Source organism: Archocentrus centrarchus, chromosome 22 (genome assembly GCF_007364275.1).
Source record: "Archocentrus centrarchus isolate MPI-CPG fArcCen1 chromosome 22, fArcCen1, whole genome shotgun sequence".
Taxonomy (NCBI): domain Eukaryota; kingdom Metazoa; phylum Chordata; class Actinopteri; order Cichliformes; family Cichlidae; genus Archocentrus; species Archocentrus centrarchus.
In genome coordinates, this window is record NC_044367.1 from 1722454 (window position 1) to 1783401 (window position 60948).

The 60948-nt window shown below is 46.3% G+C and overlaps 5 protein-coding genes and 1 non-coding gene across 7 annotated transcripts; 2 read left to right on the forward strand and 4 right to left on the reverse strand.

The window, feature by feature from the left end:
- Positions 1 to 3937: 3937 nt before the first annotated feature.
- On the reverse strand, positions 3938 to 20117 carry tecpr2 (tectonin beta-propeller repeat containing 2). 2 transcript variants are annotated; one of them, XM_030719188.1, is made up of 27 exons: positions 19961 to 20117; positions 18874 to 18982; positions 18656 to 18796; positions 17949 to 18077; positions 17734 to 17865; positions 17503 to 17660; positions 17097 to 17247; positions 16823 to 16975; positions 15489 to 15621; positions 15105 to 15334; positions 14763 to 14982; positions 14363 to 14609; positions 14084 to 14288; positions 13271 to 13498; positions 13124 to 13191; positions 12938 to 13053; positions 12655 to 12828; positions 9434 to 9614; positions 8605 to 8746; positions 8213 to 8438; positions 7880 to 7969; positions 7708 to 7805; positions 7496 to 7631; positions 5689 to 5837; positions 5127 to 5268; positions 4900 to 5049; positions 3938 to 4823 (listed from the first exon to the last, which is right to left on the reverse strand). In XM_030719188.1, exons 2-27 carry the CDS (start codon positions 18952 to 18954, stop codon positions 4672 to 4674), a joined length of 4032 nt encoding a protein of 1343 aa, XP_030575048.1. In that variant the 5' UTR covers positions 18955 to 18982; positions 19961 to 20117; the 3' UTR covers positions 3938 to 4671. The 2 variants fall into 2 exon arrangements, with proteins under 2 accessions (XP_030575048.1, XP_030575047.1); XM_030719187.1 differs by having other exon boundaries at positions 17097 to 17250.
- A 628-nt stretch (positions 20118 to 20745) lies between these two features.
- LOC115773014 (uncharacterized) lies at positions 20746 to 31693 on the forward strand. Its single transcript, XM_030719507.1, has 10 exons — positions 20746 to 21776; positions 22222 to 23304; positions 23794 to 23925; positions 28788 to 28901; positions 29014 to 29106; positions 29266 to 29412; positions 29488 to 29592; positions 29907 to 29994; positions 30091 to 30217; positions 30492 to 31693. The coding sequence occupies exons 1-10, from the start codon at positions 20997 to 20999 to the stop codon at positions 31018 to 31020; spliced, it is 3198 nt and encodes a 1065-aa protein (XP_030575367.1). The 5' UTR covers positions 20746 to 20996; the 3' UTR covers positions 31021 to 31693.
- A 7240-nt stretch (positions 31694 to 38933) lies between these two features.
- Positions 38934 to 43164, reverse strand: cinp (cyclin dependent kinase 2 interacting protein). The gene is made up of 5 exons (XM_030719151.1): positions 42922 to 43164; positions 41073 to 41235; positions 40773 to 40902; positions 39749 to 39878; positions 38934 to 39615 (listed from the first exon to the last, which is right to left on the reverse strand). Exons 1-5 carry the CDS (start codon positions 42926 to 42928, stop codon positions 39413 to 39415), a joined length of 633 nt encoding a protein of 210 aa, XP_030575011.1. The 5' UTR covers positions 42929 to 43164; the 3' UTR covers positions 38934 to 39412.
- Positions 43165 to 43271: 107 nt separating this feature from the next.
- Positions 43272 to 47176, forward strand: LOC115772622 (uncharacterized). The gene is made up of 4 exons (XM_030718978.1): positions 43272 to 44263; positions 44421 to 44612; positions 44936 to 45146; positions 45229 to 47176. The coding sequence occupies exons 1-4, from the start codon at positions 43615 to 43617 to the stop codon at positions 45461 to 45463; spliced, it is 1287 nt and encodes a 428-aa protein (XP_030574838.1). The 5' UTR covers positions 43272 to 43614; the 3' UTR covers positions 45464 to 47176.
- A 3964-nt stretch (positions 47177 to 51140) lies between these two features.
- dkc1 (dyskeratosis congenita 1, dyskerin) lies at positions 51141 to 56537 on the reverse strand. Its single transcript, XM_030718806.1, has 15 exons — positions 56287 to 56537; positions 55333 to 55388; positions 55164 to 55250; positions 54647 to 54738; positions 54382 to 54566; positions 54014 to 54078; positions 53669 to 53795; positions 53418 to 53548; positions 53065 to 53208; positions 52715 to 52835; positions 52413 to 52531; positions 52237 to 52340; positions 51796 to 51838; positions 51537 to 51695; positions 51141 to 51398 (listed from the first exon to the last, which is right to left on the reverse strand). The coding sequence occupies exons 1-15, from the start codon at positions 56300 to 56302 to the stop codon at positions 51336 to 51338; spliced, it is 1512 nt and encodes a 503-aa protein (XP_030574666.1). The 5' UTR covers positions 56303 to 56537; the 3' UTR covers positions 51141 to 51335.
- Positions 52595 to 52671, reverse strand: LOC115773155 (small nucleolar RNA SNORD83). Its single transcript, XR_004019085.1, has one exon. It is a non-coding gene; the product is annotated as a small nucleolar RNA SNORD83 (small nucleolar RNA).
- Positions 56538 to 60948: the final 4411 nt, after the last annotated feature.

Consider the following 60948-nt stretch of genomic DNA (forward strand, 5'->3'; position numbering starts at 1 on the left):
ATACCGGAAATCGCTTTTTGGCACAACACCGGCCGCTGTTGAATGTACCTAATAAAGTATATTGTAATCTAACTTAGTTACTTCTAAAATGAAGTAATCAGTAAAGTAATGAAGTTACTTTTTAAAGGAGTAATCAGATTACTTTTTCAAGGTAACTATGTCATCACTGCCAGTATGTGCCTGGTATGTGCCGTGTCGGTCAGAGGTTCATCCTACAGTAAGATAATGACCCCAAATATAAGTTCAAGCTAGGGATGTGCGCAACTAGTTGACTAGATGACTAGTCACTACTCACTAGTCGGCAATGCTGCCCGAGGCATAGGCAACATATGCGGCTGCATAGGGCCCCCTGACCACCAGGGGGCCCCCAAGCTCACCCTCATTTGTCATCAAACCTTTTGTTTTTGTTTTTTTCATACACATGCCAGTGTCCTAAAAGAAACAAGAGACTATTCCAACTGTCCACATTTGTACAATTGTAACAATACTAATTTCATGAGTAGGCTACACTGACTTCCTGTGTCAGTGTAGATTCAGGTAGCTTGGGGAGGCATCCGCAACAGCAGTGACCTGATGGTCCGTCAGTTAGGGTCATTTGTGGATGAAGCTACAAAACAGAAATGTGACAGCAAGGACCCGTCCCTCTGGGGCACAAAGGAGGAAAAGAGAAGATTAAAGGAAGAAAAAAGACAAAGGTATGTTCCCATGAGCAATTACAATAGATTTAGTTGGTAACCAACTATAAAAATAGTTGGTTCTCATGTCGCTATGTCTCTGAAAAAACAAGCTGTGTCACTGTCCTCAGTGTGTTTCTAATTGATATATGTTTTGCTCAAATCTTACTGTCATTGTTCTGGGTTTATGACCCAGCATTTTTAGTTTTAGGACTAGGACTTTGATTCTTCTATTTCTATTTTTAATGTTACTGTATGATTGGTAGTTGATTGTGTTTTTGCAGTTTTCAATTTTGTACCTTTTTTGTGGTAATTCCTGGTTGGTGTCTTTGTTTCTATCTTCAGGCTTCTTAGTTTAGGTTTGTGAGCTCTGTTCTTGGCTGTTGTTTCCTTTCTATTGAATACTACTTGAGTTCTCAGGCTTCCTGTGTTCCCGGTTCTGTCTGGTGTTTTATTGTTTGTGGTTTATTGTCCTGTTAAGTAGTCCTAGTCTCTGTTCCTTGTGCTGTAGTTTAAGTCTTCCTCTTGTGTGTAGTTGGCCGTTGTGATCTTATAACAGCGTAATAAGATATTTCCCGCACTTGTTGTAGCAATGGGCCCAATTACTGAGCATTTGTGTTTAATATTAAATTAATTCTCAGCAATTCTGTATGCTGAATAATTCTTATTTGCATATTACAATTGGCTTATTTTCCAGTCTGTAATTAGGTGCATATGCATAGTTATGCGAAAATGTACATCTTTTGGATTAAAAGAGTCCAACATGTCCCAAAGCAGGTCAAACAGCCTAAATGCCATATTTCCTAAAAAGCCTATGCCCTATAGATTGGCTATGACATGCATTGATACTGTCCCACCCCCCTCAGCGTCATGGACACGACAGAGTTTTCCAATGTGAAAAAGGCGAAAAGTAAGTCCGTACACCAAAAGAGCTCCTGGATGAAATTTTAATACAAAAAGCCTGGAGAAAAGTGACGTTTCGGGCACAGCTGCACTTTTTCAGACTTAACAATTACAAAATGCAGGAAACAAATTATTTATGCCCGCCCACTCATTGAGTGGTCATGTGGCTAAGGGTGCCAAATATCCAAATAAGGAAAGACAGAAAAAAGGAAACATCGGCATCCAATCAAGCACGTGAATCTGAAAGTAATCAGGCAAGTAGTCAAAGCAGCGGTGTTATAGCATCTCATAAAGATCATGAATACATAAAATAAAAATATAAAATATACAAGGAATAATACTGTAGCTGGGACAATTAACATCACCACCGCAACGCTGTAGTTTAATAGCTTCAATAATTCAATAATTAGCCGCAATAATGAAGGGCAGAGACTTTATGTGAGGCTTGTGTGAAGTGAATGTATCATGATTACAAATATTTGAACAATGTTCAGAGTTTTCCAGTGCATCTCCTACTGAAATACAGCTTTATCTATCCACGAAGCCAGGTGACACACATCAACTGGTTAAAGTGCAGGAATGTCTTAAAGACATAAAGAGCTGGATGAGCTCTAATTTCCTGCTTCTAATTTCAGATCAAAGTGAAGTTGTTTTGCTTGGCCCTACTCTTCCAAAGATGGTGTCTAAGCAGATCCTTACTGTGGATGGTGTTACCTTGGCCTCCAGTAACACTGTGAGAAATCTTGAGTCATTTTTGAGCAGGATATGTCCTCTGATGCACATTATTTTTGCTTTTGCACAATATTCGTAAAACGAGAACCATCCTGTCTCAGAGTGATGCTGAAAAGCTAATTCATGCATTTATTACTTCTAGGCTGGACTATTGTAATTCATTATTATCAGGCTGTCCTAAAAGCTGCCTGAAAAGCCTTCAGCTGATCCAAAATGCTGCAGCTAGAGTACTGACAGGGACTAGAAAGAGAGAGCAGATTTCTCCCATATTGGCTTCTCTTCATTGGCTCCCTGTTAAATCTAGAATAGAATTTAAAATTCTTCTCCTCACATACTTCTCCTTGAATAATCAGGCCCCATCTTATCTCAAAGACTTCATAGTCCCATATCACCCCAACAGAGCACTTTGCTCTCAGACTGCTGGCTTACTTGTGGTTCCTCGGATACTTAAGAGTAGAATGGGAGGCAGAGCCTTCAGCTTTCAGGCCCCTCTTCTGTGGAACCAGCTCCCAGTTTGGATTGAGGAGACAGACACCCTCTCTATTTTTAAGATTAGGCTGACTGTTGGGTTTTGTGTGTAATTATTGTAGGGTCTTTACCTTACAATATAAAGCACCTTGAGGCAACTGTTTGTTGTGGTTTGACACTGTGTGTATCGAATTGAACTGTGTTGAGTTTAACACGTGCCCTACAAAATGCCTTGGGTAGATGAAACAACTTGATCAGCTGTCTTATTGTGTCTTGTGATTCTACATTTCCCGTCTGTACTGCACGAAGGTGCAACCGTCGATATCTTTGCATCTGTCCACTGCCAGTTTGTGTTTTTACCTTCTGAGCAGATGCAGCTTTCTGCACCATCTCTTTAACGTCCTCAAACTTATCGCTGGATCGTGTTTATGTGCTAAAAGAGAAATAATTTCCTTGTTGCTTAAACCGATTCTTATAGTTTCACAAACTCATAATACAAGACATTTTGGAGAAGATACAGCAGATGTGGCGTCGCAGTTGTTTGACTTGAAACGACAACTTTAATCTCTAAATTTTGACTTTTTTCTCGATTTTTTGATTTTATTCTTAAAATGCAGTTTCTTTTTTTTTCTCAATATGGCCTTAATACTCCTTCGTAAAGCTATGCCAGAACTACTAGGAAAAATAACAAGTTGGTACCCTTGAAAACATGGAGTGGCCAGCACAGTCTCCAGTCCCCATTGAGCTGGTTTGTGAGCAACTGGACAAAAGAGAGAAAACACCACCCTACAAGTGCCACAATGAGTTCAGTGACAGAGTTGGGAAGAACTTCCTGAAAAATATTTGGTTTCCATTGCAGAACGAATGCACCTACAGACAGTTTAGAATCAACATCCATGTGTTTGGACTGTAGAGGAAGCCGGAGAACCTGGATATAACCTATGTAGGTGCCAGGAGAACATGCAGACTCCACAAAAAAAGTCAGGAACCTTCTTTCTGTGAGGTCACAGTGCTAACCAATCCCTTCAGTGTGCTTATGAACTCAGAATTCAGATTTTAGGGGGAAAACAGATCCAACCATCTCAGAGGGATTCACCACTGACACTGGAAAGATTTTCTCCAAGAAGATGATCAATAAGCTGACATGGCATCAGTGTTTAAACATGTTTATTAAGTTAATGGAGCAAACACAGCAAGTGAGTTTACACTGAATCTGATTGGCCAAACAGCCAGCCAATCAACCCACAACAGGTTCCCATGGCAACACTGTCAGACAATGAGGAGGCTTTTTAAGGTCCATCAGACACAAATCCCGGCCAAGGCCAGAGCCCCACCGCAGGCCCACCACAGTCCATTAGTGTACCAGAGCCCACCACAGTCCCCAATTACATATTTGATTCCATTTCAGAGGGATTTTTACATTTTTACATATTTTCATGCCTCTGTCTCAGTGGGTGGAGCTCCTGTCTGTTAACACAGTAATTGAGACTTTTAATGAACCAGGAGAAAGAAACTGGACCAGCTTCAACATGGTGTCCCTTTAATATCCCAGTTAAAACGACCCAGTTAGAACAGGTTTAAACGAGTTAGAATCCAAGAGAATCAAGTAGAATAGGTCCAGTGAGAACTGGTCAGAACCGGTCTCAGGCGGCATGGCCACCCCTCCCTTCTGCAATTAAAGTGCTTCCTGTTAAAAATAAAATAAAATAAAGTTGACGTCATTTCCCAGCAGCCACCTGGCCTCCCTGAGTGGCAGCCATCACAGGAAGTGACCCACATGTTTGTCCAGCTGTCACATCACACAGCCCACTTCCTGTCTGTCCCAAAGGGAAGAGGAAGTGTTGTCATGTGATGTGTCACAGCACCCGGCCAGGTGACACTGTGATGTCACTGGTCAGATAAGCTCCCATTCATCATCAACATCGTCCCCTCCGAGAGCGGGGCCCGAAGGGGCGGGTCTGCTGGGCGTCTGGGGGAGGAGCTTTGTCAGCCGACGAGACAATCCACCAACCACAGTCACCGCCCACAACTCGTCCTCCGGAGTTACTGCAGAGGGACAGACACACCCGAATCACACCTGAATCAAGTCTTACCAGTAAAAACCAGTAAAAACCAGTCTTACCAGTGAACCAGTTGGCATTGCCAGGGATCTTCTTCCAGTAATCTCCAGCTGGGTTTCGGTCGGAGACGCCGTAGCGGCGAGCCAGATCGCCGTTTACACAGCGAACCCACACAGTCCGACAACTGAGGACCAGCTGACTCACAGCCAGACCTGCACACACAAACACACGATGAAGCACACACAGACAGACAGGTGTAGATAGTAGATGACATCACACAGGTGAGTACCTGGTACCAGCTCCCAGTCTGTCCCCACGGGCATCTCGTCACTGAGTCCGGTCCTGACAAAGACGCTTCCTCTGTTGTCGAGTGCCCAGAGGAGCCGGTCATTAGGACTCGTCTGAATACTCACCAGCTGCACTCCGATTGGCTGCAAAGATATGACGTCACAGTTATGGACAGGTGTCATTGCCTCTGAGGCTTTAACCACCAGGAAACAGGAATAAGCAGGAAATTACAAAGAGCGAGCCCTTAGCAAGGATTTAATATTCTTATTGAAATTCATGTTTTAATGCTTTCCTGCAGATCTGATGCAGTCACACTGAAAATGGACTCAGACATAATCATGAAATTATTTTTTAATTCTACTATTTATTTCAATTTATTTGTGTTCTATTTAAATGGTTTTTCTTCATATTTAAATGCTTTATTTCAGTCTCTGGTGCCTTTAAACTGTATTTTTAATTCATTAGAATGTGTTTCTGTTCCTTCAGACCCAAAACAATCTGAAACAGCTTTTAGATCCACAAATGTGAGCCAGCTGAAGTCAAACTTCCTGATCTGATGTTACCTGTACAGGTGGTTCGATCTGGATCCAAGCGGGCAGCATCATGCTCGGGTTCAGCGGCTGCGTCCCGACTCTGAAGTAAACGACTCCTCGGCCATCCACGGCCCACACGTTCTGACTGCCGCAGCTCACACTGACCAGACGCACACTTCCTGTAACACACATGTGAGCCCATCGTAACAGAGAGAACACACACACACACACACACACACACACACACACACACACACCCACACACACACACACACACACACGTTAGGCTGTCCACCACCTTGTAATTTTTAATGTATACCTTAAAAGTCACTTTGTTCTTTGGCTTTCAGCCCAGAGTGAGAGCTTAGGCATTCAGACTGAGGTATTACCTCTTGTATTTGTTCTAATTCTTCAGATATATTTGTTGGTGTGTGTGTGTGCGTGTGTGTGTGTTGTTTCATGTCCAGCACTTTGGTCAACTCTGTAGTTTTAAATGAGCTTTATAAATAAATTTGGTGGGTTTTAGGTTTTCATTTGTTCAGATTGGATCGCCGTGAGCTTGTGGGAGGAGCTAGATGTCAGACAAATGGACTTCCTGCCAGCCTCAGAACAAACAGCAGCCGTTTCCTTCAGGGTGAATACGAGGCGGTAACTGTTGTTATGGCAACACTCAATACTCTGAACTCATTAACAGAATTTTGTTCTGCGTGAAATCGAAACACTACGAGAGAACCCGGCGCCTCCGTCTGTCTCTGTAGAGCACGCCATCATGTGATCTGAGATAGTGAGAAGGGCAGCGGGCTAAAAACAGACCGGACCTCTGCGACGGGTTGCAGTGTGACGCACACACACACACGCGCGCACACACAAATTTTGACCTATGAAGTGCTGCCCTGTTATGCAACATCCACCTGTCAGTGTCACACAGAAACAGCTGTGTGTGTGTGTTTATTATTATTGCCGTGTCCTTTCACCACTCCGCAGCAGTTTTGAAAACCTCCTCGTTAATGTTAGATTGCGCGACAGAAATAAAGTTTTCCTGTTCTGCTGTTGGTTCAGGGGAAAAAAAACTTTATCAAAAATGAACAAAACAGACCTGCTGGCCTATCGGGTTAGGGTAGGGTTAAGCTCTACTGTCAAATGTTTGACTTGTACAATATGTGAAAAGCCAAAAACTGAAGATGTGTCTGAAACATTGTGCAGACCTTTGGCCAGTGACAGCAGGTCACCCCAGGTTTCAGAACAACCACACAAGGGAGGAGCAGCAACTGAACTTAAACACATTTTCTAAAAGTTGTAAAAATGAAAAAAAAAAAAATCTGAAAAGAAAAAATGTGGCTGAAGTGTTTTGTAGAGTTTTGCACACTGAATACTCATTTCAACAGTCGGCCTAGGAAAAAGGGAGGGGAAAGGATTGAACATCAATATACAGGATTTCTGGAAATTTTGTAGAGCCATACCCAATGACTGTTTGTGCCAAGTTTCAGAAGATTTATAATATAAATGACCGAGGAGCAGTAAATTTAGCTTGGTATTGGATCGGCTCTGCTGGCCGTTGTCTGCCGTCGCCGATGGAATAAATCGGACTCTACACACAGGAACAGGAAGTAATTTGCTGCTTCTCAGGCTTCCTGCATTTAGGTTTATCGTATTAATGCATTGTGCTTGTTTTGAATAACCAACTGTCGATCACAGGTCATTAGCCAATGAGCTCTAAGCTTTTCACTAAGATGGTGAAAACACTCAGCTCGAGGCTTCACGACGAGTGTCGGTAACCAATCAACGGCCCCGCCCACACACACAAACAGCAAAACGAGCGTAGCGCTCGGGTACGCACCGAGCTGACTGAGGTCCAGGGGGGTCCAGTGCAGACCAGTGGGACAGGACGGAGACAGAGTCCGAATGCTGACCCGGCCATGGATGTCCAACCCCCACAGAGCGTCCCGACAGGAGGACAGGTGTGTGAGCTCCACCTGATTGCACACAGCATGCCATGAGAGGAGCACACAGGTGACCCTAAAGAGGCAGACAGATGGCAGGTGTATTTACCTCAGGTGGTAAAAGAACTGATGAGGGGCGGAGCTCTCCATCCTGATCCCAAACGCAGAACAGATCCTTCCTGCTCTGAGCCAGCCACAGGAACGTACCTGAGACACAGGTGACAAAGGTGTGTTAAAGTCCAGATACAAAACTCAGGTGTGAGTGTGTGCAGGTGTGTTACCTTCTCTGTGAGGCACAGCTGAAGATGTGATGAAGGTCCACCTGGTGGCAGAGACGGTTCCTCTGGGAACGACGTTCTGCCAGAAAGTTCCTGAAGGAATCAAAAACCACAAATCAGCTGAGACCCAGCTGAAAAGTGCTGGACTCTGAGGGACTCTAAGTCTTTAATGAAATTCCACTGGACTCTACTGGACTTTAATAAATTCTACAGGACTATGCTGACCTCTAAAGATCTCAAATGACTTCTGGAGGACTCAATAGTAATTTCCCTCTAGAGGACTTGTCTCTATTTGACTCTTCAGGACTCTATTGTAGTTTAATGGGCTCTACTGACCCACAAGGCTGCCGCGGGCCAAATGCAGCTGGTTCCGTCCTGAGGCCACCCAGACTCCACTGGCATTGGCGCTGACCAGGCTTGGCTGGCACTGCGAGTACTGTGATAGGAAAGCCACCACACGCTCCACAGGTGCCCTGGTTACCGTGGCAACACTCTGCGTGGCCTGCAGCAGGGTCTGGAACAGACTTCCCTGATCGAAGACCACGTAGTCTGAGATGCTGATCTGAAGGAGAGACACGGGCTGAACCACAGTACCAAAACACCTCCAGTGAAGACTGTAAATAATGATGGAAGCAGCTTCTTAAACCCACCGGGGGGGGGGGGGGCTCTCTGGCTGTCACAGCAGCTCTGTTCTTTTTCCAGTCAGTGCTACAAATGCAGAGACTCACCTGCCACCAGTGGTCATCCTCGCCCTGCGGTCTGGAAGAACAGACTCCGGTCCGAAACCAGAGGCTGCCGCTGGCATCCAGCGCCCACGCCGTCCCTCCGTCTCCCAGAGCAACGCACATTAACTCCAGACCCTGAGCTTCACTGTGACACATACGCACACACAGGTGGTGAGGTGTGTACCTGATGATGTGGAGCTGTGATATCTGCTGGTTAATGTTTAAACGGCTACCAGAAAGAGACCATATTTCTCCCACATCAGCTTCTCTTCATTGGCTCCCTGTTAAATCCAGAACTAAAATTAAAATCTGTCAGACCTCCTCAGAGTACCATATCACCCTAATGGAGCACTTCGCTCTCAGACTGCTGGCTTACTTGTGGTTCCTAGGATACTTAAGAGTAGAATGGGAGGCAGAGCCTTCAGCTTTCAGGCCTCTCTTCTGTGGAACCAGCTTCCAGCTTGGATTCAGGAGACAGACACCCTCTCTATTTTTAAGATTAGGCTTAAAACTTTCCTTTATGATCAAGCTTATAGTTAGGGCTGGATCAGGTGACCCTGAACCCTCCCTTAGTTATGCTGCAATAGGCCTAGGCTGCTGGGGGGGGTTCTCATGATGATATTTCTTCTTCACCTGCCAGGTGTTTATATACCTGCTGCATGTGATTAAACTGTGTCATCTTTCTCCTGCAGTTTGCATATGTCCTATTTGTTGTGACAGCATTAGTAGTACCTGATGGTGTTATACTTCCAGCCCTTGCTGAAGTAGTATGACAGAAGTATTGCAGTAGTATGACAGTAGTATTGCAGTAGTATGATAGTATTATTAATACCTGACGGTGTCGTACTTCCAGCCTTCGCCCTCGCTGCAGTAGCTGTTCAGGCCTTCTCGGTAGAATAAAGCTTTGTGCTCGCTCAGTGCCCACACCACACCTGCCCTCACACACACCTGGCTAAACACGCAGGGAGTCTCCACCTTGATGGAGCGAGCGCAGGGCCGCTCCACGCTCAGACCTGAGGCACACCAAGTTTGAGAGTTTCAGAACAGAGCAGGACACTGATGTTCACAGCTCATTTAAACTCATGGGATAGGGGCCAGATTGCTTTAAGCTCTTGCGCTGGCTGGATTTGTGCATTTTCATCAGAGACAGATGGATCATTTATTTTGCAAACACATCATCAAAGTTTTATTTTGTTTGTTTTATGGGCAGCCTGATCGTTGGGGGACAGAGCTGAGCAGAACAGTCTCTTCACATCAATCTTTGGGATCTCAGATCTTTCCCTTCTTAGATGGAGACGTGGTGAACTGATCTTTTTTATTTTAAGGACCTCAGGAATATACTGACCGGTATCTTGGTGACACCTGCCACTTGGTGTTCTTCTGATGCATCATTAGCCTCTTTTTTTTCCTGTGTGTGTTTGTCTGTGTGCGCACATTTGTGAAGACGTGCATGTGATCTTACCCCATATCCAGGGGTGAAAGTAAGCTGGTACAGTCCGGTACTGCGTACCACTAATAGATTCTGCACTGGTACGCAGTACCTGGAAGAGGGGGAGCAGCTGTCTGCTGTAAAGCCATCATTCAGAAACAGTCACGGCGGCACTTTGGGTCAGAATAGATCTGTTAGCAATAAGCAGTCTAAAACACGACTTTATCAGTTAATAAATAGCTTTTTTTACTCATTTCAATTTGTTTCTGAACTCTTTGTGCTATGCTGGAGCCTCAGTTCTCTAGCTTCTCTCCCCTCAGAGCTCGAGGCTTTCGTCAATGGCCAGCCTTTAAAATGTTCACCACTAAGTTTAATGTCTGTCTGCTCATTGCAAAATTAAAAGCAAAGAGAGATTAACTAATTGTATTCCGTGTTACGCTGCTCAATTTCAACAACGCAGCACAGCTTGAAAACACTGCTTATGACCGGAGATCTCATTTAAGCTACACGAGAGTGCATTCGCCTCCAAAACACAGTGGCTGCCAAGAGGATTGAGGTTTGAGAAAGTTTGGTGATTATTTCTTTCCAGAAGTTTTGTGTTGGTGGACAGAGGCAGAATGCATGGAGGTGCTCATCAGCGTACAGTGTGTGCAAACATGTCAGTTCCTTAACAATTGAAAAAATATATTTCACATAGTCAAGTGCTTCTAATTTCTGCCTTATACAGGTAGGCAACAGTAAATAAATAAATAAATAATTATATATCTATACACACACACACACACACACAGTTTTTGTCATAGTACCGGCAAGAATTTAAAACTACTTTCACCCCTACCCATATCCAAAACCCCTCAAGATGCAACTCAGTGAATCCCAGCAAACAACAACTTAAATGAGGAGAAACAAAACCAGGCAGTGTGCTGATTTATCTGTGAGTACACCCCCACTCTCACCACAGACACCAGAATCACCAGTGTCCAAACATCAAAACACAGAGCGGTGATGAGAACCCACGTAAAGCCCACAAACCCCAACTGGCTGGAACCTACACCAAAGGACAAGAAGCAGTGGACACCTTCATGCTGAGGCAGAAACATGCAGGAAGGTCTCCACCAGTGCTCGGAGTCCTCGCCAAGACCCAACAGAGCCCACACAGCACGGGCATCCAGAAAGAGGAGCCAACAGAACTGCGCAAGTCAAGGGACAGCGAACAGACCCAAAGTCCAGGAAGGACAGCAGAGGAAGACCAGACCCACTGATTTGGAGAACTGATCTGAGTTTACTGTTGTACTGCTGCTCGGACACACGATGAGAACAATCATAGAAGAAAGTGAGCAGAACTTTAATCGGATTATTTGAACCTGTTTGATAGATCTGGCTTTGATTTACTCGATCTAAGCAGAATTTTTTTCAATCATAATAATTCCTGATAGTCTCACAGCAGCAGACTGAAGAGCTGCAGACAGGTGAACAGGAAGAAGAAGCCTCAGCGGCAGGACACACCCTGCTGGTCACACATACACATTACAGCTGTATAAATGTGTTTAAATCAAGTTCTGAATGTCAGAACAAGAGTGAACAGTGTTTTTATTCTCAGTGGGTTTGTAACTTCATGAAGTCTCTGCAGCTGTGATCAGAGGTGGTAGGAACACCTGCTCAGGAGCTCTGTGGTTACGGTGGAAACAGAGATGAACTCTCCCCGTGTGTGTGTGTGTGTGTGTGTGTGTGTGTGTGTGTGTGGATCATACAGCAGCTCAAACCCTGTCTGACATTTACAGCTCTAACAGCAGCAACAGATCTTCTTTGGCTCCTTTAACCTGTTACTGCGTTTGTGAGGCTCACTGAAGTGATGATGTAATACAGTGAGTTATGTTAAATCACTGGCTGATGGTCAGTGCGTGGTCAGATAATAAAGTTGGACTCAGTGGCTGTGTGTGTTAGTGAGCAGATAAAGGGCAGAGAGTGAGAAAATTCAAGCAGCAGAATGTTTTTAGACTTTGTTGGACAGTGTTCAGACTCTGTGGAGTCTGTTTGCTCCATCATGGCAGCTGTTAAGAGATACCTGCTCTTACTTCCTGTTTATGAGGCTGAACGCTTTAATGTGTAATATATGGACAGAGTCCTGCCAGTGCTGCTGCCTCACAGTGTGCACCATGTGATCTTAATGTGTGCACATTTAGCTCCACCCTGCTCTGTAGTCATAAGACTATGGAGTGGGTCGCCCAGCACAAGTGTATTGGTGAAATTTTTCAGTTCCCATCATGCTTTGAGTCATGAGACACTCTGCTCTCTGTAATTAGCTGTGAGCCAGTCATGTGACTGATGAGGTTCTGTTCTCTGTGATTGGCTATTAGGTGATCAGGTGAGCGATGATGCTGCAGGTGGAATAAAATCAGTTTACAAACCTCCGAGCTGCTTGGAAACATTTGTGTGTCTGAACTGTTTTGGGTTTTTTTTTTTAAGCAGAACTGATTTCATGGAGATTCACGACCAACAAAAACCAATGAAAGGATCAGCTGGCAGCCAAACATTAAACAGGAAGTGCTTCAGCTTCAATTTTGTACAAACAGCCAGTCTACTATGACGTTCAGGCGGAGCCGTTCCTACAGGTACGCAGTTACCTGTCTGCAGGAAGAGATCCCCGTTGGTCCTGATGATCCACGCGGAGTCGTCACTCAGAGCAACAAAGGCCGCCTGTTCCACGGCTTTGTACCAGTGACGCTTTCCTTTCACCGAAACCTTTGCACACGCGAATGCCGTCAGGGTCTTCTGCTCCACCTTCCACAGCAGGTTACCTGAACGGTGAGCCACAGACAATATGCAGCTAACTCACCTGCATAGGTAACAGTCTGCTCACTATAAAAGAACATGTGACATCAGCAGGTGATGAACTCAGCAGCTCACCTGAAGCTGATAATGCCATCTGGTGGACATTATCCTCAAAGCGCTGCCAGGTGAGACCAGTTTCAGGCAGAGGGCTGCAGAACAGCCCGCCTTTAAAATCCAGACACCAAACATATCTGAAACAGAACACCCGTCACACATCTGCACACACCTGTTCATCACCTGAGAGTGACAAAGAGAACCTACCTGTCCGTCACCTGCAGGCTCAGTATCCCACAACCTGGTCCTGAGTATCCCATCCAGCTCTCTGCCAACTAAAAGACAAGAATCATATGAGAGCTGAAGGATTACATGTACAGGTGTGAACCTCACCTGGCCAGGTTTATGTCTCACCTGGTCAGGTTTGAGTCGGTCTCTGTCCTGGGTGTCCTGGTCTCCGGCCTTCTCTGTCTGATTAGTCAGAGAGGTGATGACGTCTGCTGCGCTGCCAGCAGGAGCCAGCGTGTGGCCGTAGATGTCTTCTTCTTCGTCACTGGACAAACTGGGCTTTCTGTCCAAAGTGGACACGGTGGAGTAAAACATTTGGTTTACCACACCAGCAGGGGGCGCCAGGTCATCATCCTGCACACACACAGAACGTTAATGTCAACTATGTTACAGGTCAGCTGCCCTTAAAGGAGGTCAACAGATGAGTTTCAGACTCTAAACCTGACCTGATAGGCTTTTATTGATACTGATATCAACACTAAGACATACTGATGCTATTTAGGGTGGCTGTAACTCAGGAGATAGAGCTGGTCATCTACTAATTTAAATGATTGGTGGTTCAATTCCTGGCTGCTCCAGTCTGCATGTCAAAGTATCCTTGGGCAAGACACTGAATCCTGAGTTGCTCCCGATGCATTCATGTGTGTGAATGTTAGGCGTAGAAGGTGCTTGTATGAATGTGCTTGTAAGAATGAAGACATGCTGTATAAAGCACTTTGTAGAGTAGAAAAGCACTATATAAAAACCAGTCCATTTACCATTTACTTGGCACGCCATAACACAGGTTGATAACTGAGCAGGTGAGTCTGATCCTCTCTCTTCAAATTAAAATATAATCTAGGTCAACACCACGACAAGCAGGTGGGGCTCAGGTGTGTCAGCAGCTGTTTTTAATTGTAAGTCAATGTATGTTTGACAGAACCTTCAGCGCAGACACACCTCCTCCTCTTCCTCCTCTGGTCCAATCAGAGGGCTCAGAAACTCATCTTCCTCAACCAGCTGATGATCCGGACCCTCCTTCTCAGCATTCTGCATGTAGGAGAAGGTGCACTCCAGCAGTAGATCCACATCAGGGGTCGGGGGGACAATGTCAGGATCAGGACCAGGGTCCAGTTGGTTCTGTAGACCCAGGAGGAACAGCGAGCTAAAACAGGAGGAGACGGTCGGATGAGCAGGTGGTTCAGATGAGACATAACAACACCAGCTTCAAATACTCACCCAGGCTGACTGGAGGAAGACTTCACCTCCTCTTCATCCTTCACGCCTCTCTCTGAGCCTCCGGTGTCCTGGGAGTCCTGGTCTGGGTTGTGTTCTGGAGAGTCCTGGTTCTGAAGGTCCACACCGACGAGGGAGGCCCGGTCACTCAGAGGAGTTCCACTTTCTCCATCGCTGACACTGCCGTCCTGGACTACAAACATGGAGTCTGAACAGCTGCTCTCAGAGAGGCGGGTCGTACTGCCACTGTCTGAGGAGAAAGAGACAGACAGGTGAGGTGCAGGCATCTACCTGTCTATCTGATTACCTGCTCAAACGGATGCTCTACAATCCTGTGATATACATCTACCATAAACTCTTTAAAAAGTCCCATGAGTAATGGAATGGAAGGAGTCGAGCTTACCTTGTCGTCTCCTTTTCTTCTTCTTCACTCTGATGGCCTTCACCACCAGCTCCTGCTGCATCTCCTCCTGACCCAGGGGGGCGCTGTAGCGTCTGGGGGTCAGCTCGCAGGAACTGCTCACTGTGGCATTTCCATTGAGACCATCCCAGGACGTGACAGAACTGCTGCGGCTCCGAGAGCTGCTGGCGAACAAACCGCAACGCTGGTCAAGCTCGGGCACCTGGAAAGAACGACCAGAACACACCCGATTACCTTAATAAATAGGACAGGTAAGATCACTGAAGGCTGAACTACTAACCAGGTAAACCAGGTAACACAGGTAAACCAGAGCAGGACGCGTACCTCCACCTGGTCCTCCTCTGCCTCCTCCACCTCCTCCACTCCTCCCTCCTCATCCTCTTCTGCCTTTGCCTCACAGAATCTCTCCCCCCCTCCTCCTCCCTCTTCCATCCCCCCTCCCTCTACGATGATGGCCATGGTTCTGATTGGCTGAGCTGTTTCCACTGATCCAACTGGTCGGAGTATGGTGGGCGTGGTCAAAGGTGAGGCCAGTCGGACGGAGAGCTCCGACACTGAAGGGCAGAATGAGGCAGAATGTAAAAAGTACTGGTGGGGTGATACTGGCTTTACAGATTCCACTGGGCTGTTATTATTATTAGCAGTAGTGGAACTATTATACTAGTAGTATACTTGTAGTGTATGTAGTATGATAAGGGTGTTGCTCACAGTTGGAGGCGAGTCCCTCGGGGCTGTTGGACAGGCGGATGATGTCTCGGTCTCCTTTCAGGATGAAGATTTCATTGTCACAGCAGGAGACGGACACAATGTCTCCGCTGCTCTCCAACGCTCCGACAATCACCTTAAAAACACAGAACACGTCGGAAATCAGAGTGGTGTTCACGGGAATGCTCAGAACAATCAGATTTACACACAATTAACACAAAGCTGTGAATCACATCAACACAAACTTTCAGGAAGGTGGAGAACATTGGGAGAATGTTGTGAGAACGTTTGTTAAGGTAGGTGTTCGTAGTACTCAGACTTTGCCTGCTAAATTAAATTAACTGATTAAAGTAGCTCTCCTTAAGATTTTACAAATAAAACTTATTTACCTGTGGTCTGTGCTTGTCCTGTTAAACCTCAGTGCAGTGTTTAATACTGTTGACCATAACATTTTATTACAGAGATTAGAGCATGCCATAGGTATTAAAAGGTACTGCACTGCAGTGGTTTGAATCACATTTATCTAATAGACTCCAATTTGTTCATGTAAATGGGGAGTCTTCTTCACACACTAAGGTTAATTATGGAGTTCCACAGGGTTCTGTGCTAAGCCCAATTCTATTTACACTATACATGCTTCCCTTAGGCAGCATTATTAGAAAGCATTGCATGCATTTTCACTGTTATGCAGATGATACTCAGCTTTATCTGTCCATGGAGCCAGATGACAAACGTCAATTAGCTAAACTGCAGAAATGTCTTAAAGACATTAAATGTCTTAAAGACATTAAATGTCTTAAAGAAAGGCCTGGATGACCTCAAATTTCCTGCTTCTAAATTCTAAATTCAAGTTTTTTTGTACTCGGCCCCACAAATCTTAGAAACATGTGTCGAACCAGATACTTACTCTGGATGGCATTACTTTGGCTTTCAGTAACACTGAAAATTCTTGGAGGTATTTTAGACTAGGATGTGTCCTTCAATGCACATATTAAATAAAAATGAAAGAGTGCTTTCTTGCATTTGCACAATATTTCTAAAATTAGAAACATCCTTTCTCAGAGTGATGCTGAAAAGCTAATTCATGCATTTATTAATTATAGGCTGGACTATTGTAATTCATTATTATCAGGCTGTCCTAAAAGCTCCCTGAAAAGCCTTCAGCTGATCCAAAATGCTGCAGCTAGAGTACTGACAGGGACTAGAAAGAGAGAGCAAATTTCTCCCATTTTGGCTTCTCTTCAGTGGCTCCCTGTTAAATCTAGAATAGAATTTAAAATCCTTCTTTTTGCATATAAGGACTTATCTTAAAGTCCTTATTATTATCTTAGAGGTACCTGGTTTAGATAGTCCAGGACATAGATGCTGTACTCGTTCCAGCTAAGGATCCAGCCCTCTTTCAGGAAACAGCTGAGCAGTCCGAGCTGGTGGTCTGCTGGACGGTAGGCTCCGATTGGGTCGGGACGAGGAAACAACTCAAACTGAGGTATCTGAGTCAGCGAGGTATACAGAATGCAGGTGTGTTATAAACAGAGCGAACCTACAGCGCTGTATATACACATACACACACACACACACACACACACGTATGTGTTGCTGTTCCCAGTGTACCTGTGAGTTGAAGAGTGGTTTGAGCAGCCGTGTGTCCTCCACCTGTCCTCTGATGTCAGATCTCCACAGTCTAAGTCCAGGTCGAGCAGCAAACACCTGAAGGTCACTCTGTTTACAGAGAGCGGGCAGGAAGCAGGCGCCAAACCGTCCACTGCTGTGACAGCACACAGATTCTACAGTACAGGGACGGCCTGCGAGCACAGCTAACGCTGACATGTACGAGTATCGCCAGTGTGTACAGGTTCCGGTAATACAGATGAGTACCACCAAATCAGTAACAGGTAAATTTGTGGTTATGACAGAGTGTGTGATCAAAAACAGGTGTCAAAGTTAAGGTAAGGGTTACATACGTCATGTATATTGTAAGTTGTATAGCACATGCAACAGAGGTGGGGGGAATTGGTACCTCTTTCGGGGCTTGGTGCCCAGCTGCAGGACTTCTTGTTTCTGTGTGCAGTAAAGCAGGGATCTCTGCTGTGTTGACACCAACAGCACCTGGTGACTGTACTCCATCTGAACCACACCTGAGGATTCCTCCAGCAACAGCACAGGTTTACACACACCCTGCACACACACACTCACACAGTCAGGGGGCGTGCCTTACAACAGTGTGGATGGAAACAGTGTGGGTTCTTACCTGGTCCAAGTCCAGAGAGGTGAACACAACTCGTCCTTTGTCATCACCAGAGAAAAGCTTCATCCCATTTGTGCTCCATGCCAAAGCAGTGACGGAGCCCTTATGGAGTCCGATCACATCGAAACGCCGCAGCTGCAGAGAGGCAGACAGGTGTGTCACAGGTGCAAAGCGGAAGACAGGTTACTTCAGTGACTCTTGTCGATCAATCTTTTTACCTGTTTGTTGCGTCCGGGAAGTGGAGATACCAGCTGAAAGACTGCAACCCGACCTGAAGAGGTTCCCACTGCAACCAGGTCATCAAAACAGCTGAGCAGCTTCACAGCTGTGATCGCATCACACTTCCCCTGTCAAACACACACACACACACACCTGGTCAGAAGCAGTTTCCTGTTTCTCTCAGACTTTCAGGTGTGTTCCTGTTTGTTCGGTGTGGTGAACAAACATCATGCACTGAAACATGTTTTAAGGTCATGTGATCTGTCTCACTGCATCTTACTCCTGTTCAAATCTATACAGATGAATCTAGGTGAGTCTGAGGATTAGTTTGCAGGCCTCAGGTAGAGGTTCAAACAGAACCAAATATCACTTGTGAACATAAACCTGAACATGTCATCGATCACGACTGCAGGAGGACACAATGTCACCTGTCTGTGCACACCTGCACGAGTCAGTCACATGGTGTCCAACTCTTCTCTCCAAAGTAAACATGATTATAAAAAGGTTTGAACACATTAAACAAGATCATACAGGTGTATCTCTGCCACACATGTACTACATTTTTCACCCGTTTAAAGAATTTATGACTTTATTTAGCCTGCCAACTCACTGATTTCAAACATCATTTGTGTGATCATCACTTGCATAATGTAAATCCCCATAAACATATTAAACAGCTGAAGAACCACAGGAGAAGACCTCTCACCTCCAGGCTGTACTTGTTCAGGTGTGCAAGGCGGCGACAGTACAGGTAGAGCATGCCAATGCTGCTGCCCACAGCCAGGAAGTCACTGCTGCTGTCCAGAGCCGTCAGGTAGACCAGAACTGACCTGAAGCCCCGCTGCACCTGCAGGGCCACATGGGAGCGCTCAGCTTCATCTCTGACAGGAACACGTCATCATCCTCACTTGGACAGTTACATACCTTGGCTGGGATGGCATTCAGCAGATAGTAGAGTGGGCAGAACTCCCTCAGGATAGACTGTGGAGCTGGCTGAGTCGCCATGGTGCTCCTGAAGTGGACTCAGCTGATCCTGAACAAAATAACACAGAAATACACCTGAGGACAGGTGAACTACCTGCTCATCACCTGCAGGAGCCTGGACCAAAGAAAAGTGTTTATTTAATATCTCTTTATAACTATCAGCCTGTAACAAACAGGCTGCCAGAGGAACGCCACGAAGACTCACTACAGTCAGTTTTTATGTATTAACCCTTTGAGAGTCTCTGAGGGCGGCGCCGTGAAGCACGTGAACAGCTGAGACTGACCGACAGTACGGCAGCTCGGTGGACCAAACACACACCGAATTTAAAAACGCTAACCGAACTTAAACGTTGCTAAAGTCCTACTCTGCACTGAACGTATTTTAGCTTAAAGGAGGATTCAAAGTAAAATGTCCATTTGGTAAGTGGTGTTTGGTGTGGACGCCATGAAGGTCCCGCTTCCTGATGTGATGAATAAGCCTTTGCACCAAAATCATCTGTTTACGTTTCGACATTTGGCAGGTACACACCGCACAGAGGAAATTTAAAGGAGCCTGTAGTTTATTTAAAGCCACATCACTACATTTTTATTGAAATTATAACAAAAGGTGAATCTGCAGTTTGACAGTGACCTGTCTGAACAAACATGTCCGGTAGACCAGACAGAGGCCGAATGAAGCAGAACCGTTTGCTGATTGTTATGACAAGTCCCGGTTCTCCTCACGCTGGTTCCTGTGGTCCAAACTCGGAGGATCTACAAAAATGTCCGCTTACTGAACGGACTTTGGTGTGACGCTGCAAGCGGTTAATGTTAGCTCCGTTAAACTGCTGTGAAATGTGACAACTGACAATCAGCATTGCAAACGACACACAGCAAACAAACAAACAAAAGCAAACTGACAAAAACAAACAAATAAACAAACAGTCATCGCGTTGTTTACACAGCAGAGTCCGGGCTAGCATCAGCGGCTAACGCTGTTAGCACGCGGGCTAGCATCGGCAGCATGTAGAAGACTCGGAGATCTCACCGAAAGCCGCCCGTGAACGATGCCGCGCAGAAGCTGATCCAGGTGTTTTTGTTGCAGCTGGATGTTGGGGAGCGGACAGGTGACATCGCCCTGTGTGACTGCTTCCACCGAGGCTGTCCGCAAACTGCGCCACCTTCTGGAGACACGCAGTAAGAGGCTGCGGCGTCGCGCAACGTCCGTTTTTCTTGTTTTTTATTTATTCTAAATGAAACTAAAATTCTGCCAATAACCAACCAATAAAACTCCTCCATCTCCCGCCTCGCAATTAATAAATAAATATAAACGTTCAGAATTTGATGACCGGAAACGGAAACTAGGTGACAGCTGGCTGGAAAACACGGAACCTGGATCTGAGACTTAAAAATATTTTTAAATAGAGCAGGTGAGTAAAATTGATGAAAAACGAATGATTGGATTAATTTAACTTATGACTTCTTTATAAATATTTTTCTGGAGATTCGCTTATAAACTCAAACTGTCCCTGAAATTAAATAAAAGTCAACATAATGATGAAAATAATAGAAATATCCAGTATATAAAACCCTCTAATCAATCAAAATGTTTCTCGCAAACAGGTTTTTAATTTTAATTTAAGGTTTGAGGCTTTATTTTGAAAGGATTTGGATATATTTTAATGTCAGTATCTTTTTATTTTATATAAATCTTCAGTACAGATGACCCCAGCAAAATAAGTTAAACTGGGTTATGATTTTTAAACTGTTTCAAAGTGATTTTAAGCCCTTTTAAAGATGAACCACACCGGATCTTTTCACAGGAAAACATCGGATCCGCTCCGGTAAATCCACGCTCCCGCGCCTGCTCAGGCTAAGCTAGGCTAGTTCAAATCTCCCCCCGCTAACCGTCACCCGCTCCAGGTACCACTGCTCCCGTTAATGTCGTCTACATCCCCGCGGAGCGTTTACTCTTCCGGCACACACGGCGTCCATAAATCAGTATTTATTCGGTGAAATCGATCGATCCATCCGGTTAATTTGATCCAGCTAGTGTTTGCACTGACTCTAACCTCACAGCCAAAATGGCGGACAGCGAGGGTGACAGAACAATAACAGCCCCGGAGCCACCGGGGGCCGCGGATCAGCCCCCCGCCTCCCTGAGCGCCCAGCCCGGGGACGGCTCACCAACACAGCTCGCCGCTCACGGCAGTCAGCCCGGGGAGAATGTAGCGGCGGCTGCTGGCGACCAGAGCGGTCAGTCCGGAGGGAATCCAAAGAACGTGTCCAGCGCTGAGGACGGCCAGCCTGGCCACAGTGTACCGGCGGGGTCCGGGCCTCAGATGGCGGAGTTATTACCGAGCCAGCCGGAGGAGCAGAGCATCCTGGTAGGCACGGAGTTCACCGACCTGACCAACACCACCATTCTGTACGTGCAGCCGGACGGCAGCTTGGTGGAGAGTTCTGGGCTGACGGCAGAGGAGCAGCAGGCTTTGCTGGACCAGCTCACCAAGCAGCAGGTGGTCCAGGTCTCCGACACCGAGGCGGCACAGCTGCTCCAGCAAGGCCAGTTGCTCAAACCAGTCCACAGCGCGGCTCTAGATCCCAGTCAGCTGCAGCAGGTCATCAACCAGGTTACCAAGTCCCAGCAGCAGGTCCACGTACAGGTACCGCAGCAGCAGGTCCACATCCAGGTCCCGAAGCAGCAAGTCCACGTCCAGGTCACCCAGCTGGACCCAAAGCAGCAGGTCCAAGTCCCCCAGCAGAACCTGAAGACCCCGAACAATGCCTCCCAGCAGCTGAAGAGCGTGGCCCAGCAAGTGGCCATGCAGACCAGCAGCACGATCCCAGTGGTCCAGAAAAAGGTGGGTCACATATAGAGGAAAACCCGACTCAGTTTTATTTTTAGGCCCTGATCAGGTGACAAAGATGAGACATGATAGGAGTAACATGAGATCCTAAATCCTTAAGAGAAGATCAGTTGATCAGAGCCAGAATCTCTTTTTCTGTTTGTACTTTTTGGAATTTCTGTGGAGAACATTAATGTTCGCTATTTTTTTTTTCAGAACGTAAGAACTCTGCTGTGTATTTTCCCTTCATGTATGTTCTTGATTCTGGTGTCATCTTCTTCAACTTCTCCATAAACTTTGTGATCTTAATGTTGCCATAGTGGCAAATCTCAGAATAATCATGCATATCGGCATAGGAAATAAAAATAAACGTAAATCTATTTTTATTCGTCATCAGCAGAAACCTTTCAACATTTTTTCATTTGTGTTTTGAGCTGATTCTGTGTGCCGGTCCTTTCAGACGGAGCCTGTCAGGATCCAGATCCAGGTGTCTCCCAAACAGGAATTGAAGCTTGGCTCAGCCCCCCAGCAGAAGGCTGTCACTCAGCCACAGGTGAAGCTGTCGGCCAACGGCAGCGTGAGCAGTACTCAGATTATCCACATCCAGCCTGTGGTTGGTCAGCAGGGTCAGCAGTTTTTCCTTCAGCAGAACCCTGGAGATCCGCCCATCCAACTGCTACTACAGAGCCCCACCCCCGTTGTCAGCTCTCTGCTACCATTGGTCCACAAGCTGACGGGCCAGACAACATCAGCAGCCTCCAGCCCGGGCCAGAAACCCACAACATCACCGATCAGAGTTTCCACAACACCTACTGTTAAGATCCCAGCCCCTTCAATCATTAAGACTCCGCCCACTACTGTGGCTAAAACTGTTAGTTTTCCGCTAATTAAAACGCCTGCTAACGGCACAATGAATGCTGCCAGTAAGAGTCCCATTAAACCAGCTGTCACAGTCACAGCAGTCCCAGTACAGACTGTCGTGCCTGCTGCACGACCTGTCACAGCGGCCACTTCTCCTGCAGCCCAGCCCCCTGCCGTTAAGGGCAGACATGAGCAAAAGGAGAAGAAAGCAAAGAAGAGGGAGAAGAAAGCAATGAAAGTCCAAACCCGATCTGGGCGAGTCTCCAGACCACCGAAGTACAAAGCCAAAGATTACAAGTTCATAAAGACAGAGGACCTCGCTGAAAGCCACCAGTCCGACTCCGACGACTACTCCGATATGAGCGTGGAAGAGGAGGATGGTGAGGGCAGCAGGAAGGATGGCTCTGCGCCCGGCAGCTCCCACTCCCTCACCTACAGCCACAAGTCTCGGTCCCACCGCTGCCAGACCTGTGACAAGGCCTACATCGGTGCTGGCGGCCTAAACCGCCACTACAAACTGAACCCAACTCACGGGGAGCCCGATCCACCCGGTGACCTGGCGGGCAACACATCACACCCCCTCCCAGATGACAGCCAATCAGAGGAGATGGCTTCAGGTGCTGTCAAAGAGGATGAGGAGAAAAATAAGGATGACAAACCACCTACTGTAGCAACAAACAAAGTGAGAAACCATCCAACATTAAGAGCAGAGATCTGTGTCATCATACAGTTCTTATTTCTTGTTAATGGATAATAAACTGTTAACTAACCAGTTAATTACAATGAGTTAGCCTTTACTGCACCTCTAACACCTGATTTAGACTTGTGTGTCGGGTCTTTGCAGGACCTACACATATAACTGACAACCCCCAAACTGTACGTCATAACCTGATGTGCATTTATTGAGAAATGTAGCACATCAGGTCAATGGAATCCCCAAGGATTGTGGTTACCATGTAGGGTTCAGAGGGGTTACCGATTACGTATATTGGCTCTCCAAAGACCCCACACAGAAGTCTAAACCAGGCTTAACACTGAGGGTAATAACAGCTGCTAACTAACCACCTAATTACAGTTAGTTGGCCTTTACTACATCTCTAACACTCAGCTTAATACTTGCTGTTTATCTGCCGATAGCTTTTGGTGAGTCCTGACTTTTGTCTGTCTCCAGGTAGAGGGGGGTCCGGCAGCAGCTGTAGGACTGAGGGGCCTCCATCATCGGGGCCCCGGCCGCCCCCGAGGACGAGGGCGAGGGCGAGGCAGGGGACGGGGACGGGGACGCTCACTGGGACCCCCTCCTAAGGTGAGTTAACTCTTTGGGGAGGTGGGGGTGAGTGGGTGCAATTAATGTTGCCAAGGGGCCACTGGAGACACTGAAACTTAATTATTGATATTGATACAATACAGCTCCACCATACTGGCGCTGACAGGTAGTTAGGGTTAGGGTTAGAAGGGAGAAAGAAGAGCACTGGATCTTTTTTAACTGCTGCTGTGAGAGAGATGTTAGTGGTGTGCGATACTGCAAATTTTGGTATCAGTCAGATACCAAGTAAATACAGGGCCAGTGTTGCCGATACCGTTACTTTTTTCTTTTCTTTTTTCTTTTTGGCCACAGCGGCTTTTGTTAACAGTGTAGTGACAGGAAATGGGGGAAAGACACAGGGGAAGACATGCGGGCAAATCAGCGACAGGCCGGGCCTCGAACCCGCACCACAAAGCGGCACACGCATGTGGTCACCTGCTCCACCACTGAGCCGCCCGGGCGCCCCGATGCTGTTACTTTTGACTTATAAAGGCAGCTTATGTAGGGGAGAGCTGATTTCAGATGAATCACGATCACTTTGCAAAATCTGAACACATTTTAACAACCGCTAAATCACTGTGATTTGTAACTTTCCACAATAATTATTTAACACAAAACACACCTTTCAGCTTTTCATGTATTTTGAAACTGGATTTTCTTTTGAGACCAGGGCGCTATGCTATAAAGCGAGTTTAGCATACCCAGGGTGTCTTTCTGTTATCTGGAATCACTTACCCTAACACTGGCAATCAGGATGAATGCTGGTTACATAAGTTAACCCATGAAAGGGGTAATGTTGGCAGCATCTAATCAATCTTAAAGGGGTATTTAAGGGTCATATGACTATTTTTCCACAGAAAATAATCCCTATGAGTGCCACTCCTGATACATTATCAAAAAAAAAAAAAAATTTTTTAAATATAGCAGGAAACTGCAACACTGTTGTAAAAAAAAAAAAAAAAAGCACGTGATTAATGCCAGAGCAAATTGTTAATCTGGTGATTTAGTGCACAGGGCAGTAAAACAAACATTTTTATTCCAGTTAATTATTTTATTAGTGAATCCACTCTCATTAGAGCTGTGAAACTTTAAACTGCATTCATTTAAACATTAAAGCTTTCTGTCCCACAGCCTGATAAAAGAGACAGAGAATCGCTTTAATTTCTCGGCAGATCAAAGTGAAATTAATCTGATTAACAGGTGTTTTTGGTGTGTGTTTCCAGCAGTGTCAAAATGAGCAGATCAGAATGAAGTAGAACAACATTTTATAAATTTACTGAGTCACCAAATTAAAACATGCACATTTCTGTGACAAGGCGACACGGAGTTTGTGCTTCATTCAGGGTTTTAGTAGGTGCGGTTTAACAAAGCTGCACAGAAGCTGCAGAGAAGCTGTACGACACTTCAGACATGCTTAAAAAAATTAATTTGAAAGCATAAACTGCTCCTGACAGTTAGTTTTATTCTCTCAGCTGCAGACTCGATCAAGAGTAAAGATTAAATATAAAAACAGTTCAATCATAGACTTATTCTACTACAAATGCAATGACAGTCAACATTATATTATATTCAAAACACCATTATCCATCCATCCATCCATTCGCTTCCGCTTATCCTGTTCAGGGGCGCGGGGGGCTGGAGCCTATCCCAGCTGTCGTAGGGCGAGAGGCAGGGTACACCCTGAACAGGTCACCAGCCTGTCACAGGGCTAACACAAGACAAACAACCTTTCACACTCACATTCACGCTCTCATTCACACCTATGGGCAATTTAGAGTAGCCAATTAACCTAACCCCAGTAAGTGCAACACCATTAAAACACCATTATATTCAAACATTTTGCATAGATCATGTTTGAGGTATATTTTTCAGTTTCAATAAAATATCGCAGTTTAGTGGGCTGAATACATAATATAGTCTATACAAAATCAGTCTGCTTAAGTAACATATAAGATGACCAGTTACACTTTAACATTAACTAATCCTGAAGAACCGACACAAGTGATGACTGAAACTTTATTTTCACTACTATATGAGCTGCCTGGATATTCTTTGCCTTTCTGAAAGGACTGTGACAGTGGGCTCTGCTGCGGCTGTATGAGGGATTTCCTTCCTCCTGCTTTTTCTTTTTTGTGGTCTTTCATGTCTTCATTGAAGTTGGTGGTGTTGCCACTGTAGAAAATTTCCTTCCATCATGCATCACTGTTTGCAGTGTTTTCACTTCCAGCTGTAAAGTACCTCTGCACAACACTCGGCTTTTGACTTAATGCAGCCGACATTACTCTGCTGAGTGCCGCCGAGTCACATGACTGCAGACAACTAATCACAGCAGTGCGGGGATAAGGGGCGGAACAGGCATGTCTGCTTTCTGATGAATGGGAGCAATGCACTGAAATTACAGGACACAAACAAAATAAAGCATCAATCCTGTCATGCTTTTTATTTCATACAAAGTGCTCTTGCTATTTTGTTTGTATTTTAATGACTTTATTTACAGTTTTTAAGTTATTACTCTTGCTCAGTGAGATAAATCTTGTCTGTTTGGGCTTCATCAAGTGCATTAAAGTCAGGTTCCGTGTCTCACATGGAAATGCGAAGGACAGCATTATTGTCAATGAAAGAGGATCTGTCTCTGGATTTGTTAAACTTCATCACCAACATCTTCTGAGCATGCCTCCTTATGTGTGGACATTCCTCCCTGGTAGTGAGGAATATGATGGTTGGAGCACACCCTCCAATCTCTTCTTAAAGATGCGGACCATCATGCCAATCCACTGGCACCACACCAGATCTCCACATTGCAGAGGCATGTCAACCAAGACAGCCCTACAACATCCAGAGCCTTCAGGAAATCAGGACAAATCTCATCCACCATCTGGAATTTTCTGGTTTTAAATGGGGGTGGGGGGGGGGGGGGGGGGGCACAGCAGCACTCTTGACTTTGGGAACCACTGCTGTAGAAGTTCTGCTGGAGGTGGGAGTTGAAGATCTCTGCCAGGTGTTTCCATCGCACCCTCACTATACGTTTAGGCGCACCAGGTCTGTCCAGCATCCTCCTTAACCACCTGATCCTACTCACCACCAGGTGGGGATCAGTTGACAGCTCAGCTCTTCTCTTCACTTGAGTGTCCAGATGATCAAATGATATGATTACAAAATCAATCAAGCCGCTTTTCCACCGATGGGGTTCTGGTGCCAGCGCCAGTATTTGAACCGTTCAGCGGTTTTTCCAATCACAAACACACTCGGTGCTCGGCCGAAAAACAGGTTCAACTCGGCCCCCGCAAACTAGCTGGTCTCAAACCAAGAACGTGTGACAAAAGCGGCAGAAGGGCGTGACTTTGCTGTCTCAACCCAAACTTTTCTACCATATTACGTGTGTATTACATGAGAAAAGCAAAGCGATTTTCACGGCTGTGAATTAGGTTGGGTCTCAAGGCTGAACTTGCTGCTTTGTATCAGTTCATATCACAGATAAAAGGACGCAAAGTGCGTACTTGTTGCTTGCTCATATTTTCTGTCTGTGTTTCCCTCTGTGCTGCACACAGATGCTGCAGTAGTTTGGTTTGGACCGTAAAATGTGTTCGCAGCACAAGAAAGGGGAGCGTGTTCTCCCACGTTTGCGGTCCGTGGTTTCCGTGTCCAGACGAGGACCCCCCCCAACTCATACGTAAAGGAACGGTTCACAAGTGCGGTGGAAACGCGGGCCCGTTCCTAAGCTTTTTTGCCGGTTCCTTTGGGCACAGCATGGGCACCGGAACCCCGTCGGTGGAAAAGCGGCTTCATTGACCTGCTACGTAGGGTGTCCTGGTGCCACATGTTCAAACATGGTGTTCGTTCTGGACAAACTGTGGGTTGCACAGAAGTCCAATAACAGAACATCACTCGGGCTCAGTTCAGGCTGTTCCTCCCAATCATGCCCCTCCAGGCCTCACTGTCATTACCCACGTGAGCATTGAAGTCTCCCAGTAGGATGATGGAGTCACTGAATGGAGCACTTTCAAGCAACCTCGCCCAGCAACTCCAAGAAGGGTGGGTACTCTGAACTGTCATTTGGTGCATAAGTGCAGACAACAGTCAAGACCCGTTCCCCAGCTCAGAGGCGCAGGGACGCAACCCTTTCGCGCACTGGTAAAAACTCAGACATACAGGCAGCAAGCTAAGGGAATACAAGGTATGCATCCCAGCTCGCCACCTCTCACAGAGGGCAACTCCAGCCTGGAACAGTGTTCAGCCCCTCGCTGGGATACTGGTTCCAGAATCCAGGCCATACATTGAGGTGAGCCTGACTATATCTACCTGGTATCTCTCAGGCTCTTTCCCCACCAGAGAGGTGACATTCCATGTCCCAATAGCCAGTCTCGATAGCTGTGGATGGGTCGCTACCCGACACACATTGCACCCAACCACTACGACACCCCCTGCGGGTGGTGGGCCTACAGGAGAGGGGGGAAAAAGTGCACCCCTGGCTGAAAGAATAGCATTGCCTTCAAAGTTAAGCAACAAAATGGCCCAAATCAGTAATCCATTCTCCACCAGAGTGTCTATCATGGTATGGTGGCTGAGATGGGGGGAAAACTACATCATGTGTAGTTACAATTGTATCTTAATTTCCTTTTGACCTCGCGTGGCCCGGTCAGGGACAACCAAAGGGCCGTAGGTCTGCTTCACTTTAAATTAGACTTTTATTCAATGCTTTTTAAACCTCTAACTCAGTCTGTTAGTTACCACACTGCACACCTGTGCAGATGAGATCACTTTTACAGTAATTTCTACAGAAACCTCTTCAGATTTCAGCCTGCTGTCTTCTTTGTCAGCACTCGGGTGTATAATCGGTGAATCTAATTGTTCGTTTCTCACAGGTGACGGTGGGTCTCATTAGTAGAAGAGGTCGTCGTGGTCGACCTCCGAAGTTAGGCATTACCACGGTAACAGCAGAGCAGCATGCAGAGAGAAGACGAGAGCGACTACAGGAGGTAAGGTGCAGGAAATGGATTTTTTCAGAGTAAAGTACTGTAGAAATATTGATGAATCTGTAGTCACCTGATCTGCTGATACATGAACTGTGTTTTTATGTGTCGCTTACAGCTGGTGGAGCAGTGTGAGGATGAGGAGCTAATGGACATCGTGCTTCCTCATCTGACCAAAGTGATGAGTCTGTGGGAGCTGCTGCTTGCAAAGGTACATACACACCTGGACTTCACTGAAATACAGAAACAGATAACTGGCTAAACACACGAAGTAGGATCATTTATCCACAGTTTCAGGGATCGGTGACATCATCAGGGGTTCCCAGGTGTTTTTGTGTGTCAGGTGTATCGTGTGCCCTGGCTGTTTCAGGTGGAACGCGGTGGTCCTGCTCGGTCTCATTTCCCAGACATTTACCGTGAGTTTGAGTCCCTGCAGGCTCAGGTGAGGCAGGCTGCCCAGGATTACATCAGCAGCCCACAGGGTGGGGCCACACCCCTGGAGGTCAGGAACATCGAGGTGAGGCATGTGCTGAGAATAGAACATCTATCACACCTGTGGCGTACAGGTAACCCAGACTTTGACGTGTTTCAGGTGGCCAGGTCTCTGGGGATCCTGGATGAGGTCAACAAGATGAAGGTGCTTCCTGGTGCATCTCCTGGTTCAAGTTTGACCAATAAGAACATCCGATACATGGAGGTGAGCACAGAGAGTGTGGCCTGCCTGTCATAATGAAATAAAACTGCCACTGCCCTCCCACATTTAAAGAACTTAAATCACCTCCATGTCAGGTGAATAGGTGACTGCAGGTAGCGATGCGTTTCAGACAGGTTAAGTCTAATCAGCCAGCCACAGCTTTAGTCATAGCTGATAATGGGGCAGACGACAGCTCCTCACTGAGATCAGAGGTCACCGTTTACCTGAAGGTAAACTCAGCGAGGATCTGAGGATGTTTGTGAAACCAGGTCCAGTTCTGATCCAGTTCAGTCTGATTCACTCAGTCTCCTCCCCAGAACTCCAAAATGCTGCCGCCTTCGAAGAGATTCAAGATGGAGAACAGCGTTCCTGTGCATCACAACGGCCTTGAGACGCCAAAAACAGGTACAACTGGAACAGTACAGATTATGTCTACAGGTTCTACACCTGATCTATAGGTAATACTTCTACCTGTACTACCTTCATCTTCTCATCATTCAGGTGGTACTGCAGTGACCCCAGTTAACTCTGTGACGACCTCTCTGAAGTCCTGCTCAGTCTCTGTCGCTCCACTGGTGATTCCAGATGGAACCAAACTGTTGACAGTCTCTGCTGACTCTGCTCCCAGGTGAGCTGACCCCCTGCCCTCTGAGTACAGATAGAAGCAGGAGTTCCTGTGGTGCTTTCAGACATGAGATTCATAACTGCTCCATGTTGTGTTGAAGCCACGCCCTCAGGTGATGGTATTCACATCAGCTAACCTGTGAGGTCAAAGTTTATGTGCCTTACCTTTTTAGAAAATCACCTTCCAGTGAGGTCACATTGAGAAGTTAAGTTGTTCCTGTCTCACCTGTCTGTCAGCCTTGTACTGGGTGACCTGAGTCTAAATATGTTTCTCACAGTTCCTCCCAGGCCCTGCCCACTGTCACACCTATGGAGGTGACCCCAGCTGAAGACCAGGATGATGCGCCCCTCCCTATTCATCAGGACCAGGTGCTGAGCTCCACGGACATTAAAGCCCAGGTGACGGAGCTGGAGAAAACTCTGGGTTCAGGTTCTGCTGAACTCATGGACACAAAGGCACCTGAGTCTGGGCCTGCCCTCACACCTGAGCCCACCCCTACACCTGGATCTGATTTTACACCCGGATCTGTCGTCACACCTGAGCCTAGCCTGGTTCAGACTCTAAGCCCCTCCCACCCTGAGTCGGGCCCCTCAGAGGCCAAAGAGTTACAGGAGGGTGAGGAGATCTACATCCAGACCGAGGGACTGACCGTCCAGCTAGCAGAACCAGGCTCAGAGGGAATCGTTATCGTTAACGGGCCGGATGGAACCACCATGCACATCCAGACCCCGGAGGGCGTGCCCTTGGAGGCGGTGCAGGCCCTGCTGGGCATCGAGGCATCAGATGGAGCCAAAGCTCCCCAGTAAACATATGGACCAGAACCAGCACCTGGTCCAAACCACACAGAGACTTTAAGGTGGAATGAGGTGGTGCCGCAGACAGACGCACCTGAGACAATCCTGTAGGTAAAGCTGCACCTGCGATGCCCCCCTCGGGATTTTGCTGGACTTTACAGCTGTAGTGAACACTGCTGCCTGCAGGGGGTGGCTGCTCTGACAAACAATTCCGTTAGTTCGATTCCCAGACCTGGACCTCAGCACTGCATTCAGAAACCAGAGTGAGGCTCATCATGACGTCATGTTGACAGGTGATTATCACCTTCATCCAGGTCTGTCCAGGTGTTGGTTAGGGTTAGCCGTAAGCAGTGTGTCCTCGCTGGGTACCTGTACAGTTCATCTGATTGGCTGGTTAAGTTCCTCCTGTGATGATGTCATCAGTGGCCTCTCTGGTTTCCTGAACTCTGATTGGCTGTGAATGTGTAAAATTTGTGTTTGGACTCGTTGACAGTGAAGTGATCCGTTGGATGTTCATATGTAGATAAAGTTTAAAAAGTTGCACTATTTTATTACTTTTTATAAAATTACACGAAACGTTTTCCGAACGTGACGAGAACATTTGGAGAACCGACGTGAGGATGGAGGAAAAAAAAAAACTTTATTTGTCCTGTTCAAGTGTTTCCTGTTCCTCCAATAAACTGAACTCCACCTGTCTGAGTGCATCTATGTTCACACACACACACACACCTTTTCACACACATGCCTTCACCTGTTGCTGTGTGCTTGCTCATAGGGGGTTGTGTGATTGTTGGGTTTCATTAATATTGTAGTATCTTTACCGTACAGTATAAAGCATCTTGAGGCAACAGGCGCTTTTAATGCTCCTCCTCCTCACTCGTCACCTGGAGCATTTTAAAACGTTCTTTAATCATCTTCAGACTGCAGCTGTTAGCTTTTAACCTGTAGTTTTTCTCCTACTGGAGGTTGGTCCTTCTTTCTGAATTTTGCAGTTAAAACCATCAATAGTAGAAACTCATTTTTATATCTTTGTTATGCAAGTCTGACATGTTTCAAAAGCACACTCAGTGTGAATCTTGCTTCTTGTATCTGGGTACAGATTCTGTTCCTCAGACTTAAACACTGAGTTGGTTCAAGAACTGCCCACAGAGTCACACCAACGTGTTACTGTCAGAACCACTGAGAAAGACTTCCTTCTCATCAGGGAAGTGAACCCCAGTCTCCCACACAACAGGCAGAGACACAGTACCATACTAGAGACTACCCTCTGCTTCTAATGGACAGTTACAGCATTAAACCCTGTGAAAAGGGGCATAGAATTACAACTGAGGGATACTTACCACTGCTGGGAAGGCATAACAGAGTTGAAGCACATGAGTGCTGTGGATCATAGAGAGCATTTCTGCTCTCTGAAATAAACCTCATTAAGTGTTAAACCCTACTTGATTTTCAGTGGTGAAGGACACAAACTAACAACTGTGTGACAGTGGATCAAATCTGGGTGCTGGATCAATTCACAAGCGAAAGCTGACAAAAACAACATAAATACACACACCTCCAAAGAAAATAATATCAATAAAAGCTGTGAAAAAGGTGCCAACAAAAGATATGCATGAAAAATAATAAGGTGCACTAATTTAAGGGAGGGGTAAATAAGTAAAAACCACACAGACAAACCTGCCACAAGAAAAGTCAAAATGTTTCATTCAGTGCAGAAACTGTTTCTTCACACTGAGACCTAAAAACAGCTTCAGAGCTGGACCCTGCTCTCTGAAACAAGCTCAGCAGATCCAGGATATCATTTCCTTATGGAGCTCAGTATCCTGGGTGTGTTCAGTCTTTGAGAATATTTTTTGCTTTTGGCAGTGGGAACAGTAAAGGTGTGGACAGGACAGAGGCAGAGGTGATGACTCTGAAGTGTCGCCTTCTTGGCTGCAGAGCAGCTGACATGCAGTGCACACATACAGCATATGAGTACGCTTTCAGTGCAGCAGTTGTAGGAGGCCACAAGCAGCTTCTGAGAGAGGTGGTTCTTCCCAGTCTTTGTTTGTTCTTTATCACCTCCATGGTGTTGGTACTCCAGTTCAGGTCTTCCTCAACCTGAACACCCAGAAACCTGGAAGATGAGACCCGCTCCACAGGGTCCCCACTGATGGGGAGTGGTTGCATATCAGTTTTATTTCTCCTGAAGTCCTCAACCAATTCCTTGGTCCTTTAGGTGTTGAGGGTTGCCAGACTTGTAGCCAGTGAAATGCTGATTTCCCTACTATACCTGCTACTTTGGTGGTACTCTGTCCTCATGCTGTAAGCTGCCTTAGTCTCATGGATGCCCTCTTAAGGGCGGCTCTGCCAATTCTATATTGTACCCCATCACCAAACCTGAACGTGATGTTTATTTCTATTCTATTTATAGAGCTCCAAATCACAACAAACAATTGCCTCAAGGCACTTTATATTGTAAGGTAAAGACCCTACACTAATTACAGAGAGAATCAGATGACTTCCCTATGAGAAACCTCTGACCAAATCAGGCTCAGGTAAGGGCAGTCATCTGCTGTGTTGGAGCTGAGGGGAGAGGGAGTCAGGACAAAACATGAACTGGAAGAGAGCCAGAGATTAATAATAACTAGTGATTAAAGGCAAAGTGGGGTATAAACAGAGTGAAAAGAAACACTCACTGCATTATGGGAACCCCCAGCAGCCTAGGCCTATAGCAGGATAACTAAGGGAGGGTTCAGGGTCACCTGATCCAGCCCTGATTATAATCTTGATCAAAAAGGAAAGTTTTAAGCCTAATCTTAAAAATAGAGAGGGTGTCTGTCTCCTGAATCCAGGCTGGAAGCTGGTTCCACAGAAGAGGGGCCTGAAAGCTGAAGGCTCTGCCTCCCATTCTACTCTACAAGTAGAATGAACTAGAACCACAGGTAAGCCAGCAGTCTGAGAGTAAAGTGCTCAATTGGGGTGATATGGTACTATAAGGTTTTTAAGATAAGATGGGGCCTGATTATTCACGACCTTGTAAATTAAAAGAAGAATTTTAATTTCTATTCTGGATTTAACAGGGAGCCAATTAAGAGAAGCCAATATGGGAGAGATATGCTCTCTCTTTCTAGTCCCTGTCAGTACTCTAGCTGCAGCATTTTCAGCTGTTTCTCATGGATTCACCTGTGTATGTAGGTCATGCACCTGCCTAATTTTGTTTAAATAATTATTGCACACTTTCTGTAAATCTTATGAACTTCAGTTCCTTTCTCAAATATCACTGTGTTCATCTGCTATATGATATATTTAACTGAAATTCCTGAACCGAACAACCAATGATTTATAAAGGAAAATCATGATAATTATCAGTGGTGCCCCAACTTTTTCATCCCACTGTATCTAACTTTTCGTTATTTTGTTCAAAACCAACACTTCAGATTCAAAACAACTTTATTGTCCACTTTTTGTGTATACAAAGACATTTGTCTTAAATTCAGGTGCATGAACATCACATTGACACAGAACATCCATCCATCCATCCATCCATTCTCTCCCGCTTATCCGGGGCCGGGTCGCGGGGGCAGGGGCCTAAGCAAAGAAGCCCAGGCTTCCCTCTCCCCAGCCACTTCCTCCAGCTCATCCGGAGGGACCCCAAGGCGTTCCCAGGCCAGCCGAGAGATATAATCCCTCCAGCGTGTCCTGGGTCTACCACTGGGCCTCCTCCCGGTGGGACATGCCCGGAACACCTCACCCAAGAGGCGGCCAGGAGGCATCCTAATCAGATGCTCGAGCCACCTCAACTGGCTCCTTTCGATCTGGAGGAGCAGCGGCTTTACTGTGAGCCCCTCCTGGATGGCCGCACTCCTCACCTTATCTCTAAGGGAGAGGCCAGCCACCCTTTGAAGGAAACTCATTTCTGCCGCTTGTATTCGCGATCTTATTCTTTCGGTCACTACCCAAAGCTCGTGACCATAGGTGAGGGTAGGAACGTAGATCGACCGGTAAATCGAGAGCTTCGCTTTTACACTAAGCTCTCTCTTCACCACGACAGACCGGTGCAGCGTCCGCATCACTGCAGAAGCAGCCCTGATCCGTCTGTCGATCTCCCGCTCCCTTCTCCCATCACTCATGAACAAGACCCCGAGATACTTGAACTCCTCCACTTGGGGCAAGAACTCGTTCCTGAGCCGGAGAGGGCACTCCACCTTTTTCCGGCTGAGGACCATGGCCTCAGACTTAGAGGTACTGATTCTCATGCCGGCCGCTTCACACTTGGCTGCGAACCGTTCCACTGCGAGCTGGAGGCCCCCCCTGATGAAGCCAACAGGACCACATCATCTGCAAAGAGCAGAGATGAGACTCTGAGGCCACCAAGGAAGAAGCCTTCCGCCACCTGGCTATGCCTAGAAATTCTGTCCATAAAAATTATGAACAGAGTCGGTGACAAAGGGCAGCTCTGACGGAGTCCAACACCCACAGGAAACGAATCCAACTTATTACCGGCTATACGGACCAAGCTCTCATTGCGGTTGTACAAAGACTGAATGGCCCGCAACAACGGGCCAGACACCCCATACTCCCGCAGGACCTCCCAAAGGATACCCCGAGGGACACGGTCGAATGCCTTCTCCAAGTCCACAAAGCACATGTAGACTGGTTGGGCAAACTCCCATGCACACTCGAATATCCTTGAAAGGAAAAAGAGCTGGTCCAGCGTTCCCCGACCAGGACGAAAACCGCATTGTTCCTCCTGGATCCGAGGTTCGACTAACGGACGGACCCTCATTTCCAGCACCCTGGCATAGACCTTACCGGGGAGGCTGAGGAGTGTGATCCCCCGAAAGTTGGAGCACACCCTCCGGTCTCCCTTCTTAAAGATGGGGACCACCACCCCAGTCTGCCAATCCATTGGCACTGCCCCAGATCTCCACGCGATGTTGCAGAGGCGTGTCAACCAAGACAGCCCTACAACATCCAGAGCCTTCAGGAACTCAGGGGGAATCTCATCCACCCCAGGGGCCCTGCCACCAAGAAGTTGTTTAACTGCCTCAGTGACCTCACCCCCAGTGATGGTCAAGTCATCTCCCTCGTCCCCAGACTCCGCTTCCACTACAGAAGGCGTGTCAGTGGGATTCAGGAGATCCTCGAAGTATTCCTTCCACTATAGCCTCAGTTGAAGTCAGCAGCACCCCACCCGCACTATAAACCGTGTGAGTGGAGCACTGCTTTCCCCTCCTGAGTCGCCTGAATCGCTTCGATGCCATCCGAAAGTCTTTTTCCATAGCCTCACCGAACTCCTCCCACACCCGAGTTTTTGCCTCGGCCACTGCCCGAGCTGCATTCCGCTTGGCCTCCCGATACCTGTCAGCTGCCTCCGGAGTCCCACAGGTTAACCAAGCCCGATAGGACTCTTTCTTCAGCTTGATGGCTCCCTTCACCTCCGGTGACCACCATCTGGTTCGGGGGTTACCACCACGACAGGCACCAACCACCTTGCAGCCACAGCTCTGAGCAGCAGCCTCAACAATAGAGGTGCGGAACATGGTCCATTTGGACTCAATGTCCTCAGCCCCCCTCGGAATGCTGTCGAAGTTCTGCCGGAGGTGGGAGTTGAAGATCTCCCGGACTGGGGCTTCTGCCAGGCGTTCCCAGCACACCTTCACAATACGTTTAGGTGTGCCAGGTCTGTCCATCATCTTCCCCCGCCACCTGATCCAACTCACCACCAGGTGGTGATCAGTTGACAGCTCAGCTCCTCTCTTCACCCGAGTGTCCAGAACATACGGCTGCAGATCTGATGATACGATTACAAAATCGATCATCGACCTGCGACCTAGGGTGTCCTGGTGCCATGTGCACTTATGGACATCCTTATGTTCGAACATGGTGTTCGTTATGGACAAACTGTGGTTTGCACAGAAGTCAAATAACAAAACACCATTCAGGTTCAGATCGGGCAGGCTGTTCCTCCCAATCCCGCCCCTCCAGGTCTCACTGTCATTGCCCACGTGAGCGTTGAAGTCTCCCAGCAAGACTATGGAGTCCCCAGATGGAGCACTCTCCAGCACCCCATCCAGCGACTCCAAAAAGGGTGGGTACTCTGAACTGTCATTCGGCGCATAAGCGAAGACAACAGCCAGGACCCGTTCCCCAGCCTGAAGGCGCAGGGAAACTACCCACTCGTCCACCGGTGTAAACTCCAACGTACAGGCAGCAAGCTGGGGGGATACAAGAATACCCACCCCAGCTCGCCGCCTCTCCCCGAGGGCAACTCCAGACTGGAACAGAGTCCAGCCCTTCTCCAGGAGACTGGTTCCAGAGCCCAGGCCATGCGTTGAGGTGAGCCCAACTATATCTAGCTGGTATCTCTCAACCTCACGCACTAGCTCAGGCTCCTTTCCCACCAGAGAGGTGACATTCCATGTCCCAATAGCCAGTTTCGATAGCCGGGGATCGGTCCGCCAGGGCCTCCGCCCTCGGCCACCGCCCGACACACACTGCACCCGACCCCTACGACGCCTCCTGTGGGTGGTGGGCCTACAGGAGGGCGGGCCCATGTAACCTCTTTGAGCTGCGCCCGGCCGAGCACCACGGGCTAATGCCCGGCCACCAGACGCTCTCCCTCGAGCTCCCTCCCCAGGCCTGGCTCCAGGGTGGGGCCCCGGTAACCCTATTCCGGGGAGGGTAAACTGTTCCTTTGCTGTTTCAATCATAGGGGTCTTCTGAACCGCTCTTTGTCTGGACCCTCACCCAGGACCAGTTTGCCATGGGAGACCCTACCAGGGGGACAAGCCCCCGGACAACATAGCTCCTGGGATCACTGGGGCACACAAACCCCTCCACCACAATAAGGTGGCGATTCACGGAGGAGAACAGGTTGTATTAAAACAAACTCACTGCAATATTAGTAGTACTAGTAGTATTCAGTATTCAGTTTAAAGACGTTTACATTTTTTCAGACAGCCAGATCTTCATCATTTGTTCGTACATGTGGTCTGATGCACTTCTAAATGTGTTTATAGAGTAAGAACACATTCAGGTAGAAAACAGTAATGAGTCTGGTTTGTGTGTATGCAGCAGAGGTGTTGTTGTGGGGGCTTGGCCCAGCCCTGAAATCTTTTGTATTTTCATTCAATAACAGCAACGTTTTAGAGTCACCAACTATATTTAATGTGAAATCAATATAAAATGTCAGAGACCGTGTGCTCAGGTGTGTTCATCTTTCACAGAGTGAAAGACAGTCAGTGCAATCTGACTTCTTCACCTTTGTTTGCTTAAAGCAGCCAGAGTGAAACCATGATGCTGATGAAGTGATTATAGAGATTGTATGCTGACAGTGTTTCCAGCACTGGTCTCTGCTTCTAATGCATCACAATGACTCCTTTAAACTGGGTCTCCTCTGCTTTTGGATGCTCACCTTTCCTTCACCTTCCTGTTTTTTTCTGAGTCTCATCAGTCTGCTGCACTCTTCATCTCTTCTGCTCTCTCTTCCTCCGGTTGTAAAAAAGAATGCAGTCATTATGTACCAATCAAACTAATTCTCTCATTTTTTATGTGATGCTGAGGTATTAAAACACATTATTTTGTTTTGTGCATGAGTTAAACAACTATGTGTTTGAACACATGAACAAATATCAGATCAGGATAGGTGGGTCAGACATGACTAACTGGTGTATGAACACACCTGCCCTTTAATAAACAATTCCTTTAAGATGCCCGTGGTTAATGATACAGCTGTTGTGACCACTCAACCTGATCACTGAATCCAGGGTGCAGATGATATGCAGTTCAGGAGCTTGTGTGGACACAGAGCTCAAAGGTCAAACATCTGCTTTTTGAATGAAACACACCTGAAGAGCAGGTGTGTTTACAGGTGGCTTGTAGAGTCTGAACAGGTCCTTTATTTCCTGTTTGAAAAAAAACCTCGCCATCAGTTTGTGATGTCACAGAAAACAACAAAAATGTTTCGGACTTTATTTACAGTCAGTTCACTTACAGACCCGTCATGAACTGTAGTGACATCATCACCACAGCAAATGAACACCTAAACAGGTGAGTTCAGTGTTTCTCAGAGCTCAGGTAGGCGTTTTACAGAAATTATGTCAGAATAAGCCACACAAGTAGTAACACATGAGCTCCCCTCTGCTGATCACACAGGTTACAAACTGATCACTTTACTGCCCTTAATCACAAACATTTAATCTTTAAGATTCAGGGGATTTCCCTGTGTCATTCAGAAGGGTGGGGTCAGGGTCACAGCTGGATCTGGTTTAATGGATGATCAACAGATTCACTGATCAATAATTTCGGTGATCAGTTTCCTTTGGCGTTCCTCTTTGCATCAATTTGTTCATGTCCTTCATATATGAGAAGTCTTCCTCTGAGGCAGGCGGAGCTCCATCTCTCTGTCTGGTCGATGACCTCACAGTGGCCGGTGCCCGGTCTCCAGCAGCAGGGCCTCGAGCCTCAGTCTGGTCTGTGTGGGAATAAAGGGCTGATGGAGCCAACAGGAGAGGAAGACCATGCAGAGGTCAGAGGTTGCCGTGTGTGCCACTTCCTGCAGGATAGTCTGCTTCAATAGGAGCTCCTGACGGAAGGCATCCAGCAGGACCTGAGAAGCTTCTCCTGAAACACAAACAAACGCATCAGGGTCGCAGCAGACACATAAACGAAACCTTTAAAATGATCCAATCATATCATAGAATGGAGCTTCATGACCGCAAATGTGAGTGCGCTGACATCACTCGGGTGTACTCACCGAACTCTTTGGTGCTCCAGCTGTGAAACAGAGGAACTTTTCTTCCTTTGGGTCCAAATTGTAATGCCTCCAGATCCTCGATGCCTCGCTGTGTTGTCATCAGACGTTCCATCTTCATCACCACGACAGCCTGACAGGAAACAGGAAATGTTTGAGAGGATTTAAAAACCATCAACCAATCAGAACAGAGCCCTGATTTGATTTCAGTGTCTCCAAGAGGCTGCGGGAGTCACACGACCCATTAAAATGCTGCCAGTCATTTGAGCGGGCTCAGAGCCTCTAGCAGAAACCTGATAACTACCTTCCTGATTCCCATTATTGATTACCTCTGACTGATTATCTCTGTCTTTGATTTCAGGTTTAATTGATTCTGCTCACTCAGAGAAACCCTGGATATGTCGTGCCTGCTGATGTCATCACCTTAAAACCAATAAACTGAGATTCATCTATTTTCCAGCCTTTCATTTTCTTCCACTTATCCTTTTTACGGTCGTGGGGGGGCTGGAGGGCACGCCTGGAAAGGTTGGCAGCCTGTCACACGACTAACACAGAGAGAGACCATTCACACTCACTCACTGTGGGCAGTTTAGAATCACCAGGTAACCTAATCCCACTGACTGCATGTCTTTGGACTGTGGGAGGAAACCAGAGAACCTGGAGAACTTCCACAGAAGAGACCAGACAGTGGACTTGAACCGAGGACCTTCCTGCTGTGACCACTGCGCCACCGTGCTGCCTAAACTGAGATTCGATTTAGCCCCAGTCTGTGTCACATGATCAGTCATTATAAGATCGATACTGATCCAACTTCTGTTCACTTATCAATAAAATTTGACACCTCTGTGTAAGCTTTTATTCTGAAACATCCCTCTGGCCTCAGATTATTGATGACTGATTAGTGACCCTTCCTCTGGACTGATTTGACTTCTGTGTGTGTGTGTGTGTGTGTGTGTGTGTGGGGGGGGGGGGTATTAATAAATAATTGATAAATAATATTGATAAATAACATTTTTTGAAGGGTCACCATTTTGTCGACGACTTCCTGCAGTACGAGACATTTGTCCTGCAGCTCCGTGGCTCCGCCCACCTGCTGCGGTGAGGAAGAGGATTGAGGGGATGAAGAGTCGTTGAGCAGCAGCTGATCGCTCTGAGTGCTGAAAACAGATTTCAGATCAATCAATAACATGATCAATCATGCCAGTATTAGATCTATTAGCAAAACACCTGGCACAGGTGCATTCTGGGAGTTTAGGGAGAAAAATCAACCCTGTGAACCTGATTGACAATCAATAACTGACATTCTTGTGATCATCAATAAACGGACCGTCTCATGTTGACGATGCTCGCCGCTGCCGTGAAGCCATCCTCGTTCAGCTTGTCCCACCGCAGCATCAGGTTGTGCCAGTCGGCAGCATTGTCTTTGATCTTTCTTGCACTTCCTGTGAGCGCAGACGGCTTCCTGTTTGCTGAGGTCACTGAGATGTCACCTGAAAACAGAGTCGCCTGATTTTGTTGGGGGGGATGATGACATAATGTCCAGATCACATGAAAAGAGGATCACTTCCTGTGATGTCACAGCTCAGAATATGACAAGAAGATTTTTAAACTTTTTTTGTCCAAAAAATAAAAATTGTAGCATGTGACCAATCAGAAACAGACAGGTGTACTGTCTGCCTATTTATCTAATAGATCCCAATTTGTTCATGTAAATGGGGAGTCTTCTTCACACACTAAGGCTAATTGTGGAGTTCCACAGGGTTCTGTACTAGGACCAATTTTATTCACATTATACATGCTTCGCTTTGGCAGTATTATTAGAAAGCACTGCATAAATTTCCATTGTTATGCAGATGATACCAAGCTTTATCTATCCACGAAGCCAGATGACACACATCAATTAGTTAAACTGCAGGAATGTGTTAAAGACATAAAAGCCTGGATGAGCTCTGGATATACTCAACCCTACAAACCTTAGAAACATGATGTTTAACCAGATACTCTCCCATATTGGCTTCTCTTCATTGGCTCCCTGTTAAATCCAGAATAGAATGTAAAATCCTTCTCCTCACATACAAGGTCTTGAATAATCAGGCCCCATCTAATCTTAAAAACCTCATAGTACCATATCAACCCAATCGAGCACTTTGCTCTCAGACTGCTGGCTTCCAAGGATATTCAAGAGTAGAATGGGAGGCAGAGCCTTCAGCTTTCAGGCCCCTCTTCTGTGGAACCAGCTCCCAGTCTGGATTTGGGAGACAGACACCCTCTCTATTTTTAAGATTAGGCTTAAAACTTTCCTTTTTGATAAAGCTTATAGTTAGGGCTGGATCAGGTGACCCTCCCTTAGTTATACTGCAATAGGCCTAGGGTATGATGCACTGTTTCTTTTTATTCACCTCTTTTTACTCTGTTTATACCCCACTCTGCATTTAATCACTAGTTATTATTAATTTCTGACTCTCTTGCACAGTTTGTGTTTTGTCCTGTCTCTCTCCCCTCAGCTCCAACCAGTCACGGCAGATGACCCCCCCTCCCTGAGCCTGGTTCTGCTGGAGGTTTCTTCCTGTTAAAAGGTTTTTTCCTTCCTACTGTGGCCAAGTGATTGCTCATAGGGGGTCGTCTGACTGTTGGATTTTCTCTGTAATTATTGTAGGGTCTTTACCTTACAATATAAAGCGCCTTTGAGGTAACTGTTGTGATTTGGAACTATACATACATAAAATTGAATTGACTGTAAAAGCACTCATTTAAAGTACATAAAATAGCACACTAAGCTTAACTTTTAAAAATGTAAAATTATGCAAATTAATTCACTCTGAGTTTTGACAGAGACTTTATGAATATCAGCCACTTGACTCAGGTGCCGCAGAAGGGAGTTAGAGAGAAACTCAGTTTGTTGAAGAAAACCTCCCAGCAGGTGTAGTTCACAGAATCTGTTACCAGGAAGAACAAACCCTTAGTTTCCCTCTTCCTGGAACAGGACCCAGGTTTCTCAGCTCTGACCCTGAACGCAGCATCTCACCTGAGCGCGCGTCCAAGAGTGAATTATTTTAATCAATAACGCAAAGATTTCAGCTGATCGACACCTCATTGATCATTTGATTATTGTTTGCTCCGCGTGGAGAGTCAGAGATGCGGATCAGTGATCGATCACCTGCTATTCATTCACACACCTTCCATCTGATCTTCAGCTGCGCTCAGCCCGTCCTCCTCTTCTTCTTCTTCTTCGGTGGTTCTTCTTCGTCGTCGTCTTTGACGGCAGATGGTTGGTTTCTGGCCCCCGCTCCTTTCAGAGAAAGTGACCTGTGCACGGAGAGCAGTTTGTTTACTACAAGCTGAGTTTTCTGCTCTTACACGTGACTAATAACAATGAAAAAGACACGTGACTAAGGACGCCGCGTTTTCAGCCCTGTGACATGCGCAATGACGTCCGTAACTTACTGGTAGTGACGTCAACACTCTGCCGAACATAAACAGATGCTGCCGGATGTTATATCGAGTAAGGGGGCGTAACCCTGAGGGCGGAAGTAGCACAGAGTGACTGTCCTTCGTAACTCTGCGGAGGACAGAGTTATTATTATTATGATTTTTATTTGTTTGCTTTGTGAGACAAATTTCAGAGACTGATGAGCCGTGAAGACTGATCTTCATCGCCTGTTTGATCTGTGAGACCTCCCGCTGCTCGCACTCTGAGCGGAGTAGAAAGCAGAAGGAGGAGGAGGTGGAGGTGAAGGAGGTCAGACAACTGATCAATGGTCAATATCAGCTGATCTGAAGACGCGGTCTTGCTGCTCTGATGACGTCAGTGACAACTTCCCACTGATCAGGTGATCGGACTTCAGTGATCAATAATCAGAAGTGAGGTAATGGCGCTGCAGCTCCCTTCAGAGCTGTGGCTTCAGGTGTTCAGCTTCCTGTCATGGAGAGACAAACTAAGCATGCGCTGCACCTGTTGGCACTTCCGACACCTGCTGGATAAGTCCCACCAGTTGTGGAGGGGCTTCAGTGTAGTGCTGCAGCACTTCTCGCGCTACAACCGTTCATTCTGGCGTAGTCTGGCTCAAAGGCATGTGGGCAATGTGCTGCTGCGCACAGGTAAGAGGAAAAACCTGAAGCAGCTGTACGACTGGCTGCCAGCGCTCTCCGCCCTGCGGTTGGATGACTGGAGTGAAGGGGCCATAGGCGAGCTCAAACTGTTCTGCCAGCTGCAGCGTCTATCAGTCACGTCCTGTTCCACACCGCTGAGGAACCTAGACTTCTTGTTTCCTCTGAGTCACCATCTGGTGCAGCTCAGCCTCTGTAACGTGCAGCTCACCTGTTCAGCCACTCACCTGTTGGCCGCTGTCAAACAGCTGACCCATCTCAAGTCCCTGCTGCTGCACCACGACGGCAGCCTCAGGGTCCCGTCACTCAGCAGCATCCTCGCTCACCTGACTGAGCTCACACACCTGTCCTGGACCATGATCACCTACAGGACACTGCCGCATGACTTCTTCAGCCCCACCCACCTTCCAGGTAGACGCACCTGGATTAGTCACTATCAGAGTTGTTTATAATTCGTTTATTGAGCAGCATAGTTGCTCCCTGTTCTGTAATGCTCTGTAATGGATAGGCACAACAGAGACAGGTGAGATCACACCTCTGGAATTCAGTTGTGTTTGTGCTCCAACAGGTGGCGCTGCTCTACGGCTGCTGGACCTACAGTTGTTGAATTATGACGCTGTAGTGACAGAGGAAGCTCTGAAGCCTTTGTCCCACCTCCACAACCTGTCAGTGTTCCACCTGTACTCTGTACCTGGACCCACTTGTCACTTGCAGACATGGCTGATGTCACTGCCACACCTGAGCAGCCTCAGCATCCACGGTGAGTTCCCGTTTCTCTCAGGTGCTTCTCATCTTGTCTACCCCAGGGATCCTCAAATCCAGGCCTCGAGGGCCGGTGTCCTGCAGCTTTTAGATGTGTCCCTGATCCAACACACCTGAATCAAATGGCTGAAATTCCTCCTCAATATGCAATCAAGTTCTCCAGAGTCCTGCTAATGACTTCTACATTTGACTCAGGTGTGTTGAAGCAAAGACACATCTAAAAGTTGCAGGACACCGGCCCTCGGGGCCTGGATTTGAGGATCCCTGGTCTACCCAAATATTTCTCTGATGTTACGTGACCTCCCTCTGTCTGTCCGATAGGAGGGCACCCTCTGGCGGCATATGTTAACTTCCTGCCCGCCTCCCTCCTCAGCCTGACACTCTGTGTGGACCTGAAGCCCGAAGACCTGCAGGTGGTTTCTGTTCGCACGCCTCAGCTGGAACACCTGCACTTGGAGCCCTGGAGCTCCTCTTCCAACATAATCAGACTCCTCCCACAGCTGTTCCCTCACCTGAAGACGCTGCGGATCAGGTGAGCCTCGGCGCGTTGCACGCATGCGTCTGTTTTCCGTGTCCTGATGTTTTCCTGGTAACCTGCTATCCCTGTATTTCAGACACCAACACGTGTCCGATGACGATTTCCTGCAACTGCAGCAACTCCGGCATCTCAACACTCTGGAGGTTCTGGATTCGTTCTACAGACCCGACTCGAGTGACCCGAACTGGATAGTCTTTGAGCCGAGTCCTCGTCTGCAACGGCTGATCTGTGAACTGCAGAGATTGACCAATCACAGAGTCCAAGTCATCACCAGCTCGCACAGAGACCTGCTCAGCTGCCACTGCATCTGACTAATCAGAGAGAGCAACCCTGTTTTTCTGCTTTTTTCAAAGGAAAATTTTTTGCTAACTTCATTTATCATCCATACTTCCCTTACTGTTATCAGAGGCCCATTAAATATTTTGTACTGTATGCTGGGTGGGTCTTTCCCACTGGTAGCAGCCTTACACATCACGTCATATGCAGAACGGGACTTTCCCCGCCCATAGCAGGGGGGACATCTATCATGCAGTGCAGGGCTCTTCAACTCCAGGCCTCGAGAGCCCCTGTCCTGCAGGTTTTAGATGTGTCTCTGATCCAGCACACCTGAGTCAAATATAGAAGTCATTAGCAGGACTCTGGAGAACTTGACTGCATACTGAGGAGGTAATTCAGCCATTTGATTCAGGTGTGTTGGATCAGGGACACATCTAAAACCTGCAGGACACCAGCTCTCGAGGCCTGGAGTTGAAGAGCACCGATGTGGTGTGTATGTACTGTGTACTGTGTACTGTGAGGGCCACTCTTCCATTGCTGGGGGACTCTTTTATTATCTCAATACTTTACTCTACTTTCCCCATGGCTAATTACTGGCCCTGTTCCTAGGGGCCTCTGAGTCATTGCTACTTTCATTTATCATCACATGTATGGGCATATATCTACTTATTGTTCACCTTTCGTTATTTGTATTGTCACTATTTTTACTTATACTGAGACTATTTTATATTCTGTCTGGCCTTCATACTGGTGCATGGAGTCATTATTCTCATGTTTTAGATACCATACGCCACTTTTATGGCTTGTGCAAAGTAAGAGAAAGCACCAGACATACACACTGGTGTATAGAGTGCTTTATGTTCTCGGGGTCACTGGGGTGAGGGTGAGACCTGTTTGTTCTTGGGTGTGCATTTGAAGCTTTTGGAGAGTTGCCTGAGTGAGCGCTGTTCCTCATTACACCTGTAACACTATGTTATACTTCAGCAGTGTTTAATGACAGGTACATTTCTAAAATGGACTTCTGTAGTCCCCCACCCTCACGCTCTCCTGTAGAGAGATAAGACTCGGCTAAGTGGAGTGGTACTAACAATGTTATCCTAGCAGATGTTTGAGTAGAAATGTTCATCATTTGTGATACCTGTCTGAACTGTCATAAACCAAAAGGTACCCCTGTGATGTGTGCACCTTGATCATGTGACTTTAGAGTGGGCGTGGTTTAACCAAAAGATAATTGTTGGGGTTCAAGTTTCATGGGCTGAGACTTTATGTAAATTAGGAGGGGTCAAAGGCAAGTGGGCAGTTATCATGTTTAAGTTTGTCTCACCTCACCTCTCTCTGTGCTCTTCTCTTTCCTGTCCTTTTTTTTTTCTTTTCTTTTCATGTTTCTGCATCTTTCTGTCTTTCCCTCTTCTCTCCTTTCTTTCTGTGTGTGTGTGCGTGTGTGTATATTTTAGTCTTAACTGTTGCTGTCTGTGTCTTGGTTTTTGTCTGTGTTCTGTGTAACTAATATGTCTAATAAACAGCCTGCAGTGGAACCTGCTCGTACCAGTGACTTTTTGGATATTTGGGGTTTAATTGGGTTTGACTCTTTGGCCAAAAGGAACAGGGAGACCCTAAGAAAACGTCACCGACAGGTGTTAGTAAAATAATGAAATGTTTATTAATCATTAATAAAAATGTCACTAACATTGCTAATAATAGTAATGGCTATATGATATGGTAGTACTGATTAAACTTTGATTACATGACCAGGTTTTATTCCTTATTATCACATTGATTTATGTATCATCTCAGGAAAACCCAAAATGCCATCATTTCTTAAAAGAAGTCTGAAAAACATCCAGATAACAAACCAATAATTAACCTGTTAAAAACGGAATGATTAGCCAATCAGTCTGAATGATAATCTTTTTTTTTTTTAAATTCAAAGCCCAGTGTTAAAAATTAATCTTGTAATCACTTCAAAGTTCATTTTTAAAACTAAAATAAAAATGTGTGAATTTCCTGCTCGTCAGAGATTTGAATAAATTGCAGGTTTTAGCTGTAAAGTCAACATTTATTCCATTTTCAGAATTTTAACAAAAAAAATCAATTCATTAAATATCTGAATAACCAGCTACTTGATCCATCATGAAAATAATCAAACATATTCCTGCAACAAGCAAACAGGCTGCAGACTCTACCTGCTCAGGAGACTGAGGTCCTTTGGGGTGCAGGGGGTAAGCCTGAAAACATTTTCTGACTTTGTTGTGGTACCAGCCCTTTTTTAGTGTGGTGTGCTGGGGGAGCGATATAACAGCTGCTGACAGGAAGAGGCTCAATAGGCCCATCAAGAAGGCCGGCTCTGTCCTGGGCTGCTCCCTGGGACCATGTTATCAAATGACTCTCACCCTTCACAGCTTCAATTCTCCACATGCATCTGCAGCGTCTTCCCTCAACATATCCATAAACCTCCCGAGGATTCCCTCTTCTCCTCCCGTCTGGCTGCTCCTTTGCAGCTGTTTTTTTTTTTAATCGAATCATTCAGGTAGAACCTGACAAAGTGCAGGAGACAAAGTGAAGATCAGAACAGATCAGACCTGTGAGTCAACCCACTGAGACTGAACTTTCAAATGCTGTTTGACATTCAATCTGCAAACCCATGAAACACAATCGGATTACAATCAAACCTTCTGCAGTGGATTTTAAAGTCACCTTAAATATCAAGTGCAGTTTTAGTCATTTCTGACTCAGATTTCATATCATCTCAAAGTTCCAGCTGTGACATTTTTTCCAACACAGCCAGCAATAAACCCATTACTGCATGCTGAAATTAAGCGATTACAAATTTTGTGTTAAAATTATGTTTGGCAAAACTTAAGTTTCTTTCTGGAGTAGATCCTGAGTTGCATCTCAGAATTAGCAGGTTTATCTAAACCCGTTTCCTGGAACAGGACCCTGTGATTCTGCTTCCTAATTGGTGGAAAAATTCAATTCAATTCAATTCAATTTTATTTATATAGCGCCAAATCACAACAAACTGTCGCCTCAAGGCGCTTTGTATTGTGGGTAAAGACCCTACAATAATACAGAGAAAACCCAACAGTCAAAACGACCCCCTATGAGCAGCACTTGGCGACAGTGGAAAGGAAAAACTCCCTTTAACAGGAAGAAACCTCCAGCAGAACCAGGCTCAGGGAGGGGGGGTCATCTGCCGCGACCGGTTGGGCTGAGGGGAGAGAAAGACATGCTGTGGAAGAGAGCCAGAGGTTAATAACAATTAATGATTAAATGCAGAGTGGAGTATAAACAAAGTAAATAAGGTGAATGAGAAGAAACAGTGCATTATGTGAACCCCCCAGCAGACTAGGCCTATAGCAGCATAACTAAGGGATGGTTCAGGGTCACCTGATCCAGCCCTAACTATAAGCTTCATCAAAAAGGAAAGTTTTAATCCTAATCTTAAAAATAGAGAGGGTGTCTGTCTCCCGAATCCAAGCTGGCAGCTGGTTCCACAGAAGAGGCGCCTGAAAGCTGAAGGCTCTGCCTCCCATTCTACTCTTAAGTATCCTAGGAACCACAAGTAAGCCAGCAGTCTGAGAGTGAAGTGCTCTATTGGGGTGATATGGTACTATGAGGTCTTTGAGATAAGATGGTGCCTGATTATTCAAGACCTTGTATGTGAGGAGAAGAATTTTAAATTCTATTCTAGATTTAACAGGGAGCCAATGAAGAGAAGGCAATATGGGAGAAATCTGCTCTCTCTTTCTAGTCCCTGTCAGTACTCTAGCTGCAGCATTTTGGATCAGCTGAAGGCTTTTCAGGGAGCTTTTAGGACAGCCTGATAATAATGAATTACAATAGTCCAGCCTAGAAGTAATAAATGCATGAATTAGCTTTTCAGCATCACTCTGAGAAAGGATGTTTGTAATTTTAGAAATATTGCGCAAATGCAAAAAAGCGGTCCTACATATTTGTTTAATATGTGCATTGAAGGACAAATCCTGGTCAAAAATTACTCCAAGATTTCTCACAGTGTTACTGGAGGCCAAAGTAATGCCATCCAGAGTAAGGATCTGGTTTGACACCATGTTTCTAAGATTTGTGGGGCTGAGAACAAGAATTTCAGTTTTATCTGAATTTAGAAGCAGGAAATTAGAGGTCATCCAGGCCTTAAAGTCTTTAAGACATTCCTGCAGTTTAACTAATTGATGTGTGTCATCTGGCTTCATTGATAGGTAAAGCTGAGTATCATCTGCATGACAATGAAAATTGATGCAATGCTTTCTAATAATACTGCCTAAGGGAAGCATGTATAATGTAAACAAAATTGGTTCTAGCACAGAACCCTGTGGAACTCCATAATTAACCTTAGTGTGTGAAGAAGACTCCCCATTTACATGAACAAATTGGAGTCTATGAGATAAATATGATTCAAACCACTGCAGTGCAGTACCTTTAATACCTATAGTAAGCTCTAATCTCTGTAATAAAATGTTATGGTCAACAGTATCAAAGCTGCACTGAGGTCCAACAGGACAAGAACAGAGATGAGTCCACTGTCAGAGGCTGTAAGAAGATCATTGGTAACCTTCACTAATGCTGTTTCTGTACTGTGATGAATTCTGAAACCTGACTGAAACTCTTCAAATAAACCGTTCCTCTGCAGATGATCAGTTAGCTGTTTTACAACTACTCTTTCAAGAATCTTTGAGAGAAAAGGAAGGTTGGAGATTGGCCTATAATTAGCTAAGACAGCTGGGTCAGTGATGGCTTTTTAAGTAGAGGTTTAATTACAGCCACCTTGAAGGCCTGTGGTACATAGCCAACTAATAAAGACTGATTGATCATTTTTAAGATTGAAGCATCAATAATTGGAAAGACTTCTTTGAACAGTCTAGTAGGAATGGGATCTAACAAACATGTTGCTGGTTTGGAGGAAGTAACTATTGAAGTTAACTCTGAAAGATCAACCGGAGCAAAAGAGTCTAAACAAATACCAGCAGTGCTGAAAGCAGCCGAACATGAAGAATAATCTTTGAGATGTTTATGAATAATTTTTTCTCTAATGTCTAAATTTTTATTTGTAAAGAAATCCATGAAGTCACTACTAGTTAAAGTGAAAGGCATACTCGGCTCTACAGAGCTCTGACTCTTTGTCAGCCTGGCTACAGTGCTGAAAAGAAACCTGAGGTTGTTCTTATTTTCTTCAATTAATGATGAATAGTAAGATGTCCTAGCTTTACGGAGGGCTTTTTTATAGAGCAACAAACTCTTTTTCCAGGCTAAATGAGCATCTTCTAATTTAGTGAGACGCCATTCCCTCTCCAGCTTTCGGGTTATCTGCTTTAAGCTGTGCGTTTGTGAATTATACCACGGAGTCAGGCACTTCTGATTTGAAGCTTTCCTTTTCAGAGGAGCCACAGTATCCAAAGTTATACGCAGTGAGGATGTAAAACTATTGACGAGATAATCGACCTCACTGGGAGCAGAGTTTAGGTAGCTGCTCTGTACTGTGTTGGCACTGAAGAGCATAATGGTTCAGCGGGTTGCTGCCAAATGGTGAGCATAAGCAGATATCACACTCGACTCTGAAGCTGACCTGCTGGTGATGTGTTGCCACTGTGACCACATTCATTTTTTTTGTTTCCATTTCCTATTTAAAGTTTAAAAAAAACAAATCTCAGACCCCCCCCCCCCCCCCCCCCCAAAAAAAAAAAAACCAACAACCCAAAACCCCCTCAGGAAAACAATTTTATTTTGAAAATAAAAACAGGTATTTACATAAAAAAAAAAAAAAAAAATTTATACAAAAAGTCCATCTGTTCTGCTTCCATGCAGAATTCCCAGAATACTGTCCATCACATCTGTCTGGATTCAAGCAGGTGCGATAAGGGTGGAGCCAACTGCCTGTTCACCTGTCCATCGTCACTCTGTGTCACCTTCCTTCTGTTTCTTCTTCTTTTTCTTTTTCTTGGGGCTCTCTGCGACCTGCAGGAGAAGCAGTTGAGACCATGTTAAATACCTGACACACACACGGCCACTAAAACGCTAAATGTGTTTCTGTCCAGTTCTTAAAAGTTTTTCAGTTTCCTTTCAGGCATCTGCCCTGTCCAAACTCAGACTGACCTCAGTTTCAGGCTCCGCCCCTGCATCCTCTGGCTCCACCTCCTCCAGTTTCAGCCTCTTTTCTTTCTTCTTTTTCTTCTTCTCTTTCTTTGCCTCTTCGGCAGACGGTGTGCTGGGCGGAGTTGTGTCACCATCGCTCTCTGTTGCCTCTCGCTTCCTCTGCAGATCAGAAATGAAAGGTCAGCATCAGGTCTCCAACTATACCTGACTCACCTGTCAGGCTGTTCTGAATGATTATTGAAGGGTAAGGGGACTTTACCTTTGCTGAAGCATCAGCTGACCCCTCTGTCGCCTTGGAGATGCTGTTTAAAAAAATAAAATAAAGTAAGACTTCTCACTGAACCCACAAAACAGCAATATCACCACAGTATGACATCACAGCTCAGGCGAGTAGTGACGTCACTGTTCTCAGGTGAGCTGCAGATCAGCAGGAAGCTGACTGAAGAAGCTCAGACCTGAACATTTCTGTTGCAGACTGACTCCCTCAGAGAGCACGCCAGCTCAGCGAGGGATAACTGTCTGCGTCACCTGACACTCACCTGCACACATCTACCTCACTCACCTGCTGCTTTTACCTTGCTCTACAGAAAGATGTTTGCTACTTCAGGTGTTCTCAGTGCAGACAGAAACATCTACCTGTCCTCCATTTTAAATCCCACCCCCTGCACATACCCATCCTTTGCTTCACACATGTACGTACCTATAGTCGACGTACTGGTCCTTCCAGTCAGCCGGCGTGCTGCCATTGGGCTTCCCGTGTTTATCGAGCAGTCCTTTTTGAATCATGATCTTTTTCTGACTTGCCTGATTAACAAAAACTCGTTAAACACTCAGTCAGATTTATTGATCACAGCTGTTCAATGGCATCAGGCATACCTTTGGTCCCAGGCCCCACTTCCGAGGATATGTGTCCCTCTCCATGATCACCCTCTTAATCTTTGCCACCACGCCGTGGTCGCACGTGGAGATCACAGCTGTGGTCATCAGCGCCACCGCTGGACACAAACACTTGTCAATAATCTAATCATTAATCAATAATCTCAATCAATCAGAGGCAAAGCCATCAGTTATGGGTGATAGATAGCGAGTCATCATAGCCCGAGAGCTGCTGCATCTACTTAACTCATCACGTGGCTTTACCTAAAAAGGACATGACGCCAACACGTCACCTGACTCACCTGTGCAGATGGCCTCGCCCTTCGTCGTTATGACAACAATATCCTGGTTCACCTCAATGCCATCTTCGTACCTGAGTACGCCTGGCAACATGATCTTGGCTCCATAACAGATAGCATTCACCTGCAGACAGACAAAATGCATTTCATCCCATCTCACCCGCGCAGGTCAAATTCAACAGCTTCACATGATTCGTGTGACATCATCTGCCCGTCTGTCTCCCTGGATTTTTACCATCATCGTCATCAGTTTAACTTTCACAGCCCCCCCCCCCCCAAATTTGTGCCGTTTTGTAACCGCTGCTTTTACCACTCAACACAGTGTCACAGGTTCAGTGAGGAGGAAAACTTACGGCGCTGTCCTTCATCACGAGGCGTTTGTAGGACACGAGCAGCTTCTCCAGTGGGAAAATTACTCGCCGCAGGTACGACTCATCTTTGTTGTGGTCAAACTGCCACTGAGCATCCAGGACGTCGTGCATCGTCACCATGTTGTCCTGGAAATAGACACTGTGAGTGATGTCATCATTACATCAGTCCAGTGATGTCATGTTGGCGATGCTTAGGGTCACAGTTTGGACACGTGATGTCCACCGTGTCTCTGCCGCCGTTTTTGTTTCAAAGTGGAATTAACAGACCCGCACTGAGCAGCAGACCTGGACTCAACACTTTGAACCTATGACATCACACAGGAAGTGAAACTCACCTTCTCCCCCAGGACTCCTGACCGAACCCTCCTCAGCTCCTGCATCTGACCTCCGACCCCAAGCATCAGCCCCAGGTGGACGCACAGTGTGCGAATGTACGTTCCCGCCTCACAGCTCACCCAGAAGATACCTGCAACACAGAAAGGTGACCTATGACATCACTGTGACCTCACAGGGCGATGTTCAATCTGAACAAAACCTAAAGACAAATAATAACAAACCCGACTGATTGTAATGACTAACTGCTCACCAAGCCTCCTTTCGGGGTCGTACTCAATCAGTTTGCTCTCGTAGATCGTTCGAACTCTCAGCTGACGTTTCACGGCAGCGATCAGCGGCGGCCGCTGGAACAGAGCGCCCGTCAGCGTCTCCAATGCCTGCATACAGAACCCGAGTGAGTGAGGGTCACATGACCGGTGCCCAACCAATAAAAACAGCCAGTGAGGCCTCACAGGTTCAGAATAGTTTATTAGGATGTTTTTAAACAAACGGGAGATTTGAACTGATTAATAAACTGATTATTTAACTGTAGCCAGCACTAATAAATTCGTCAGAACTGATCGATGAGAGAGCGCTCGGCTGCAGGAAGTCTTACCCGGGCCAGAGCATGCTCACTCTCGATGGCGTTGTGCAGCCGAACAATTCCCACGTACTCTTTACCTGCAACACACACAGAGAGCAGTGAGGCGGCAGCGGTTTACTGAGCCCACGCAGTGGTGGGGGTGGAGACAATGAGCTAGGGGCACATCAGAGGTGAACAGCTGGTAGCACTTCCTGTCAGCTGATCCAAAACCAGTCACACTGATTGATCACTGCTTGAAACAACTGCACAGGGGCAACCTAATTCATAACTTGTGAACCAATCAACTGTCAGATAAACATGTCTGACAAACAACACTCAGCGGATCACCTCCAAGGTGCTTGCTCAAACAGCTGACAGGAACAGGAAGAGGTAATCTGTACCAGCGCTCTGCTGGGACTTGACCAATCGCGTGGCTCGGTCGACACAGACGATCAGGCAGCCTGTGACCTTCGGGTCCAGCGTTCCACTATGACCCGTTTTCTCAACCCGCAGAATCCTGCGGATCCATGCAACGACCTCATGAGATGACGGGTTGGCCGGTTTGTCGAGGTTAATGAAGCCCGACCTGACAGGAAACAGGAAGTGGAATTGTGAGTGTGCACATGGGGGCGCTGGTGTGTCAGCATTGTGTGAACATGGTGGTACCTGACATAGTCGTGGATGTTCCTCTTCAGCGGGTTGCTGCCATTCGGTAACGGCGTGTAGTGAGCCGTCCGGATGTTCAGCTTATCAAAGTTCTGCGAGGGAAAAATCGGGGACTTTGTTAGTGTCAGAGTTTGACTTCCTGTTTAAAGAGCACAAACAGCGAGCAGCCCGTAGCCAGACACTTAATTTGGTGATAAACATCCTGTTGGCATTAATTTGTGATTGGTTATCAAATTAAGCATCGACTTGCAGTGTCATGTGATCAGAACAGAAAATCGTCTTGGCAGCGGACGAGTCGTGCCGATCTCTTGGCGAGGTTCTGGCTATCGTCCGGCAGAACGCCAAGACGCCACCAGAACCCCGGCCTAGAGGCCTCGCCCCAGAACGGGAGCAGAAGCGCCGACTGCAACTCGAAGGCGCCGCTCAGCGAATGGATAAACTGGTTCATCACATCACATGTCCATGACTTGATAGGACATAAAGTCAGATGGTAGTGACAAGTAGACAGGTGACCCACCTTTAGTAGGAGGGGCCATTGTGACGTGTCCAGTGAGGCGACTTTGGACTCTGGCCGGATAAAGAAGTCTCCGCTCTGCTGGATTTCCTGTTTAAAAAAAAAAAAAATCCCTTTAAAATGTTTATTTTTTAGAGCTACAAGCACTGAACAAATTGACCTTCTGACTCACCCCAACATCATCTTCACTGACTTTCTTCACCTTCTTCTTCTTTTTCAGTGACACTGCTGAAAACACAAACACAAACTTTAACAAAACCTCTTGATGCCAGAGACACTGAGCACGCTTATTCTGCACGTAGTCTTTTGTTTCTGACCTTTAACCTGCTTTAAGCAGATTAAACACAAAGATCTGAAAACAGTCAAATTATGTCAAAATGGTAAAATTAAATCAGTTCTCAGGTTCAACCTGCTGATTCTTTTCTCCCTCATGCACAGCTGCAGAACCACGTGGCCTCCTTGTAACACGTGGTTGTTAGCATGAAGCGGCTAACACGCCGAACTAACAGGCCTTTAACTGCTCGAACTGATCATTAATCGTCGATCATCGATCAGTACATTAAGCACGGGCTCAGATCGATGCAGCGAACTGGACCCGATCATGATAATCAATCTGATCGATAACAGCTGACACTGACCACAGCTGAAACCGTGAACGTGCCTGATTTAAACCCACGCGGCGCCGAAACTTCACAGCAGATCCACCAAAACCTGCAGCTCGATTAGCACCTTTACAACGTGAACCTCATGAACAGGTTAAACTCTAACACATTTCTAAATAAGGTTGATCGCGCGCGCGCGCGCACACACATGCACGCAGCCACGTGAAACTGCACCCGAACAGTCACCCGATCGCCCGAACCTCAAACCCAATAAACAAGCTCAGAAATGATTAAAATAAAAAGCTGCTTTCTGGAAACCACCTTAAATTTGCTGGTTTTTTTGGGGTTTTTTTTTGTTGGTTTTTTTAAACGCAGTTTGGCGCAGACGGAGAAACTACGCACAGCGGGAGAATCTGCGCAGGCGCCGGTGTTCCGTCTCTGACTTGGTTCGTTCACTTTCATGAATTCACGTCTGATTAAAACCTAAAAGCTTAAAGTTTGGAAGAAACGAGCCCCTCACTCACCTTCTGCATCCGCCATCTTCAGCCGACTGAGCGCGCAGCGTGCGCAGCGTCCTCCTCTTCCTCCTCCACCTTCTTCTTTGGTTTTACAAAGATTCGGAGGTTATCGCCACCTTCTGGTGCGGAGAGCAGCGTGTCTCAGAAACGGAAACAGTTCCTTCAGCTCCTTCTTTCTTACAGATGTTAAACAGAAGTTCAGATTCCACCAGCACTCCGAGGCCCTGAACGTCAGAAGAGCTCAGTCAGAGTGACCCTGACCTTCAGGGGTCCTGATGGTAAAGTGCACATGTGACCCACAAAAGATGTGGTCACATTATTTTTTTTATGTCATTACATACTATAAGGGTCAATAGTTTCAGGATAATTATTCCAGCTCTCGCTGAGATATGTATATAATAAAAAGCCTTAAGGGACTTTGATTTAGCCTTTATGGACTTTTCTGTGGGGCAATACCAAAAAACCGTCAGTAGGTGGCAGTTGGACATCAGGCGGCTGTCTGATACGCTGTTTTGCTCTCGCGCTATTCTGCTACGAGAGAGCGATGCAGCAACAGCCAAACCTTGTCTTGTCTGCTCATTTATTCCGTTATATCAGGTTTGTACAATGTTTAAGCATGTAAAACACAGAGGAATGATCGTGAAAACAGATGAATGTAGTTGTAAGAGTCTGTGAGCAAGTTCAGCTGCCTTTTGATCACTTTTATGTCTTTGGATGGTAAACGTTAGACCCACCAAGCTTACCTAGCATGGTAGCTTAGCATGTTGATGTGTGTACCTGTAAAGTCAAATGTTCTGATACCCAAACTCCCATTGCATATTAAGTTGAATATCCATACGCACAGATATATTTATTTTGCACCCTGTCTGCTGATGTTCATAGGATAGTATTTAAATGGTTAACTGTATTTGTTGTTCTGGCTACTGTAGTTAAAGAAAATGATTCCAACAGATGGTTTAATATTGTTGATATGGTTAAAAGAATAATTGTGGGACTGTCTGAAATATGGAAATATGTAAGTAAAAGATTCTGCTACGAGAGAGCGATGCAGCAACAGCCAAACCTTGTCTTGTCTGCTCATTTATTCCGTTATATCAGATAACTGTTGTGTGGTCGCACACCTGGGACCTGCAACAGATTTATGGGGGCTCGTCCGGGATTGACGCCACCAACACACCAGGGGCCGTCAGTCCAGTGATAACTGAACCTGTGGACCACCAGAGACACACAGTCGGAGCTGCGAGGCAACACCAGTACAGGACGTCTGACAACGGCCAGAGTGAGGGGCTTGGTGTTCCTAGAGCGTCTGACCACTGCGAATCATGGCATCCAACGCAAGAAAAGAACTGGTTTGGTCAATTAAGAAGGGACTCCTGCACCTTTCAGCTGAGCAGATCTTCCAGATTGCAGGGGACCTTTCAGCACTGCCTCATCAGGATCCAGCCCAGTTGCATCAGCAGGATGAAGGAGAGTGTTTTGACTATATTTGCTCATATATGTCTTCCAGAACCCTGCTGGAGTTAGAGGATGAGGGTTTATCTCAATTATTATGTCTGAAAGATGAAATTGATAAGATGATTACAGGTTACACATGTGTTGAGTCTGTAAGAAAAGATGCAGAGGTTACAGTTGTCCCTATACAGTCAACTTTAAACTCTAAAGGTACCTTTGTTGCTGACATACAGGCTGACCCTGGCCCATTGTCTCATGGTGCCACACCCATGAGTGCTACTGCTAAGCTAAATTTCAATAGTGAGCATAGCCCTCCACTTACCTCACATATTGATGACCAGCAGACAACTGCAGGGATATATGATCAGCCCACTAGCACACATGTCACCCAGTCAGCTCACTCAGTCTTTGTACAACCACCGCCTCAGAGGAGTGAAGGCTTAGTAGCTCTCAGAGACTTGGCCCTTTTCCACAGAAAAGAGTTCAAGATACATGGTGGACAAATAGGTGATTGTGCAGCAGACATCAGTTACAGTAATATCTGCAAACAGATTGATGAGGGGCTAAAAGAACAACACACCGAGGGTGAGGTGATCCGAGCTGTCTTGAGGATTACAAAGCCAGGCCCCTTCAAAGACATGTTGATCAGTAGAGATGAAATGACAGTAACTGAGTTAAAGAGTTTCCTGCGGTCCCACATGGGGGAAAAAAGTACAACTGAACTCTTTCAAGAACTGATCACAGCCAAACAACATGAACATGAAACACCACAACAATTTCTGTATAGAATGGTTGGCCTCAAACAAAAAGTTATTCTCACATCAAGGCAAACTGACACTGAAATTAAATATGAGGCTCAGACTGTACAGAATGTGTTCATGCGCACAGTTTACCAGGGACTAAGCGACAAACATGATGATATCAGGAGAGAGTTAAAGCCACTTCTTTCTGATCCATCTGTCACAGATGAAGCTCTACTGAGACAAGTCATCAAAACGACCAGCGAAGAGAGTGAGAGGAGACGTCGCCTGGGCCGTAACAACCGCACCAAAGTCACCTATGCCCAGAGTGGTCAGGTAAATTCAGATAAGTTAGGGAACGGTAAGGAGGACTCTCACCCTAAAGGTAAAGATGAGGAATTGCAAAAATTGAGCGCACAAGTACAAGCATTAACTCAAATGGTGGAGTCGTTGAAACATTCAAAGCTGCAGTCTGATAATCAGTCCCCACATCCATCTCAACAGTCATGTCACTGTGCTAGTTATCAGACCAAACCTCAATCACAGTGGAAGGGGAGGTCACGTGGCTGCCCATCCTGCACTGAACAGAACCTGCCAAATTGCCAACATTGTTTTGCATGCGGTGCAGAGGGCCATCGTGCAGTTGGATGTCTGAGGAGGAGTAAGCCGGCGGGAAACCAGCAGTGGTCACAGCCGAGGGACGACCTGTGACCAGCAGCACCACTCAGTCCCAGCCAAATGGTAACAACACAGAGCAAGAACCACACTGCCATCAGTCTACACTTCCTCCCCAGCAATCAGCCAATTGCAAATCCACAGCTGAGAGAGTTGCACAGCTAATTGGAAGAAAATGTCTATTGAAATGCAATATGAGTGGTTATGCAGTGACTGCTTTGTTTGACACAGGGGCCCAGGTCAGTCTAATAGACCGAACCTGGAGGCAGAAATACTTACCTCACCAAGAGATCCACCCCTTAAGTGAACTGATGGAAGACTATGATCTCAATGTCTTTGCTGCCAATGGGGAAGCAATCCCTTATGATGGGTGGATGGAAGTGATTGTCAACCTACCTGGTAATGATGACCCAAATTTTTCCATTACAGTTCCATTCCTAGTGAGCCAAGTAGACCTCCAGCAACCATTGCTGGGCTTTAATGTAATTGAGCAAATAATCCTGGGACAGGGAAATGCTGGAGCAGCCTTGCCTGCCATTTGCAGCCTGCTTAAAGGGGCCATGCAAATTGAAACTGCGAAAGCTGAAGCTTTTGTAAATTTTATCCAGACAGAAAAAAAAGCTAACAAGAGTGAGCAAATGTCTATAAAAGTGGGCCATCGTGACATTGTTGTCCATCCAGGACAGGTTGCCCATATTAAGTTCCCAGTACCAGCTAGTTTCACTGAAACTGTTGCCTTATTTGAACTCTACACAGACAATCCCAAGCTTGAACAGTTGGATATGGGGGATGGTCTGGTTGGAGTGCACCTTACTGAAAGACCATATGTTGAAATCCCTGTGGGCAACACAACCAAACATGACATTATTCTGGCTAGCCGCACAGAATTGGGCAGCATACAACCCATTGATAGAATAGTTGAAACGGAGCAAATAAACAGCGTGCAAGTAAATGAGGTTGGGACATCCTCCCCCACCAGTGAGGGTAACAAAGCAAATCCAGAAACGCTATGGCATCCACCAGTAAACATCAGTCACCTGGGTGAGAAAGAACAGGCGGTAGTGAAACAGCTACTGTATGAAGAGTCTAATGCCTTTGCACGTGACAATGACGACCTTGGCTGCATCCAAAATCTTCAAATGACCATCACAGTGAAGGATGACATCCCTGTGCAACGTTCCTATGCAGCCATACCCAAACCGCTTTATAAGGAGGTGAAGGAGTATATTCAAGACTTGCTTGCCAGAAAGTGGATAGTGAAATCCAAGTCACCTTATGCTGCCCCGGTGGTATGTGTGCGTAAAAAGGATGGGACTTTGAGGCTCTGTATTGATTACCGGCTCCTAAATCGCAAAACCGTCCCAGACAGGCACCCACTCCCACGCATCCAGGATCTCATGAACACACTTGGAGGGTATCGCTGGTTCTCCATATTGGATCAAGGGAAAGCATACCACCAAGGTTACATCGCAGAGGGATCCAGACATCTTACAGCATTCATCACCCCCTGGGGCCTGTATGAGTGGGTCCGTATCCCCTTTGGCCTTTCAAATGCCCCAGCTGCATTCCAGAGATGTATGGAGGAGGTGTTGGATTCCCTGCGAGATGAATACTGCATCCCTTACCTCGATGACATACTCTGCTATGCTAAGACATTTGAGGACCATGTGGAGGGGTTGAGGCGGGTCTTGAGGGCTCTTCAACATCATGGCATCAAACTCAGGTCCGCCAAGTGTGAGCTGTTCAAGGAGGAGGTGCGCTATGTTGGGAGGCTTGTTTCTGCAGATGGAGTCCGTGTTGA

What these genes read in the sequence shown, in the direction of transcription:
- LOC115772622 (XM_030718978.1), top strand. Translation starts at nt 43,615, where the DNA reads ATGGCGCTGCAGCTCCCTTCAGAGCTGTGGCTTCAGGTGTTCAGCTTC. An exon ending in CAGCCCCACCCACCTTCCAG is followed by an intron (nt 44,264 to 44,420) that starts GTAGACGCACCT and finishes GTGCTCCAACAG; the next exon opens with GTGGCGCTGCTCTACGGCTG. An exon ending in CTGAAGACGCTGCGGATCAG is followed by an intron (nt 45,147 to 45,228) that starts GTGAGCCTCGGC and finishes CCTGTATTTCAG; the next exon opens with ACACCAACACGTGTCCGATG.
- tecpr2 (XM_030719187.1), bottom strand. Translation starts at nt 18,954, where the DNA reads ATGGCGACTCAGCCAGCTCCACAGTCTATCCTGAGGGAGTTCTGCCCA. An exon ending in CAGAGGAGGACCAGGTGGAG is followed by an intron (nt 14,983 to 15,104) that starts GTACGCGTCCTG and finishes CGTTCTTTCCAG; the next exon opens with GTGCCCGAGCTTGACCAGCG. An exon ending in GAAGAAAAGGAGACGACAAG is followed by an intron (nt 14,610 to 14,762) that starts GTAAGCTCGACT and finishes CTTTCTCCTCAG; the next exon opens with ACAGTGGCAGTACGACCCGC.
- cinp (XM_030719151.1), bottom strand. An exon ending in AGGAAGTCGTCGACAAAATG is followed by an intron (nt 39,879 to 40,772) that starts GTGACCCTTCAA and finishes GTTTCCTGTCAG; the next exon opens with GCTGTCGTGGTGATGAAGAT. An exon ending in CTGGAGCACCAAAGAGTTCG is followed by an intron (nt 39,616 to 39,748) that starts GTGAGTACACCC and finishes TTTGTGTTTCAG; the next exon opens with GAGAAGCTTCTCAGGTCCTG.
- LOC115773014 (XM_030719507.1), top strand. Translation starts at nt 20,997, where the DNA reads ATGGCGGACAGCGAGGGTGACAGAACAATAACAGCCCCGGAGCCACCG. An exon ending in CACTGGGACCCCCTCCTAAG is followed by an intron (nt 23,926 to 28,787) that starts GTGAGTTAACTC and finishes CGTTTCTCACAG; the next exon opens with GTGACGGTGGGTCTCATTAG. An exon ending in TCTGCTGACTCTGCTCCCAG is followed by an intron (nt 30,218 to 30,491) that starts GTGAGCTGACCC and finishes TGTTTCTCACAG; the next exon opens with TTCCTCCCAGGCCCTGCCCA.
- dkc1 (XM_030718806.1), bottom strand. An exon ending in GTGAGCATGCTCTGGCCCGG is followed by an intron (nt 53,796 to 54,013) that starts GTAAGACTTCCT and finishes TTCTGTATGCAG; the next exon opens with GCATTGGAGACGCTGACGGG. An exon ending in CAGGAGTCCTGGGGGAGAAG is followed by an intron (nt 53,209 to 53,417) that starts GTGAGTTTCACT and finishes GTCTATTTCCAG; the next exon opens with GACAACATGGTGACGATGCA.